Source organism: Eleutherodactylus coqui, chromosome 10 (assembly GCF_035609145.1).
Source record: "Eleutherodactylus coqui strain aEleCoq1 chromosome 10, aEleCoq1.hap1, whole genome shotgun sequence".
In the NCBI taxonomy this organism is placed as follows: Eukaryota; Metazoa; Chordata; class Amphibia; order Anura; family Eleutherodactylidae; genus Eleutherodactylus; species Eleutherodactylus coqui.
Window position 1 is genome coordinate 66408893 of NC_089846.1, and position 72089 is coordinate 66480981.

The following is a 72089-nucleotide window of genomic DNA, read 5'->3' on the forward strand; positions in this document are numbered from 1 at the left end:
TTATACAATACAAACCCTGCTCTGAAGAGCTTACAATCTAATATACAATACAAACACTGCTCCGAAGAGCTTACAATCTAATATACAATACAAACCCTGCTCCGAAGAGCTTACAATCTAATACACAATACAAACCCTGCTCCGAAGAGCTTACAATCTAATAAACAATACAAACCCTGCTCCGAAGAGCTTACAATCTAATAAACAATACGAACCCTGCTCCGAAGAGCTTACACTCTAATACACAATACAAACCCTGCTCCGAAGAGCTTACAATCTAATATACAATACAAACCCTGCTCCGAAGAGCTTACAATCTAATAAACAATACGAACCCTGCTCCGAAGAGCTTACAATCTAATACACAATACAAACCCTGCTCCGAGGAGCTTACAATCTAATATACAATACAAACCCTGCTCCGAAGAGCTTACAATCTAATATACAATAGAAACCCTGCTCCAAAGAGCTTACAATCTAATATACAATACAAACCCTGCTCCGAAGAGCTTACAATCTAATAAACAATACAAACCCTGCTCCGAAGAGCTTACAATCTAATATACAATACAAACCCTGCTCCGAAGAGCTTACAATCTAATATACAATACAAACCCTGCTCCGAAGAGCTTACAATCTAATACACAATACAAACCCTGCTCCGAAGAGCTTACACTCTAATAAACAATACAAACCCTGCTCCGAAGAGCTTACACTCTAATACACAATACAAACCCTGCTCCAAAGAGCTTACAATCTAATAAACAATACAAACACTGCTCCGAAGAGCTTACAATCTAATATACAATAGAAACCCTGCTCCAAAGAGCTTACAATCTAATACACAATACAAACCCTGCTCCGAGGAGCTTACAATCTAATATACAATACAAACCCTGCTCCGAAGAGCTTACAATCTAATATACAATAGAAACCCTGCTCCGAAGAGCTTACAATCTAATATACAATACAAACCCTGCTCCGAAGAGCTTACACTCTAATACACAATACAAACCCTGCTCCGAAGAGCTTACAATCTAATATACAATACAAACCCTGCACCGAAGAGCTTACAATCTAATACACAATACAAACCCTGTTCCGCAGAGCTTACAATCTAATATACAAAACAAACCCTGCTCCGAAGAGCTTACAATCTAATATACAATAGAAACCCTGCTCCAAAGAGCTTACAATCTAATACACAATACAAACCCTGCTCCGAGGAGCTTACAATCTAATATACAATACAAACCCTGCTCCGAAGAGCTTACAATCTAATATACAATAGAAACCCTGCTCCGAAGAGCTTACAATCTAATATACAATACAAACCCTGCTCCGAAGAGCTTACACTCTAATACACAATACAAACCCTGCTCCGAAGAGCTTACAATCTAATATACAATACAAACCCTGCACCGAAGAGCTTACAATCTAATACACAATACAAGCCCTGCTCCAAAGAGCTTACAATCTAATATACAATACAAACCCTGCACCGAAGAGCTTACAATCTAATATACAATACAAACCCTGCTCCAAAGAGCTTACAATCTAATACACAATACAAACCCTGTTCCGCAGAGCTTACAATCTAATATACAAAACAAACCCTGCTCCGAAGAGCTTACAATCTAATATACAATTGAAACCCTCGTCCGAAGAGCTTACAATCCTCAGGCCGCCGCCGCCCTCCGCCTCCAGGCCCCAGGACTCATCAGGCCTCCGCTGCCCTCCGCCCCCAGGCCTCCTCAGGCCGCCGCCGCCCTCCGCCTTCAGGCCCCAGTCCTCCTCAGGCCGCCGCCGCCCTCCGCCTCCAGGCCCCAGGACTCATCAGGCCTCCGCCGCCCTCCGCCTCCAGGCCCCAGGCCTCCTCAGGCCGCCGTCGCCCCCCGCCTCCAGGCCCCAGGCCTCCTCAGGCCGCCGACGCCCTCCGCCTCCAGGCCTCCTCAGGCAGTCGCCGCCCTCCGACTCCAGGCCTCCTCAGGCCGCCGCCGCCCTCCGCCTCCAGTCATCAGGCCTCCTCAGGCTGCTGCCGCCCACCACCTCCAGGCCCCAGGCCTCCTCAGGCCGCCCCCGCCCTCCGCCTCCAGGCCTCCTCAGGCCGTCGCTGCCCTCCGCCTCCCGGCCCCAGTACTCCTCAGGCTGCCGCTGCCCTCCGCCTCCAGGCCCCAGGCCTCCTCAGGCCGCCACCGCCCTCCGCCTTCAGGCCCCAGGCCTCCTCAGGCCGCCGTCGCCCCCCGCCTCCAGGCCCCAGGCCTCCTCAGGCCGCCTCCGCCCTCCGCCTCCAGGCCTCCTCAGGCAGTCGCCGCCCTCCGACTCCAGGCCTCCTCAGGCCGCCGCCGCCCTCCGCCTCCAGTAATCAAGCCTCCTCAGGCTGCTGCCGCCCACCACCTCCAGGCCCCAGGCCGCCGCCGCCGCCTCCAGGCCTCCTCAGGCCGTCGCTGCCCTCCGCCTCCCGGCCCCAGTCCTCCTCAGGCTGCCGCCGCCCTCCGCCTCCAGGCCCCAGGCCTCCTCAGGCCGCCACCGCCCTCCGCCTTCAGGCCCCAGTCCTCCTCAGGCCGCCGCCGCCCTCCGCCTCCAGGCCCCAGGACTCATCAGGCCTCCGCCGCCCTCCGCCTCCAGGCCCCAGGCCTCCTCAAGCCGCCGTCACCCCCCGCCTCCAGGCCCCAGGCCTCCTCAGGCCGCCACCGCCCTCCGCCTCCAGACCCCAGGCCTCCTCAGGCCGCCGCCGCCCTCCGCCTCCAGCCATCAGGCCTCCTCAGGCTGCTGCCGCCCTCCACCTCCAGGCCCAGGCCTCCTCAGGCCATCGCTGCCCTATGCCTCCCGGCCCCGTTCCTCCTCAGGCTGCCGCCGCCCTCCGCCTCCAGGCCCCAGGCCTCCTCAGGCCGCCGCCGCCCTCTGCCTTCAGGCCCCAGTCCTACTCAGGCCGCCGCCGCCCTCCACCTCCATGCTTCAGGACTCATCAGGCCTCCACCACCCTCCGCCTCCAGGCCCCAGGCCTCCTCAGGCCGCCGTCTCCCCCCGCCTCCAGGCCCCAGGCCTCCTCAGGCCGTCGCCGCCCTCCGACTCCAGGCCTCCTCAGGCCGCCGCCGCCCTCCGCCTCCAGACCCCAGGCCTCCTCAGGCCGCCGCCGCCCTCCGCCTCCAGCCATCAGGCCTCCTCAGGCTGCTGCCGCCCTCCACCTCCAGGCCCCAGGCCTCCTCAGGCCGCCGCCGCCGCCCTCCGCCTCCAGGCCCCAGGCCTCCTCAGGTTGTCGCTGCCCTCCGCCTCCCGGCCCCAGTCCTCCTCAGGCTGCCGCCGCCCTCCGCCTCCAGGCCCCAGGCCTCCTCAGGCCGCCGCCGCCCTCCGCCTCAAGGCCCCAGTCCTCCTCAGGCCGCCGCCGCCCTCCGCCTCAAGGCCCCAGGCCTCCTCAGGCCGCAGCCGCCCTCTGCCTCCAGGCCCCAGGCCTCCTCAGGCCACCGCTGAAGATCTAATATACAATACAAACCCTGTTTCGAAGAGCTTACAATCTAATATACAACACAAACCCTGTTCTGAAGAGCTTACAATCTAATACACAATACAAACCCTGTTCCGAAGAGCTTACAATCTAATAAACAATACAAACCCTGCTCCGAAGAGCTTTCAATCTAAAACACAATACAAACCCTGCTCCGAAGAGCTTACAATCTAATACACAATACAAATCCTGCTCCGAAGAGCTTACAATCTAATATACAATACAAACACTGCTCCGAAACGCTTACAAACTAATACACAATAGAAACCCTGCTCCGAAGAGCTTACAATCTAATATACAATACAAACCCTGCTCCGAAACGCTTACAAACTAATACACAATACGAACCCTGCTCCGAAGAGCTTACAAGCTAATAAACAATAAAAAACCTGCTCCGAAGAGCTTACAATCTAATATACAATACAAACCCTGCTCCGAAATGCTTACAAACTAATACACAATAGAAACCCTGCTCCGAAGAGCTTACAATCTAATAAACAATACAAAACCTGCTCCGAAGAGCTTACAATCTAATACACAATACAAGCCCTGCTCCAAAGAGCTTACAATCTAATATACAATACAAACCCTGCACCGAAGAGCTTACAATCTAATATACAATACAAACCCTGCTCCAAAGAGCTTACAATCTAATACACAATACAAACCCTGTTCCGAAGAGCTTACAATCTAATATACAAAACAAACCCTGCTCCGAAGAGCTTACAATCTAATATACAATTGAAACCTTGCTCCGAAGAGCTTACACTCTAATACACAATACACACCCTGCTCTGAAGAGCTTACAATCTAATACACAATACAAACCCTGCTCCGAAGAGCTTACAGTCTAATACACATTACAAACCCTGCTCCGAAGAGCTTACAATCTAATATACAATACAAATCCTGCTCCGAAGAGCTTACAATCTAATACACAATACAAACCCTGCTCCGAAGAGCTTACAATCTAATACACAATACAAACCCTGCTCCGAAGAGCTTACAATCTAATACACAATACAAACCCTGCTCCGAGGAGCTTACAATCTAATATACAATACAAACCCTGCTCCGAACAGCTTACAATCTAATATACAATAGAAAACCTGCTCCAAGAGCTTACAATCTAATATACAATACAAACCCTGCTCCGAAGAGCTTACACTCTAATACACAATACAAACCCTGCTCCGAAGAGCTTACAATCTAATAAACAATACAAACCCTGCTCCGAAGAGCTTACAATCTAATAAACAATACGAACCCTGCTCCGAAGAGCTTACAATCTAATACACAATACAAACCCTACTCCGAAAAGCTTACAATCTAATATACAATACAAACCCTGCTCCGAAGAGCTTACAATCTAATATACAATACAAACCCTGCTCCGAAGAGCTTACAATCTAATACACAATACAAGCCCTGCTCCAAAGAGCTTACAATCTAATATGCAATACAAACCCTGCACCGAAGAGCTTACAATCTAATATACAATACAAACCCTGCTCCAAAGAGCTTACAATCTAATACACAATACAAACCCTGTTCCGAAGAGTTTACAATCTAATATACAATTGAAACCCTGGTCCGAATAGCTTACAATCCTCAGGCCGCCGCCGCCCTCCGCCTCCAGGCCCCAGTACTCATCAGGCCTCCGCCGCCCTCCGCCTCCAGGCCCCAGGCCTCCTCAGGCCGCCGCCGCCCTCCGCCTTCAGGCCCCAGTCCTCCTCAGGCGGCCGCCGCCCTCCGCCTCCAGACCCCAGGACTCATCAGGCCTCGGCCGCCCTCCGCCTCCAGGCCCCAGGCCTCCGCCGCCCTCTGCCTCCAGGCCCCAGGCCTCCTCAGGCCGCCGTCACCCCCCGCCTCCAGGCCGCAGGCCTCCTCAGGCCGCCGCCGCCCTCCGCCTCCAGGCCTCCTCAGGCCGTCGCCGCCCTCCGACTCCAGCTCTCCTCAGGCCGCCGCCTCCAGACCCCAGGCCTCCTCAGGCCGCCGGCGGCCTCCGCATCCAGACCCCAGGCCTCCTCAGGCCGCCGCCGCCCTCCGCCTCCAGTCATCAGGCCTCCTCAGGCTGCTGCCGCCCTCCACCTCCAGGCCCCATGCCTCCTCAGGCGGTCGCTGCCCTCCGCCTCCCGGTCCCAGTACTCCTCAGGCTGCCGCCGCCCTCCGCCTCCAGGCCCCAGGCGTCCTCAGGCCGCCGCCGCCCTCCGCCTTCAGGCCCCAGTCCTCCTCAGGTCGCCGCCGCCCTCCGCCTCCAGGCCCCAGGACTCATCAGGCCTCCGTCGCCCTCCGCCTCCAGGCCCCAGGCCTCCTCAGGCCGCCGTCGCCCCCCGCCTCCAGGCCCCAGGCCTCCTCAGGCTGCCACCGCCCTCCGCCTCCAGGCCTCCTCAGGCCGTCGCCGCCCTCCGACTCCAGGCCTCCTCAGGCCGCTGCCGCCCTCCGCCTCCAGACCCCAGGCCTCCTCAGGCCGCCGCCGCCCTCCGCCTCCAGCCATCAGGCCTCCTTAGGCTGCTGCCGCCCTCCACCTCCAGGCCCCAGGCCTCCTCAGGCCGCCGCCGCCCTCCGCCTCCAGGCCCCAGGCCTGCTCAGGCCGTCGCTGCCCTCCGCCTCCCGGCCCCAGTCCTCCTCAGGCTACCGCCGCCCTCCGCCTCCAGGCCCCAGGCCTCCTCAGGCCGCCACCGCCCTCCGGCTTCAGGCCCCAGTCCGCCTCAGGCCGCCGCCGCCCTCCGCCTCCATGCCCCAGGACTCATCAGGCCTCCGCCGCCCTCCGCCTCCAGGCCCCAGGCCTCCTCAGGCCGCCGCCGCCCTCCGCCTCCAGGCCTCCTCAGGCCGTCACCGCCCTCCGACTCCTGGCCTCCTCAGGCCGTCACCGCCCTCCGACTCCAGGCCTCCTCAGGCCGCCGCCGCCCTTCGCCTCCAGACCCCAGGCCTCCTCAGGCCGCCGCCGCCCTCCGCCTCCAGCCATCAGGCCTCCTCAGGCTGCTGCCGCCCTCCACCTCCAGGCCCCAGGCCTCCTCAGGCCGTCGCTGCCCTCCGCCTCCCGGCCCCAGTCCTCCTTAGGCTGCCGCCGCCCTCCGCCTCAAGGCCCCAGTCCTCCTCAGGCCGCCGCCGCCCTCCGCCTCCAGGCCCCAGGCCTCCTCAGGCCGCAGCCGCCCTCTGCCTCCAGGCCCCAGGCCTCCTCAGGCACACCGCTGAAGATCTAATATACAATACAAACCCTGTTTCGAAGAGCTTACAATCTAATATACAACACAAACCCTGTTCCTAAGAGCTTACAGTCTAATATATAAGAAATTCCCTGCTCCGAAGAGCTTACAATCTATTATACAATACAAACCCTGCTCTGAAGAGCTTACAATCTAATATACAATACAAACCCTGCTCCGAAGAGCTTACAATCTAATATACAATACAAACCCTGCTCCGAAGAGCTTACAATCTAATACACAATACAAACCCTGCTCTGAAGAGCTTACAATCTAATAAACAATACGAACCCTGCTCCGAAGAGCTTACACTCTAATACACAATACAAACCCTGCTCCGAAGAGCTTACAATCTAATATACAATACAAACCCTGCTCCGAAGAGCTTACAATCTAATAAACAATACGAACCCTGCTCCGAAGAGCTTACAATCTAATACACAATACAAACCCTGCTCCGAGGAGCTTACAATCTAATATACAATACAAACCCTGCTCCGAAGAGCTTACAATCTAATATACAATAGAAACCCTGCTCCAAAGAGCTTACAATCTAATATACAATACAAACCCTGCTCCGAAGAGCTTACAATCTAATAAACAATACAAACCCTGCTCCGAAGAGCTTACAATCTAATATACAATACAAACCCTGCTCCGAAGAGCTTACAATCTAATATACAATACAAACCCTGCTCCGAAGAGTTTACAATCTAATACACAATAAAAACCCTGCTCCGAAGAGCTTACACTCTAATAAACAATACAAACCCTGCTCCGAAGAGCTTACACTCTAATACACAATACAAACCCTGCTCCAAAGAGCTTACAATCTAATATACAATACAAACCCTGCTCCGAAGAGCTTACAATCTAATATACAATACAAACCCTGCTCAGAAGAGCTTACAATCTAATATACAATACAAACCCTGCTCCAAAGAGCTTACAATCTAATACACAATACAAACCCTGCTCCGAAGAGCTTACAATCTAATATACAATACAAACCCTGCTCCGAAGAGCTTACACTCTAATACACAATACAAACCCTGCTCCGAAGAGCTTACAATCTAATATACAATACAAACCCTGCTCCGAAGAGCTTACACTCTAATACACAATACAAACCCTGCACCGAAGAGCTTACAATCTAATACACAATACAAGCCCTGCTCCAAAGAGCTTACAATCTAATATACAATACAAACCCTGCACCGAAGAGCTTACAATCTAATATACAATACAAACCCTGCTCCAAAGAGCTTACAATCTAATACACAATACAAACCCTGTTCCGAAGAGTTTACAATCTAATACACAAAACAAACCCTGCTCCGAAGAGCTTACAATCGAATATACAATTGAAACCCTGGTCCGAATACCTTACAATCCTCAGGCCGCCGCCGCCCTCCGCCTCCAGGCCCCAGGACTCATCAGGCCTCCGCCGCCCTCCGCCTCCAGGCCCCAGGCCTCCTCAGGCCGCCGCCGCCCTCCGCCTTCAGGCCCCAGTCATCCTCAGGCGGCCGCCGCCCTCCGCCTCCAGGCCTCCTCAGGCCGTCGCCGCCCTCCGACTCCAGGCCTCCTCAGGCCGCCGCCTCCAGACCCCAGGCCTCCTCAGGCCGCCGCCGCCCTCCGCCTCCAGACCCCAGGCCTCCTCAGGCCGCCGCCGCCCTCCGCCTCCAGTCATCAGGCCTCCTCAGGCTGCTGCCGCCCTCCACCTCCAGGCCCCAGGCCTCCTCAGGCGGTCGCTGCCCTCCGCCTCCCGGCCCCAGTACTCCTCAGGCTGCCGCTGCCCTCCGCCTCCAGGCCCCAGGCCTCCTCAGGCCGCCTCCAGGCCCCAGGCCTCCTCAGGCCGCCGCCGCCCTCCGCCTTCAGGCCCCAGTCCTCCTCAGGTCGCCGCCGCCCTCCGCCTCCAGGCCCCAGGACTCATCAGGCCTCCGCCGCCCTCCACCTCCAGGCCCCAGGCCTCCTCAGGCCGCCGTCGCCCCCCGCCTCCAGGCCCCAGGCCTCCTCAGGCCGCCACCGCCCTCCGCCTCCAGGCCTCCTCAGGCCGTCGCCGCCCTCCGACTCCAGGCCTCCTCAGGCCGCCGCCGCGATCCGCCTCCAGACCCCAGGCCTCCTCAGGCCGCCGCCGCCCTCCGCCTCCAGCCATCAGGCCTCCTCAGGCTGCTGCCGCCCTCCACCTCCAGGCCCCAGGCCTCCTCAGGCCGCCGCCGCCCTCCGCCTCTAGGCCCCAGGCCTCCTCAGGCCGTCGCTGCCCTCCGCCTCCCGGCCCAAGTCCTCCTCAGGCTACCGCCGCCCTCCGCCTCCAGGCCCCAGGCCTCCTAAGGCCGCCACCGCCCTCCGCATTCAGGCCCCAGTCCTCCTCAGGCCGCCGCCGCCCTCCGCCTCCATGCCCCAGGACTCATCAGGCCTCCGCCGCCCTCCGCCTCCAGGCCCCAGGCCTCCTCAGGCCGCCGTCGCCCCCCGCCTCCAGGCCCCAGGCCTCCTCAGGCCGCCGCCGCCCTCCGCCTCCAGGCCTCCTCAGGCCGTCACCGCCCTCCAACTTCAGGCCTCCTCAGGCCGCCGCCGCCCTTCGCCTCCAGACCCCAGGCCTCCTCAGGCCGCCGCCGCCCTCCGCCTCCAGCCATCAGGCCTCCTCAGGCTGCTGCCGCCCTCCACCTCCAGGCCCCTAGGCCTCCTCAGGCCGCCGCCGCCGCCCTCCGCCTCCAGGCCCCAGGCCTCCTCAGGCCGTCGCTGCCCTCCGCCTCCCGGCCCCAGTCCTCCTCAGGCTGCCGCCGCCCTCCGCCTCCAGGCCTCCTCAGGCCGCCGCCGCCCTCCGCCTCAAGGCCCCAGTCCTCCTCAGGCCGCCGCCGCCCTCCGCCTCCAGGCCCCAGGCCTCCTCAGGCCGCAGCCGCCCTCTGCCTCCAGGCCCCAGGCCTCCTCAGGCCACCGCTGAAGATATAATATACAATACAAACCCTGTTTCGAAGAGCTTACAATCTAATATACAACACAAACCCTGTTCCTAAGAGCTTACAGTCTAATATATAAGAAATTCCCTGCCTCGAAGAGCTTACAATCTATTATACAATACAAACCCTGCTCTGAAGAGCTTACAATCTAATATACAATACAAACCCTGCTCCGAAGAGCTTACAATCTAATATACAATACAAACCCTGCTCCGAAGAGCTTACAATCTAATACACAATACAAACCCTGCTCCGAAGAGCTTACAATCTAATAAACAATACGAACCCTGCTCCGAAGAGCTTACACTCTAATACACAATACAAACCCTGCTCCGAAGAGCTTACAATCTAATATACAATACAAACCCTGCTCCGAAGAGCTTACAATCTAATAAACAATACGAACCCTGCTCCGAAGAGCTAACAATCTAATACACAATACAAACCCTGCTCCGAGGAGCTTACAATCTAATATACAATGCAAACCCTGCTCCGAAGAGCTTACAATCTAATATACAATAGAAACCCTGCTCCGAAGAGCTTACAATCTAATACACAATACAAACTCTGCTCCGAAGAGCTTACAATCTAATATACAATACAAACCCTGTTCCGAAGAGCTTACAATCTAATAAACAATACAAACCCTGCTCCGAAGAGCTTACAATCTAAAACACAATACAAACCCTGCTCAGAAGAGCTTACAATCTAATACACAATACAAACCCTGCTCCGAAGAGCTTACAATCTAATATACAATACAAACCCTGCTCCGAAACGCTTACAAACTAATACACAATACAAACCCTGCTCCGAAGAGCTTACAATCTAATACACAATACAAACCCTGCTCCGAAGATCTTACAAGCTAATAAACAATACAAAACCTGCTCCGAAGAGCTTACAATCTAATATACAATACAAACCCTGCTCCAAAGAGCTTACAATCTAATATATAATACAAACCCTGCTCCGAAGAGCTTACAAACTAATACACAATAGAAACCCTGCTCCGAAGAGCTTACAATCTAATACACAATACAAACCCTGCTCTGAAGAGCTTACAATCCAATACACAATACAAACCCTGCTCCGAAGAGCTTACACTCTAATACACAATACACACCCTGCTCTGAAGAGCTTACAATCTAATACACAATACAAACCCTGCTCCGAAGAGCTTACAGTCTAATACATATTACAAACCCTGCTCCGAAGAGCTTACAATCTAATATACAATATAAACCCTGCTCCGAAGAGCTTACAATCTAATAAACAATAGAAACCCTGCTCCGAACAGCTTACAATCTAATACACAATACAAACCCTGCTCTGAAGAGCTTACAATCTAATACACAATACAAACCCTGCTCCGAAGAGCTTACACTCTAATACACAATACACACCCTGCTCTGAAGAGCTTACAATCTAATACACAATACAAACCCTGCTCCGAAGAGCTTACAGTCTAATACACATTACAAACCCTGCTCCGAAGAGCTTACAATCTAATACACAATACAAACCCTGCTCCGAAGAGCTTACAATCTAATACACAATACAAACCCTGCTCCGAAGAGCTTACAATCTAATATACAATACAAACCCTGCTCCGAAGAGCTTACAATGTAATATACAATAGAAACCCTGCTCCAAAGAGCTTACAATCTAATATACAATAGAAACCCTGCTCCAAAGAGCTTACAATCTAATACACAATACAAACCCTGCTCCGAGGAGCTTACAATCTAATATACAATACAAACCCTGCTCCGAAGAGCTTACACTCTAATATATAATACAAACCCTGCTCCGAAGAGCTTACAATCTAATATACAATACAAACCCTGCTCCGAAGAGCTTACAATCTAATAAACAATACAAACCCTGCTCCGAAGAGCTTACAATCTAATAAACAATACGAACCCTGCTCCGAAGAGCTTACAATCTAATACACAATACAAACCCTGCTCCGAAGAGCTTACAATCTAATATACAATACAAACCCTGCTCCGAAGAGCTTACAATCTAATATACAATACAAACCCTGCACCGAAGAGCTTACAATCTAATACACAATACAAGCCCTGCTCCAAAGAGCTTACAATATAATATACAATACAAACCCTGCACCGAAGAGCTTACAATCTAATATACAATACAAACCCTGCTCCAAAGAGCTTACAATCTAATACACAATACAAACCCTGTTCGGAAGAGTTTACAATCTAATATACAAAACAAACCCTGCTCCGAAGAGCCAACAATCTAATATACAATAGAAACCCTGGTCCGAAGAGCTTACCATCCTCAGGCCGCCGCCGCCCTCCGCCTCCAGGCCCCAGGACTCATCAGGCCTCCGCCGCCCTCCGCCTCCAGGCCCCAGGCCTCCTCAGGCCGCCGCCGCCCTCCGCCTTCAGGCCCCAGTCCTCCTCAGGCCGCCGCCGCCCTCCGCCTCCAGGCCCCAGGACTCATCAGGCCTCCGCCGCCCTCCGCCTCCAGGCCCCAGGCCTCCTCAGGCCGCCGTCGCCCCCCGCCTCCAGGCCCCAGGCCTCCTCAGGCCGCCGCCGCCCTCCGCCTCCAGGCCTCCTCAGGCCGTCGCCGCCCTCCGACTCCAGGCCTCCTCAGGCCGCCGCCGCCGCCCTCCGCCTCCAGATCCCAGGCCTCCTCAGGCCGCCGCCGCCCTCCGCCTCCAGTCATCAGGCCTCCTCAGGCTGCTGCTGCCCTCCACCTTCAGGCCCCAGGCCTCCTCAGGCCGCCGCCGCCCTCCGCCTCCAGGCCCCAGGCCTCCTCAGGCCGTCGCTGCCCTCCGCATCCCGGCCCCAGTCCTCCTCAGGCTGCCGCCGCCCTCCGCCTCCATGCCCCAGGCCTCCTCAGGCCGCCGCCGCCCTCCGCCTTCAGGCCCCAGTTCTCCTCAGGCCGCCGCCGCCCTCCGCCTCCAGGCCCCAGGACTCATCAGGCCTCCGCCGCCCTCCGTCTCCAGGCCCCAGGCCTCCTCAGGCCGCCGTCGCCCCCCGCCTCCAGGCCCCAGGCCTCCTCAGGCCGCCGCCGCCCTCCGCCTCCAGGCCTCTTCAGGCCGTCGCCGCCCTCCGACTCCAGGCCTCCTCAGGCCGTCGCCGCCCTCCGACTCCAGGCCTCCTCAGGCCGCCGCCGCCCTCCGCCTCCAGACCCCAGGCCTCCTCAGGCCGCCGCCGCCCTCCGCCTCCAGCCATCAGGCCTCCTCAAGCTGCTGCCGCCCTCCACCTCCAGGCCCCAGGCCTCCTCAGGCCGCCGCCGCCCTCCGCCTCCAGGCCCCAGGCCTCCTCAGGCCGTCGCTGCCCTCCGCCTCCCGGCCCCAGTCCTCCTCAGGCCGCCGCCGCCCTCCGCCTCCAGGCCCCAGGCCTCCTCAGGCCGCCGCCGCCCTCCACCTTCAGGCCCCAGTCCTCCTCAGGCCGCCGCCGCCCTCCGCCTCCATGCCCCAGGACTCATCAGGCCTCCGCCGCCCTCCGCCTCCAGGCCCCAGGCCTCCTCAGGCCGCCGTCTCCCCCCGCCTCCAGGCCCCAGGCCTCCTCAGGCCGCCGCCGCCCTCCGCGTCCCGGCCTCCTCAGGCCATCGCCGCCCTCCGACTCCAGGCCTCCTCAGGCCGCCGCCGCCCTCCGCCTCCAGCCATCAGGCCTCCTCAGGCTGCTGCCGCCCTCCACCTCCAGGCCCCAGGCCTCCTCAGGCCGCCGCCCTCCGCCTCCAGGCCCCAGGCCCCAGGCCTCCTCAGGCCGCCGCCGCCCTCCACCTCAAGGCCCCAGTCCTCCTCAGGCCGCCGCCGCCCTCCGCCTCCAGGCCCCAGGCCTCCTCAGGCCGCAGCCGCCCTCTGCCTCCAGGCCCCAGGCCTCCTCAGGCCACCACTGAAGATCTAATATATAATACAAACCCTGTTTCGAAGAGCTTACAATCTAATATACAACACAAACCCTGTTCCTAAGAGCTTACAGTCTAATATATAAGAAATTCCCTGCTCCGAAGAGCTTACAATCTATTATACAATACAAACCCTGCTCTGAAGAGCTTACAATCTAATATACAATACAAACCCTGCTCCGAGGAGCTTACAATCTAATATATAACAAATGCCCTGCTCCTAAAAACTTGCAATCCAATATACAATAAAAACCGTGCTCCATCGTCTTCTCTCTGCGCTCAGATGTTTACCTCTCCATTGTCTTTTCTCTGCGCTCAGATGTTTACCTCTCCATCGTTTTCTCTCTGCGCTCCGATGCTTACCTCTCCACCGTCTTCTCTTCTTTTGAAGCTTTGTCCTGACAATCACAGTAAGAATTACATTATCAAGGTGTCTGTGCCGAGACTTTTGAACTTCTTCATCTCCCCTAAGGTCCATGTTGTATGAGCGAGACCTCAGCACTGACTGAAAAGCTACTTCCCTGGACCCATCCTCTTCAAGCTGTCAAGCTCAAGTAACACAAGATGGGTCAGATTCAGAACTTTGGGCATTCTACACTAACTATGATGTCATGTGATGTCTGTGATGTCATGTGGTGTCTGTGATGTCATGTACCTGTGATGTCATCAGTCTGCTGTTTTAGAGCTCACAACCTAATATAAAATGCATGGCTTGGTTCAGAGAGTTGACACTCTAATTTACTATACACATTCTCGTCCTAAGAGCTTACTATCTAACATGCAATGCACGTCCTGGTCCTGTCTAATGTAGAGCCACTGCTAAGAGCAACACATGCTCTGGAAGCGTGACTGTATATTATATATCAGTCATTCTTTTGAATAGGCAATGTAATACCCCATGTGTCCTGTAGAGGGCGCAGTTTCCCCCAGTGATAACAGTTGCCAGATTTGAGGCAGCTGATTGCCAGCAAGCTCTCATTTAGACGAGAGGATGTCCACTGACGACGCCTGTAAGACCGCTTTCAGATGAGCGTATTATGTAGCGCAATATGGAGCTAATGTAACTCTGTATCTATTCACATGGCTGCATTTATCACAGCCGGTTTTTAAAGACTCAGTAGTATAATCTATTTTTGCCTCCGTATTCCTATTCTTTACTACCGGGTTATTATGGATCTGTATTTGCCAAGTAGAAAATAAAATCTATGGAGGCAAATCTGTAAGAATTGTAACACATCCGCAGTACGGCTCCATATTATGGACGTATTACTATACACTCATCTGAAAGCGGCCGTACGCTAGGCTTACTTATGGCATGTTTTGTACTTTTCATAGCGGCTGACAGTCTTAGGCTACTCTCACACATGCCACTTTCTACTGTGCCGCGCTAACCACGATCCAACTGCGCCATTGAAAAAAGCGCTATCAAAAGCTGTGACATGCGTTCAAAAGTGCCGCTCGGAATGGCATTGAAAATGCTATGATTTCAAGCGCTGTTTTCTGAATGCTTGTGTGAGAGCAGCCCTAGACTGGCATTATATAAACCCGTGTAAGTAAGCATTGCACTGGCGCACTCCTCGTAGTGCTGTCTGTGCGCCAAATATGTATTTATGCCGGTTCCTAATGAACGACCAGCATATATGGAGCAAGAACTCGCTCAATAGTCACTTCATTCCAGTCAGCTGAAACAAAGCGACTAGCAACTAACGAACAATTTCTCATTGTTGAGTATTGTTGTCCCATGTAAAGCCAGACTTACTGCAGAGCTACGTACCTGGTCCGTCCTCTTCAAGGTGTCACGCTGAAGTGATACCAGATGGTTCTGGTTAGAACTTTAAACATTCTGAACCCATTGTGACATCACATGCCTGTGATGTCATGTGCCTTGTGATGTCATGTACCTTGTGATGGTTCTGGTTAGAACTGTGGACATTCTGAACCCATTGTGACATCACATGCCTGTGATGTCATGTGCCTTGTGATGTCATGTGCCTTGTGATGTCATGTTTCTACTGATGTCATGTGCCTTGTGATGTCATCATAACTTCCAGTTGTGTTCTGTGTATCCTGTTTATAGCATAAAGAAAAGAGTTGAATTACTTTTCCTTATTGCTATTGGCAATAATATTGTGGATTTGGGTTTTTATCATCTACATTCATCCATAACCCCTTAATGACGTGATCCTCCCCCCCCCCCCCCCACCATTTTTGTTTTTCCTCCCCTTTTTAAAAAAATCGTAACTCCTTTATTTATCCATTGACGTCGCTGTATGAGGGCTTGTTTTTTGCGGGATGAGTTGTATTTTACAAAAAATTCTAGGTGGCGTAAAATGCCATCTTTCGGTGTGTCTTGTTTCTACGGCGCACAAACTGCAACAAAAATGACACGATAACTTTATTCTATGGGTCGGTACGATTATTACGATACCAAACTTCTTTTTTGCCAGACTACTTTTATTTTTTTCAAAGACATTTAATCTTTTTAAATTATTTTCTGCCACCATCTTCTGTGCGCAATAACTTTTTTATTTTTCCGTGGACGTAGTTGTGCGAGGGCCCATTTTATGCATGACGCACTGTGGTTTACGTCGGTACCATTTCGGAATACATACGACTTTTTGATCGCTTTTTATTGCATTTTTTTCTGGGAGACAGGGTGACTGAAAAAGTGCATTTTTGGCGTTCTTTATATATTTTTTTCGTACAATGTTCACTGTGCGGGGTAAAGAATGTGCTACTTTGATAGATTGGACTTTTACAAACGCGGTACCAAATTTGTATTTTTGTTTTATGATTTAAATTTTATTTATTATAGTTATGGATTTACATTTTTAGTACTTTTTTTTTACAATTAATAAAACTTTATTGATCTTATTTTTACTTTTTAAACCCCCCTGGGGGACCACAACTAGCGATGCTTTGATCGCTCCTGCAGTATGAGTAATGCTACAGCATTACGTCATACTGCGATTTGACAGGCAGTCTATCAACTCACCCCACAAGGATGGCATGATAGGCAGTCTGCTAAGGCAGCCCTGGAGCCTTTTAGAAAGATCCCGGCTGCCATGACACCCGTATGGCTCCCTGCAATTTCACTGACGCCATACGGGACATCATTCGGAGGATTTGAATGCCACTGTCAGAATTGATAGCGGCATTTAAAGGGGTAATTGCCGCGATTGGCCGCGTGGCCGATTGCAGCTATTGCCTGTGGATGTCAGCTATAATAAACAGCTGAAGACCGCACTGTATGGAGAGCAGTCACGCTGCAATCTCTCTTTATACATACCCTGACGCTGCAGGACGTAAATGTACGTCATATAGCAGGAAGCGGTTAAACATGCCAATTAGACGTTTTTTCAAGGTTTTCCCATGGATTAGAATATGTTTTATGCTTTGTCCATAGTCCTGACACTCACCTGCCCACCGACGTTTTTTTACCACTCCTGGCAGGCATATTGAAATATGTCACCATCCACCCTAAATACAATGTATGCCACCACTCAGCCGAAGTACAATGATTCTACAGAAGGGGGTACGAGCGCAGTATGGTAAAACTGGGACCACCATAATTATTACAAGGGGGCTACATTGACGCTGTCACCGCACACACATGTAGCAATCCTCCTTGAACTCAATGATGAATGATGGCAGCACGTGCTTGGCTGCTCCTGTCACTCCTGATCAATCGCTGAGCTGTTAATGGCTGCAGCCCCTGTGACGTCCCGTAAACCGAGCGGGACTGCAGCCGTAAACAGAGATCGGAGCCGGGAAGCGAGCGCCATCACAGGACACAGCAGGCAGAGCTGTGTATATGACAGTTCGTTATGTTAATCAATGGGGAAGGGCTTGTACCAAGAGGGTACAACATGGACAACGCCTTCAAGGGCGGATTCACACAGGCGAGTGCGAGTCGCAACTTAGAATGTCGTGCATGATTCGCATCACACCGGACATGGACACTTTATCCGTGTCCTATGCAGTGTGCAGGAAAACCACACATCTGCCTGTTCTATTCTCGTGTGAGACTCGCATGGACAAAGAACACGCCACGATTGTTCTGTCATGCAGCATCGCTGCAAGAGAAAAGTCGCCCAAGTAAATGTACCCAATGAAAAGAAAGGATTCTATTTTCAGGCGAGTTTTGTGCACCACACAATGTACAAAACTCGTGTGATTTTATCGCCCACGTGAATGACCCCTAAGGATGGCAGCCATTATGGGCCCAAGGACAAAACTTTTTGGAGATTTTCATCTTCACTTTTTAAAAGCCGTGACTTTTGGATTTTTTTGTGAACATGGCCATAGTATTATTTTTGGGTACATATAATGTATTGTATAACTATTATTATTATTTTTTTTTAGCTCAGGGAGAAGTAGATCGGCTGGCGCAGCTGCAGATGGTTGTCAGTGTGGGAACGCAGTCTAAGGGCAGTTTCTGCGTCTGTAATACAAACGTGGCCCACCGACCGCGGGGTTTACTGACATAGATACCCATGATGGTGACAGTTTGAGTCAGTAAACCCCCTGGTTAGAGCAGGACACATGTCCGTATTACAGGAACAGAGACGCCGCTGTAGTACGTCTGTGGAAAACTGGCCTTAGGGTATGTTCATACGGAGCAAAAATGATGCGGATTTTCAGCAGCGGCAAATTCTGCAGCATTTCCAAATCCAGAACAGAGTCAACATCAGCTGCACAAAGTGATTTCAGAGTATACCGCGCTCCTTCTCACCTCCGAAGTCTTCACACGCTCTGCGCTTTCTTCACCGGCAGCCTCTAGTGAGCTCAGCACCGATCGTCAGGTGATGCAGAAATGACCAGCAGCATTACGCTCCTTAGAGGCTGTCAGATGCCGGTGAAGAAGGCACCGAGAGCGTGAAGAAGGGAGGTGAGAAGGAGCGCGGGATATTCTGAAATCACCTGCAGATGTGCAGCTGATTTTGAGTCAAAATCCGCAGCAATGGAGCAGATTTTTAGGCTGGGTTCACATAGGGCGGATTTGCCACAGACCGCAGTCGCTAATCCTGGGATTAGAATCTTGTCCACAGGTGATGGCGAATCCGTCACGGCAAAGCCGGCCTTGCAGCGCGGATTTGCCGGCCGCAGTATGTCCATTCTATTTTTTTTCCGTTGCAGCCCCGCTCTCCTCTATGGGAGCACAGGCTGCAATGGAAAAGAGTGCGGCCAAGCCGCTCCAAAACCCGTGCTTAAGTGCCGCGAGTTTTGAAGCAGCGCCTTCCCAGCGGAAATCTTGCGATTTTTTGCTGAGGCCAAACCACAAGATTTCCGCCAGCAATACGCCTATATGTTACTGTTTTGGACGCTGAGTTTGCCTTCCGCTATATACAGGCGTACCAGCTTTCAGACAAGTGTATTTTAGCTTTGTATTTGGTCCTGGCTTTGCAGACCATAATATCTCTCTATTCACATGCTGTGTTTTTCATGGCCGTTATTTATAAACACTGCACGACCTATTTTTTGCGTTTTATCCTCCGTATCGCTATTTCCTATTGGGCAAATACGGATCAGTATTTGAGTGGTAGAAAATAAAAACAATGACAGTAAATACAGAGGCAAATACTGATGATATATAGTGGGAATGCCATCTGCAGCCTATCCGTGAAATGACTGGTACGACGGGCGTGTGAATGTCTGCTGGTCTGCAGCCGGCCATATGTATACAAGACTCAAGGTACGGCCTTGTGACTGTGCAGCTGTTCAGCAGTGAGAGGGTTAAACATGAGGTCCCTCCCAGCAGAGGGCGGAGTCTGACCAAGGACCTATATCATGCAGACAGCAGGCGCAGGTTCCTTGTAGTCACAATGCCACCCAAGAATATTGCCCTCTTTGGGGCAACAGGAATGACTGGAAAAGTGACCCTGCAACAAGCCTTGGATGCAGGTAAGGACAAGCTTTCTGTGTAGCACGCACTGTGACGTCACTATACCCCGCGCTGTACGCGCTGTGACGCCTCTGTACCCCGCGCTGTGACGCCTCTGTACCCCGCGCTGTACTCGCTGTGACGCCTCCGTACCCCGCGCTGTACGCGCTGTGACGCCTCCGTACCCCGCGCTGTACGCGCTGTGACGCCTCCGTACCCCGCGCTGTACTCGCTGTGACGCCTCCGTACCCCGCGCTGTACTCGCTGTGACGCCTCCGTACCCCGCGCTGTACTCGCTGTGACGCCTCCGTACCCCGCGCTGTACGCGCTGTGACGCCACCGTACCCCGCGCTGTACGCGCTGTGACGCCACCGTACCCCGCGCTGTACGCGCTGTGACGCCACCGTACCCCGCGCTGTACGCGCTGTGACGCCACCGTACCCCGCGCTGTACGCGCTGTGACGCCACCGTACCCCGCGCTGTACGCGCTGTGACGCCACCGTACCCCGCGCTGTACGCGCTGTGACGCCACCGTACCCCGCGCTGTACGCGCTGTGACGCCACCGTACCCCGCGCTGTACGCGCTGTGACGCCACCGTACCCCGCGCTGTACGCGCTGTGACGCCACCGTACCCCGCGCTGTACGCGCTGTGACGCCACCGTACCCCGCGCTGTACGCGCTGTGACGCCACCATACCCCGCGCTGTACGCGCTGTGACGCCACCATACCCCGCGCTGTACGCGCTGTGACGCCACCATACCCCGCGCTGTACGCGCTGTGACGCCACCATACCCCGCGCTGTACGCGCTGTGACGCCTCTATACCCCGCGCTGTACGCGCTGTGACGCCTCTATACCCCGCGCTGTACGCGCTGTGACGCCTCTATACCCCGCGCTGTACGCGCTGTGACGCCTCTATACCCCGCGCTGTACGCGCTGTGACGCCTCTATACCCCGCGCTGTACGCGCTGTGACGCCTCTATACCCCGCGCTGTACGCGCTGTGACGCCACTATACCCCGCGCTGTACGCGCTGTGACGCCACTATACCCCGCGCTGTACGCGCTGTGACGCCACTATACCCCGCGCTGTACGCGCTGTGACGCCACTATACCCCGCGCTGTACGCGCTGTGACGCCACTAGACCCCGCGCTGTACGCGCTGTGACGCCACTAGACCCCGCGCTGTACGCGCTGTGACACCTCTATGCCCCGCGCTGTACGCGCTGTGACTCCACTATACCCCGCGCTGCATGCGCTATGACGCCTCTATACCCTGCGCTGTGACGCCTCTATACCACGCGCAGTACGCGCTGTGACGCCTCTATACCCCGCGCAGTACGCGCTGTGACGCCTCTATACCCCGCGCTGTGACGCCTCTATACCCCGCGCTGTGACGCCTCTATACCCCGCGCTGTGACGCCTCTATACCCCGCGCTGTGACGCCTCTGTACCCCGCGCTGTACGCGCTGTGGCGCCTCTATACCCCGCTATACCCCGCGCTGTGACGCCACTATACCCCACGCTGTACGCGCTGTGACGCCTCTATACCCCGCGCAGTACGCGCTGTGACGCCTCTATACCCCGCGCTGTGACGCCTCTATACCCCGCGCTGTGACGCCTCTATACCCCGCGCTGTGACGCCTCTATACCCCGCGCTGTGACGCCTCTATACCCCGCGCTGTACGCGCTGTGGCGCCTCTATACCCCGCGCTGTGACGCCACTATACCCCGCGCTGTACGCGCTGTGACGCCACTATACCCCGCGCTGTACGCGCTGTGACTCCACTATACCCCGCGCTGTACGTGCTGTGACTCCACTATACCCCGCGCTGTACGCGCTGTGACGCCACTAGACCCCGCGCTGTACGCGCTGTGACGCCACTAGACCCCGCACTGTACGCGCTGTGACGCCACTAGACCCCGCGCTGTACGCGCTGTGACGCCTCTATGCCCCGCGCTGTACGCGCTGTGACTCCACTATACCCCGCGCTGTACCCGCTGTGACTCCACTATACCCCGCGCTGTATGCGCTGTGACGCCTCTATACCCTGCGCTGTGACGCCTCTATACCCCGCGCAGTACGCGCTGTGACGCCTCTATACCCCGCGCTGTGACGCCTCTATACCCCGCGCTGTGACGCCTCTATACCCCGCGCTGTGACGCCTCTATACCCCGCGCTGTGGCGCCTCTATACCCCGCGCTGTGGCGCCTCTATACCCCGCGCTGTGGCGCCTCTATACCCCGCGCTGTGGCGCCTCTATACCCCGCGCTGTACGCGCTGTGGCGCCTCTATACCCCACGCTGTACGCGCTGTGACGCCTCTGTACCCCGCGCTGTGGCGCCTCTGTACCCCGCGCTGTACCCCGCGCTGTGACGCCTCTGTACCCCGCGCTGTGACGCCTCTGTACCCCGCGCTGTGACGCCTCTGTACCCCGCGCTGTACTCGCTGTGACGCCTCTGTACCCCGCGCTGTACGCGCTGTGACGCCTCTGTACCCCGCGCTGTACGCGCTGTGACGCCTCTGTACCCCGCGCCGTACGCGCTGTGACGCCTCTGTACCCCGCGCCGTACGCGCTGTGACGCCTCTGTACCCCGCGCCGTACGCGCTGTGACGCCTCTGTACCCCGCGCCGTACGCGCTGTGACGCCTCTGTACCCCGCGCCGTACGCGCTGTGACGCCTCTGTACCCCGCGCCGTACGCGGTGTGACGCCTCTATACCCCGCGCTGTGACGCCTCTATACCCCGCGCTGTACGCACTGTGCCGCCTCTATACCCCGCACTGTGCCGCCTCTATACCCCGCGCTGTGACGCCACTATACCCCGCGCTGTGACGCCACTATACCCCGCGCTGTACCCCGCGCTGTGACGCCTCTATACCCCGCACTGTACCCGCTGTGACGCCTCTATACCCCGCGCTGTGACGCCTCTATACCCCGCGCTGTGACGCCTCTATACCCCGCGCTGTGACGCCTCTATAGTCCGCGCTGTACCCGCTGTGACGCCTCTATACCCTGCGCTGTACCCGCTGTGACGCCTCTATACCCCGCGCCGTGCGCGGCGTGAGGCCCATATGCCCTGGGCTGTATGGCTTAGGCAAGTTCAGGGCTCCAGCGCTAGCTCTGACCTGGTTGCCATCTTTTACACTGTAAACTGCATGGGGGTAGACACCTGGGCGGCACCACAGGGGTGAGTACGACATAAAACCCTCTGGTTGGTCTCTGTCCATTTTTCGCACTGGAGAACAGTCACCCTCTACATTTTGTAATCAGTGTAACAGAAAGATGAACTGAAACTATTAAAGGGCAACCAAGGCGCTCGTGTCCCGTGCTCACGCCTACGACGCAATCTTAGTTTCCATCCCCATGTAGTTTTCTGCATAAGGCCCAATGTCCACGAACGGGAGATCGCACATCTAGTCGCCCATAGGGATGCGATTCATCCGCAAGGTAGTTTACAGCATGTGCATGCTAGTTTTTGTTTTGTTTTTTTTTTCCTCGGAAGAAATTGCAGCCTGCTCCATTTTTCTGCAGATCCCGTGGGACGGCTTCCATTGAAGTCAATGGAAGCTGTCCAATCCGTGGCTCACCCAGAGCTGTCACTGTGGAGGTGCCGCAGGAAAGCAGGAGATTAAAAAAAAAAATCGCACTGCGCATGCGTTCAGCACGTCGCCGGCGCATCCGCCGTGCTGAAGAAAGAAGATTCAGCCAGCACGGAGGAGACCCATGCTGGATCTGGACTGGTAGGAAAATGTATTTCCCTCCCCATGTCTGTGGGCACGGTCGGATTCCGCTGCAGCATTCAGCAGTGGACCCCGTGTACAAGTGCACAGGAGGCCTAAGGGCATGTTCACATGTAGCAGACAATCCAAAGTCTGCAGCATTTCCACATCACTGGTGCAGCTTTTGACCTGGATTCAGCTGCATATAACAGCGCTCCTGAGAATACAACAAACGCAACAACCGCTGCTGGGCGCCACCGCTGCTCAGGTGATGCCGAAGTGGGCTGCCTGACACCAGGGGAAAGATAGTGGTGCTAAGTAGCTAACTGGTGTGGATTTTGATGCAGAAACTGCAGATTCTGACTCATTTTTTTCCCACATCTGTCTAAAACAGCTACAAAGAATGTTTTAAAAGATAGAGGTGTTAATAGTTCTTTGGTCAATTAACAAAATGTAAAGTGGATGAACAAAAGAGGAATTTAAGTCGCATCATTATTTGGTGTAACCATCCTTTGTCTTCATAACAGCATCAATTCTTGCACACAGTTTTTGAAGGAGCTCAGCAGGAAGAACTAAGCACAGATCTTCTGTAGATGTAGCTCGCTCGAATCCTTCTGTCTCCATGTAATCCCACACAGCCTGGATGGTGCTGAGGTCAGGGCTCTGTGGGGCCATATCCTCACTTCCAGGACTCCCTGTTCTTCCTTACCCTGAAGATAGTTCTTAGTGACATTCGCTGAATGTTTGGGGTCGTTGTCCTGCTGCAGAATGAATTTGGAGCCAGTCAGACACCTATTTTTTAAGAAAAATCCTTATTCCGCAGCATTTTTTTTTCCCCACCTGCCTAAGGCCGGTGGACAAAAATGGATTTGCACTGCAGAATCGGCAGTTTGCGTCCACACTGAGAATCCGCAGCAAATACTGTTCAGAACATGCTGTGCAAATTCACTTTTTCCTGCACACTCACGAAAACTAATTCTGATTTTCCGCAAGCGGAATAAAAATCGCAGCATGTTCTGTTTATATGCGGGCTCCGCACAGAGAGCTTCCAAGGAAGTCGTCCGACCTGCGGCCCATCTGCAACGCGCATTACGGATAGGTTGCGGGGCACCCATGTCACAGCCTGATGACGACATGGGGAAAAAACATCTGTACTGTGCGTTTCCGACGGCAAGCAGCTGCGGCTATCCCCAATACAGATGAAGATGAAAAAAGGTGAGTACGCAGGGTCGCCGGCTGTGGTCAGAGCCAGATTCCGCTGCGGGCTACCACATGCAGAATCTGACCCGTTCGTGTGCCGCCAGGCTAAGGATAACTTCACACGGGCAAGCACTATATTAAGCCGTGAAATTATGCCCGGTATCGCACTTGGGAACGTGAGATGTCCCTGCGGGTTTGAGCCGTTTTTGTGTCAAAAACTCTTCCCATCACAAGTGTTTCCCATTGTTTTCAGTGGGAAACCTCACATTACGTCCGGCCCCATTGAAAACAGTGGGCGAGGCGTTCCAAGGTAACACACAAGATAGGACATAACGCAATGTATTTTTTTTTGCGGCACCGCGATGCTGGGAGGCTGTTCAAAACATCTTGTAGAACTAACCACAGATCTATGTTGCTCTATTTTCGTGTGTTTTAGTGCTTTTTAACGCACCTCATCACTATGATAGAATGCATTAAAAAAAAAAGCACTGTACGATGCATTTAAAAAACGCAACTCGAAATCGCGATTTCAAATGTGGCGTTTTGTGAACACGCGTGAGAGTGGTCTTATAGTCCAGTTATGTTTGCTGACCTTTTTTTCTTGTTTTTTTTTTCCCCCTCCTATTCACCAATTATTTCTCGTCACAATTCTATCAAAATTGTGGTAAAAACAGCAGTGCGTAAATAAAATCTCCAGAGATGAGTTTTGTATTCCAGTATTTCGGCATGAACATACAGTGCCCTTGTAGCATGTGGTTATACATGTGCTGAGTCATGGTGTGTGCTTATCAAGGATAAACCAGTTTGTGTCCTCCCTCCAACACTTGCTGAATAAGTAAACATTTGCTAAAAAAAAACCTCAAATGCCACAATAGCCGCTTTTACTTCATCCCTCCTCCCGAATAAAGTCTTTAAAAATGTAATCCAAAATACTATTGCGTTCGGGCAGGCTGTGAAACAAGCAGAAATGCTTAGAAGACCCTATAGAAATAAAAAAAAAAAACATAAACCGAACTGTCAGATCTACACCCTCAAAAACAGAAGCCACAATACTTACTAAATGTACTACAACCTCAACAGATAGGAATCTGAATAAGTATGAGGAATCAATCTGGCTTATAGCCAGAATACATAAACTCACGAGCCCACATCAAGGGTCCTCGTTGTCTTCTGACTCACTACTCTATGAAGACAACTAAACCACAAGGGAACCCTGCCTACAAGCAGGGTGAGTGTCCCAATAGGGACGACCCCACGCTGGAACCTAGGGTCCTGGCTCGCCCTAGATGGTAATCATCAAAAACAGGGAAATACAACATATACGCTGAACGGGATAGTTAACACCTAGTGTTGTCAATACTTACAGACATACACAGAACATGATGCTGTTCACAGCCAGTGGATGCAACACAAAGGGAACACCACACAGAACAAGTCATTGTTCATTGGGAACCACCCCATGTTTGTGCACTGCAGGTTCTGTGGTTTCTTCCTACACTTCAAAAGAAAACTAATTTATGAGATAATTGGTTTTCTTGTCCAGAGACAAACTATAAGTGTTGCGGAAAAAATTGGTGCTATACAAATAAAGATTATTATATGGCATCTTTTTCTTCCTCAACGCAACCTTTAGGCTAGCTTCACAGGGGCGAGCGAGATACGCAAGATCCCTGCAAGCGATGTGAGTGAAGTGATGTGAGGCTGTCTTGGAAAGAAAACTCCTCGCTTCCATGAGGAATTCACATGGATGGCGAGCGCGATATGGGGGCCCCGTGTGAAGTTAGCCTAAGATCGGCCTCACGCTGACTTATTTGTGTACACAGGGTAGAACCCATTGATTTCAATGGGGTTGTTCTCCCTTCCTTTTTTGCTTGCGTATTTCTTGTAACTGCAAAAAAAAAAAAATAGGACTTGCTCTATTTTTGTGCTCATTTGCGCACCAAGTGTCCTTCTGAAAACCTATGGGAATGCGTAATACGCTGCACAATTCTGTGAAATAAAGAACCTAACTGGACCTCATCAAAATGATTAGCCATTTAAATCGGTGCGTGTTCGTCTGCCACGTGCAAATGAACATGCCCTGCTAGCGCAAGGAGTACAGTAAAATACGTGTGCAAATCAACCTCATTCATAGTGCAAATGTGCAGCTTTAAAGCTTGAGCATTTGTGCAAACACCCATGTGAAGCCATCCTGAGGCCTGAGATTTTGCGCTATGCTGCAGAAACTGAACGGATTTGTTGTGGAATTTTGCCAGTTTTGCCCTTTCTGATGCAAAATCTACAGCAAATCAAACCGTGCTCCATGTGGGTTTTGTCTGGGCATGCTGCTGGCCTGGGCTACCTGGGCACCACTTGTTGTGTGACGATGATGGCACTGTGAAAGCTCCTTGGGAATGCAGTAACACAACATATTTTTGTCACAAGGGACTGGAGTTCTCTCACATAAAGTGGTGCTGATGTTCTTGCTGACCCTTCTGGACTGACAAACTGAAAGGGGAACTTGGCTAAAGAAACCTAATCGGGATGGTTCATCAACACTGGTGCAAATAGCAATGGCAACACTGATTGACAGCGGCCATCTACTGCTTGGTATGGGTTCTATGTACTATGAGTAGTGTTATAAAAGTCCTATCTTATCTACAGGGTACAATGTGACAGTCCTGGTAAGGGACCCTGCTCGCCTCCCTGCTAACCTGAAGCCGACACAGGTCGTAGTTGGTGATGTGCTGAATAAGGCGGATGTCTCGAAGGCTCTGGAGGGCCAGGATGCAGTAATTATTGTTCTGGGGACTAGGAATGACCTCGGTAATGTACTTCAATTCTAATATTTCCTGCATGTTAGACTCTAGTATATTTTAGTATCTGTCAGCATTCGCTTTGCAGCAGAGTGGCCTCTGAAATGCAGCCCTAAACCACCAGCTCCTTGCCAATCACAAATTTAATTGGCAACTCCCTGTTCATTGTTAATGGCTGTCTATGTTGCCTAAACACATAATGCCATTAGCAGCAAATGGGCAGCTCCCACCTCCATTAAAATCTACTATTTCCCCTCTGCTTTCTCGAGAGGTGACGTTTCTCCTTAGGGAGAACATCTAGTAGTATGAAATGACTTATAAGACCATCCATGATCCTCTGGGAGATTTATGCAAATAGGATGATGGAACAATGGCTCTACAGCACCACCTAAATCTACTGCACACTGATGAGGGGCAATCGCTCCCAAACTGCTGTCTGTACATGGTTGGCTTTTCCTTCTAGAGAAGACTCTGGTTTTGGCTTATATTCCCAGGCCTGTTAAGAAGTCAGACTTTGACTTGTAGGAATGCTACCTTCTAATAGGTGGCATTATAGGGTCATTGTTCCTTCTTCCCATTCTCAGCTTTCTCACAAGCTTGTAGGGGCTTTACATGATATACTCATATCACAATATGGGAAATATAAAAACAATCACTAAAAACGGCCATATACTTACTGATACAGGAGGGCAAATATGTGCACCACCTCAGCATGCAGGCTGCCATACTACCAAATGAGGGAGTCAGTTACAACTGTGGAGGACACCGATGAGACAGGCACTCACACAATCTCCTATATAGAGGGGGTGGCTGCTTTGTATTTACTCTGCGTAGGAGTATACACCAAGTGTCAGACCTTCTTATACATGTGGTGCACCATGCAGACTAGCAACCTATTAATGACACCATAATGGTTCATCAGGCTGCCCTACACCTCAAAAAGCGAACCACATTAGTGTCACCTTAGGCTCTCCCAGCGTTTAAAGCCACACTGCATGTGAATAATACATAATAAATGCGAGCTATTAGTTGGATTTTGGCCAAAATACTTAAGCTTGCAAGCCAATCGTCAAGGCTCCTTGCGTTTTGTGAGTCCCTACACTAATATAAATGTATCATAGAAGGGAAAAATTAAAAACGGCCATATACTTACTGACACAAGAGGGCAAACATGTGCACCAACCTCAGCATGCAGGCAGCCATACTGCCAAATGAGGGAGCCAGTTACACCTGTGAGGGACACAGATGAGACAGCCACTCACACAACCTCCTATAAAGGGGAATTGTTCCTTCTTCCCATTCTCTGCTTTCTCACAAGCTTGTAGGGGGCTTGACATGATATATTCCAGTCCTCACGGACACCCAACAGGTCATGTTTGCAGGATTTCCTCAGTATTGCACAGGTGATGTAATTATTGTCGGTGCCTCAGACATTGCCACAGGTGTTCTTATAGAAAATAGACCCCATTTACCTCAATGGGTCTGCGTAAAGGCATGTATTTTGCATGTGCATTTGTGCTGTGTGGAAAAAAATAACACTTTTTTTTTTTTTTTTTAAAGTAGCAATATATATATTCTATATCCCTCACATTCTGGTCCCCTGTTATAGCAGCAGATGCTTGTTTTAAACCATATTCACTTATTTACAGAGTATATTAAAAGTGCCTACGCCACAAAAAGTTGTCCAAATTTTCTCTCCTTTTGGACACTATTCCAGGATGTCTCCGATCACATTGATCTGCTCTCTCAGCAGAAACTTGTAAAAGTTTCCCAACTGCTTTGTCCAGCAGAAAAATGAAATGTGTATAAAGGTCACAGTGTATTGTCCGAAGGTTGTGCGCAGTCTGCCCACTAGTGGTGCCTAATGAGCACTAACTCTTCTATATGGATGTGGTGATTGTGTAGGTCGCTCTTTTTTTGTGGTCATTCCTAATTCCTCTCTAATTATGCATCTGTAAAAAGTAATAAACATACAATAACTTTAGTCTGTGTTCAGCTAAAAGCTTATATAGTGTGTTATATCGTGTAATGTCCACTAGAGGGAGCCAGTGATTTGATACTAATAAGCTGTATACTGGCCACATCGTCACATTGAACCACTCCTATGGGCCACAATAAAACTTAAAGGGGTTGTCTATTTTCTACTAGTTTATAGTATTTAGTTAAAGAACAGTAACTTGCACAATATTAATGGCTTTAAAATTCTGTGCACATAGCCTTCTTATATCAGTGCAGAGGCCTCTATTTGTATATGGACTAGCTGTCCATAATAATGGATGGCAGTCATGTGACTTTGTAGTCAACGGACACAGATCAGACCTCTAATAGGTGACTGACCTTTATTACTATAGAGAGAATGGAAATGACTGACAGTGAAAACAGACTCCTGTGCTCAGGGTACCCCAGGAACACCAAAGCACCATATGAAAGAAAAGACAAAAGCTTAGCAACACAGGAGAACCTCTGTGTGCCCGACAAAATAAGGAGATGCTGATCCTTAGGCCTAGAGAAAGAGAATCTTTATTGACAAACCGTATAGGATGCAACGCGTTTCGGAGTTAGACTGCTCCTTTCTCAAGCACAAATCCAAAGGTGGCTCCGAAACGTGTTGTACCCTATACTGTATAATCTGGGGCATGTTTGGATTCCCTAGAACCTCTCCTAGCTTTAGCTCTCCTTGAATGTCCCTTTGGACAGGGTATCACTCGCCACAAGCACTCTTCCACGCACCTCTTTAGACACCATGTGGCCCCTAGGATGCAGGTTTTGCACCCCTGCTATATAGTATTGAGTTGGGATTGCTATAGTCATTAATTCTGTATTTCACTGGTGCACTATAGGAGGCTAATGTTAGTCAATGGGGCACCACAGTTTTGTATCTATGCTAATGAACAGTTTGTGTTCCATGACTGTCCAGACTATTCTTAAATCATGTCCAGACCATCATAGAAACATAGCACCTGTACCTCAAGTTATGCCAATGTCCTTATAGATTGCAAGCTCTTGTGAGCAGGGCCCTCACCCCTATTCAATTAGCTCATTACTTTAAAAGGGTTGTACCAAGATACACTTTTATCAGCAATCCATAAGCTGAGTAATAAAAGTCTGATTGGTGGGGCTCTTGGATCTGAGACCTCCACGTATCCTGAGAATGGGGGTCCCATGTTCCTTTCTTCTGTCACTGTGGGGATGCTTCTTCTAGAGGCGTAACTTGAAGCTTCTGGGCCCCAATGCAAGACCTGTAACAGGGCCCCAACTGTAATGCTTTATTCATAGTACTGGGTTCCCTATAGGAAGAGAGGCCTTATGGGCCCCCTAAGGCTCCTGGGCCCAGGTAAACCACATCCCCTATTGTTACGCCCCTGGCTTCTCCCACCCGCATTGATGTCAGATTGAATGCAGCAATGGCTGCTCATGCACAGCTGACAATGTATTAATTTCAGGGGGACTGACCGGAATGGATGAGCGCTTGTACTTTGATTATCTTCTACAGTCCCCTGTGAAAATTAATGGAGCGGCACCGCAAATGTGACCATCACACCATCCAATCCTCCTCACTGCAGGGAGTGCAATGACTTCGCAGTGAGGACAGTGGAAATGGAACCAGCGTTCTCCGGATCGGGGGGGGGGGGGGGTCTCAGCGGTGAGAACCCCACCAGTCACTCTTGATACAACCCCTTTAATACTCTATGTAATGTTTGATTTTTTTTTTTTTTTTCTGTACATATTTCCTCTGATTTGTACAGTGCTGTGTAATATGTAGGCACTATATAATAATCATAATAACCGTGTATACCAAGACACTACACACTGTAAGTAAACTATAGACTAACGTACAAATGATGTATAAAAAGATTCATATATAGGGAGGTTTAATAATGCTGGTGTATCATGTAAGGGATGTGGCAGTGTCTCTCTGTGGTTGTGCCCTAAAAAATAAGGGGCTCCCCAAAATGTCCCTCCGCTTCATATGAGACCAGTACTGTATTACAGGCTGTTGCTGATTTTGCATTGAGTTCCAATAACTAAAAGTTGGCCCTCTGTTCTAACAGTCATTTAATCCTTGATAGAACCGACCACAATGATGTCTGAAGGAACCCGAAATATCATAGCGGCAATGAAGGAGCACAACATCCGAAAAGTGGTGGGCTGCATGTCTTGTGAGTATGAGGATTTTAGTCGTCTTTGATAGACTATGCCCACCGGCAACAGTTTTAATCAGAGATAACTCAGAGATAATTATGATCTCCCAAAAGCTCCGGCAATGAGATTGCAGGGTACCATTAGGGCCTCATGGCATCCTGGGCTTTTTTTTTTTTAAACCTCCTTTTTATTGGCATTTAGTTATAACCTAAGCAATCATTCATTGCAGCCTTGGGGGCCTTTAAAAGGCCCCAGGTCTTCTCATTGTTATGAAGGCATGCCTGTGGCACATCTAAATAGAATGCCTGTCCAGGAGAGGCGGGTCTGGCCGGGAGCTAGTGCACTGAGCTTCCGCCCCTCGCCACTGCTTGCAATGGGAGGTCGGGACGGGGGCGGAGCTAAGGTCTGCCTGGTGACTTCCTAACACTAATTCAGGGACCATAAAACCTTCACATCTTTATCAATGGACTATTTAAATGTCTATTTCCTTACCTGTTATAGTATCCTTTTCAAGTGCAAATTTGTCACATTTATGTCTCTGTCGTGTGTGTGTGTGTGTGTATATAGTCATGCCTCTTCGGACCTATTTTATTATGCCTGAAGAAGAATTCTGAGGTATTCGAAAGCTCACATTAACATCATGTATTTTTTGTTAGCCATTAAAAGGTATCATCTCTACAAGATTACTTGGTTTCTCTTGCTGGGAACAATCACATTTTGCTCTACTGGCTAACACCGTACCAAACTCTTCATTATATCTATATCTTTGATACCGTACTGGTGCCATATTGAATGCCATGATGATCAGTAATGCATTTTGTGTGCTTTCATTGAAGCCTTCCTGCTGTGGGATATCGCAAAAGTGCCACCTCCCCTTCGGGCAGTGACTGAGGATCACATTCGGATGCAGCAGGTCCTGAAAGACTCTGGCCTGGACTATGTGGTTGCGCTTCCTCCACACATTGCAGGTAACGGGGACCATTGTGGCTTTCTTAGATACCCTATTGTTATTATGAGGTCATAGACTCAGCAATATATGTATTACTAGAGATCCACAGTTTTTATCATCCTAGTCCATTGTGTACAGCAACAGCTCTGCAGTATCCAATAACAAGGAGTCCTCAGTGCCAGGGGGAGCTACGAGCAGCCATGTATTAATATTACACAGTGCCCATTCAAATGAATGGGCAACCTTATGAACTGATTGATTGAGTAATCTCAGATTGCTGGTGGCTCTCTACTAAGCCGATCGTGTAAAGTCTGGAGGCCCCCATATGATCGGCGCGTTCTGCCATCTTATATGTATGCCTCCCCCTAGGTTTTAGCTGGTTCTAAAGAAGAGTTATCAGTCCGAGCCATTTCTATAACCCACTCCTGTTTATGTTCTCCACCTGTGCAGCCGATAAGCCTCTCACCGGCGACTACACCGTGACAGTAGGTGAGCGCGGAGGGAACGTGATCTCCACCCATGACCTCAGCCACTTCTTCCTTTGCTGTCTGAACACAGATGAGTATAATGGGAAAGACGTCACCATGTCCCAGAACTACGCTGCCTCGTAAGCGCTGCTGATATGGGGGATGCAGCACCGTTCCCAGAGGTGGTCATACTATTTCAGTCATTGATACAGGAAGAAGCTAGAAACAATATAATCTACTAACAACCATAAAATGGAATATAACGATGCTGCAGAATTTTTCATTCCAACTATTTTCAGCTAACATTTCAGATATCTTTTAGTCTGACTTCGTATTTTATAACCGAATTATAAACTCACAATAAAAACCTTTTTGCACTTGACCAATGAGTGTCTGGTTTTTCTAGTCCTATTATGCTTAGTGGGGTATCAGAAGAGCTCTATTAGAACAAAGGGTTTAGAAAAGCCCCTCTACTGCCCCATGAGTGGTGCTGCTGCTTAGGATTAATCCATGTGCCGCAGGTGGGGGCCAGCAGTCCAGAGAAGTGCTGGCCCCTTATGTGACATGGCTATCTCTTCACATAGTGAAGGACCAGAGGGAAGCATCTTATGGGAGTAGCATGATTGTGCACTCGCCCCCTGCTGGGAGTAGACCGCAGTGGATACAGACTTAAAGGGGTTGTCCCGCGGCAGCAAGTGGGTCTATACACTTCTGTATGGCCATAATAATGCACTTTGTAATGTACATTGTGCATTAATTATGATCCATACAGAAGTTATAAAAAGTTTTATACTTACCTGCTCCGTTGCTAGCGTCCTCGTCTCCATGGAGCCGACTAATTTTCGCCCTCCGATGGCCAAATTAGCCGCGCTTGCGCAGTCCGGGTCTCCTGCAGTCTTCTATGGGGCCGCTCGTGTAGAATGCCAGCTCTGTGTAGCTCCGCCCCGTCACGTGCCGATTCCAGCCAATCAGGAGGCTGGAATCGGCAATGGACCGCACAGAAGCCCTGCGGTCCACGGAGACAGAGGATCCCGGCGGCCATCTTCAGCAGGTAAGTATGAAGACGCCGGACCGCCGGGATTCAGGTAAGCGCTGTGCGGGTTGTTTTTTTAACCCCTGCATCGGGGTTGTCTCGCGCCGAACGGGGGGGGGGGGGGGGGGGGTTAAAAAAAAAAACCGTTTCGGCGCGGGACAACCCCTTTAAGGACTATAGACAGCAGGTGCAGGGGAAGAGCGAGACACCTCCCTAGTTGGGGAGGAACACCTTTCTTAAGGTTTTTGAGCATAATAACTCAAGGTCTCCATCATGCTTACTTGGACTGTAAGCATGCACTCCTGCAAGAAGTAGGGCATGTGGCCGTCACGGTCACAAATGTGCATTGTTGCTAAAGAGTTTGTGCCAAGTTATAAAGTTATCCATTGTCCATAGGATAGGGGATAACTTTATGTTCAGTTAGGGTCCAACTACTGGTACACCCACTGATCTTGAGAATGGGAGTCTGATTGGTCCTCCAGTAAATGAAGTGGAGGTTGCGCAGGTGCACCACCACTCCATTCACTTCACTGAGCATGCCAGAGACTAGAGTTTCAATGTTTTGGCATTGTCTGTGAAGTGAATGGAGCAGCATGTGTGACCTCTGCTGTATTCACATGGGAACTGGCCAGACCCCCGTTCAGAGGATCGGTGAGGGTCCTAATGGCTAGATCCCCACCGATTATAAAGTCCTCCCCTATTCTGTGGATAGACAACTTTACACAACCCCTGATCACCCTTTTTATACATTATCGGAATTGTCCTCCTCCAAGCTGAAGTATTTGACAATGAACACGCAGGCTGGAGGTAGGTATAGGGGGTGTTTGCCCTCGCACATCTCCGCTCTGTGAAGCACTTCTAATACAAACAGAACTTATTGAATGACGTGTAGCAGATATCAGTCCAGTATGATGATTAGTGGGAGTGAAAGAAAAATGGCTCAAGGCGCAACAACTCTAAAAAATGGTGATGGTAAGATATGAAGATTTTTTTATTATATGAGTGAAAGCAGCACAATAAACCCATTTCGAGGAAAAACCTCTTCAGTAACTGCTGGGGCAAGACATGCGGGATGGCTACGGTGAGTATTCAGGTTGCCAATGTCAGCATGGCCAATAAGGTAACTATAGGGAGAGGACCAGGCTGCCGGTGTGGCTACTGGTGTCCGAGTATGATGGTTAGTCACTATTGTACGGGTTACTCCTGTGTCTGCTACATCTTTGGCACGCGTGCTTATATTTTTTTAATGTGCTTTAAGCTATGACTTGTATCAACTTGAAGCCTATGGTTAGAGTATTTGCCAGCACGACAGATTCTGCTTAGGTTAACCCTTTGGGCAGCAGTCAGGATTATGGAATATATACAGCCTTTTTTTTTTTTTTTTTTTTTAAATCTGGGGTTGACTTTTTTTTTGTTTTTTGGACTGGGAAATTTTGTGTTTTTGTTTCCTGTGGTGGCCTGCTGATCCTGATTTATTTAAGGTAGCAAATTGGAAACACAATCTGTTAAGATTGTATTGCGCGAACATTACTATTTACTAGCCCTCTCTCTCTCCCTCTTCTCCCCCCCCCCCACGGCGTCCCCTGAATCTTTTTGCCCGAGTACGGAAGCACTCGAAAATCGCGGTGCTCGGGCGAAAAAGGGGCGTGGCAGAGTACGCTCGCTCATATCTATTCAGGAACTATCTTCCTAGCTGAAATACGGCAGCAGCTCCCATAAACTCCTATGGGAGCTGCCAGAGAAGGGAGGTGGGAGGGGGTTTAGCAGTGTGTCTGCACAAAAAACTCTGCCCTGGGTGTGCAAAAGTACACAAAGTTCACAAAGTTGTTCATACCACAAATACGTTGCGCTAAAGCATGCACAATTGCACATAAACTCGTCTGAAGGAGCCCTAAGCATCGTAAATTAAGTTACAGTGCTTTTAAATAGGGTGATGTGGAGCCTCTTCTCATTCTCACCCAGACCCCCATTCCTATGGTGTTCCCCAGTGAAGTCTGCACATGCAAAGCCAACTTTCTAGAAGGCTGTGTGCACGCACTTCTATGGGAATGCACATGCACAGCCATGTGAAAAGAGCCAAACGTGTGCTGACTTCACTGAGGGCACACTGCAGAACCTGAGGATCGGGCGAGTATGGAAAGAGGTTGCCGGCCTCTACATCCTCTAAACTATAAGCACCATAACTTAGTTAATGACGCTTGCAGTTAATGACCGCTTCCCTGTAAGGACTAGTTTTTGGTCTACCTAATATGTGCAGTATTTGCATCATTAGTCCTCCTGTGTCTTATTATGTTTGTTCTCAGGAGTTTAGTTTATGGGTGTTATTGGTTTTTTATTCTTGCTGTGCCCCATCCTATACATTTTTACTTTGTACCTCTTCACTTTTTTTGCCTTGCTTGGTTAGAGCAGCAGAAGGACTAAGTTGGAGATCAGGTTTGCCCTTTTTCAGGCCAGATAAGAATAGGATGAGGAGATATTGGGGTACGATAATGGTATATTATCTTCATTCTGCAATTCATGCTTATTCCTACAACACTGAGCGCACGCCTGATCAGCCAGCGTGTCATCCAGAGTAACTGGTAGAGGCGCAGAGGTTCAGCAGTGAGAGGGTTAATGCATAAGGCCTCTCCCACCGGAGGGCGGAGTGCCCAGAGTTCTCTAATATGTAGGGAGAGGCTGCAAGTTCTATTTAATCAACTACAATGGCACCCAAGAATATTGTCAGCTTTGGGGCGACAGGCCTGACCGGGCAAGTGACCCTCCAACATGCTCTGGATGCAGGTAAGGACATTGTTTCTACATAGCACATGGGGTGACGCCTATATACCCTGCACTGTGCACAGCATGGCACTGTAAATACAGAGCACTACAACATGTATATATGTGCTGCGGTGTACAGCGCCCACTATGGTACACTACTGTATAACAGATACAAATGTTGTTGTGTGATAGTAAACACCTATACAATAGAGAATCTAGTATTAAATATATACCGGCGTGATATACAAAGATCTTGTGTTTATAAAATCTGGTTTTGATCTCATGATGACATAATAAAATATTGTATAAGTATGGAAGAAACTTTTCAGATGTACCAAGAAATCAGTCATCTTACTTGTCGCAGTTATGCCTAGAGATGGGATTTCTTTACTAGGTTGGATACATATATATTACACACACGGCATCTAGTAGCACGTTGGACATCCTCCTGAATTTAGCAATTTGTTGTGTTGTAGATTCCACTGGTTGCTGAAATCATTCTGCAGGAGTAGAAGGCTTTTTGCACCCGGACGATAGCGATTTGTGCACGAGAGTCTCAGACGTAACTCGTATTGGACAGCATACAGACATTGCATCTGTGTGCAGTCCAATGGCAGACATCGATCCAGGTGAAAAACCACTTGTGTAAATGAACTCATTCAAACGAATGGGTTCTGTTTCCGAGCATTCCCAGCCTGAAAATCGCATGAAAAAATTGCCCATATGCATATAGCCTTAGGCTAAGCTCACACGGGTGAGTGTGATATTGGGCTGAGAATCATTTCCACACTATGAAGATTTCTGAGATCTTCACACGGCTTTTACTGTAAATGCTGCAGACTTTCTGCAAAAAAATCCACTGCAGGCCTTCTGCAACATTTCCGCTATGTAAGAAGGCTGCCTTGGGGTCTGCACACATGGCAGAATCCAATGTGGCAGCACAATTCCATACTTGAGTAGATGTAGAGTGTTGATCTGCATGTGGCGTTGGCCCTTTTCAGTGGGCAGAATTTGCAGTTTGGATTCTGCATCAAGAAGTGACATTAGCAATCCGGAAAATACACCCCAAATAGACTACAGAGTGATTCCCACTGAATTGGATACTAATTTGTTGCAAAAATATGCTGTATGAAGATGTTCTTGGCCCATGTGCACGGACTCCTTTTTGTAGTTAATAAAACGAAGGTGCTGATATTCTCTGATCAGCTGACAGGAAGGGGTCATCAATTCATGCTGCTTGTGTCAAATTCTGACCTCCTGTCAGCGCGGTGCAACAAAAGCCTGGATTGGGCTGATGTTTTTCCGCTGCTCAGTGATATAATTTTTCACTGGAGTCTCGCCTTTCCGTTTAACCCAATGGTGCTGGAACGGGTTGTCTGTTGCCCATCTATGTTAAGGAACGCCTATTTGTGTATTCAGAAACGTTAGTTGGACGTCAGTGGGAAGTGGAAGTCTGCAGGGCTAGCTATTCTGTCAAAAAAAATGGAAACCTGATGAAGCTGAAACAAACTGAAAGCATCCCCCCCCCCCCCCCTCTTTTTTTTTTTTTTTTCCCCCCCCTCCAAAACTTATTGAACCCAATGAGGAGTAGCATGGAAACATGTAGGCTTGGTTTTGTTGCCTCGTTTTCACCAAATCGTAGTAATACACCGCAACATGAAAATTGTGGTTAAAAAGCATAATGCATGAATAAACTCTCCTGGGATGGGTGTTCATGTATGAGCTATAGTACCTGGCACATTCTGGGGTGTGTGTACGTGTGTGTACAAACCAGTACTTGTCATCTCGCCCGCTCCAAAACAGGCTAGGCATGTGTATGGCTGCTCATAGAACTTTGCTTCTTGAGGAGAGAGAATGGGATTGCAGGTTCAAGACCCTACTGGAACAAAAAAATTAAAGTACATAGAAAATGTAAAAAAAAAAAAAAAAAACCCTGTTAATAACCGCATGAACCCTGATGCAAAAATTCAGCTTCAACCTCCACTATATAACTTCACTTTGTGACCCTACAGTATCTTTCAGTTGCACCTCAGTCTCTACAGTGAGTCAGGGCCTTAAACGTTCAGGAGCACAGGCTCAAGACACGTCCCTCCTCCTCAAAGAAAAATGGGGTTGGTGAGCCTATAAAACAAATACCGCGTTTCCCTGAAAATAAGACACTGTCTTATTTTTTGCCCCAAAAAAGGCAGTGTCTTATTTTCAGAGGGTGGGTGTATACTCATCTGGTCCGCGGCCCTTCCGATGGTGTCTGGCAGCGGTGATGTGATTCAATGATGTCATTCACGGAATGGCTGTGATTAGCTGCCGATGCTCGCTTTGTTAGAGGCGGGGTATTCAAAACTCCGTCACCTGCAGAAGATCAACTGTGAGACGAGGAGGACGCCGCACCGCTGCACTGCCGCTGGAGACCATCAGGACGCCGCAGACCAGGTGAGTATTGATTTTCTTTCCTTTACGGGCACACTAGCTAGGTCCTATCTTCGGGGGAGGCCTTATATTTCAAGCCTCCCCCGAAAACCCGATAGGTCCTACCTAGATAGTAAGACCTATTTTCGGGGAAAAGCGGTATAACACAACAGCGCCTCAGCTCAGTGCCCCCACACAGTATTGATTCCCCAATTGTTCCCACCACAGAATAATGGCTTCTTTGTGCAAGACAGTATTTGTGACCTCACACAGTAATATTGCCCCAAAATAATAAGCTTACCCTGTGCCTCTGACAAGGTAATAAGGGCCCTCCTGTGCATCACGCCAATTGCTGGTGGTCCCTCTGTGTATCTCCCTAGTAATATTGGTTCCTCTGTGTTATTTGTTTAGATTAAGGGCTGTTTCAGACGACCGTATATCGGCCGGGTATTCACGCCGGCCCATATACTGTGTCTCTGTCTGCAGGGGAAGGAGGCTGGAAGAGTCAGGAGCAGTGCTCTGAGCTCCCGCCCCCTCTCTGCCTCCTCTCCACCACCTCTCCTCCCCTCTGCACTATTTTCAATGAGGGGAGGCTGGACGGGGGCGGAGCTAATTCTCAAACTTATCCCTGTCCCGCCACCTCTCATTGCAAATAGTGCAGAGGGGGCGGGAACTCGGAGCACTGCTCCCGGCTCTTCCAGCCTCCTCCCCCTGCAGACAGAGACGCCGTATATCGGCTGGCGTGAATACCCGGCCGATATACAGTCGTCTGAAACAGCCCTAAATATCACTTACAACCTGTGGACAGGTGTAGCGCTGTATGTTTCCACAAAACAGCTATATTATTCTAATGATGCACAACCCCTTTAAGACCAAATAAGGAAGATGGAGCAATACCTCTGTAGCACCACGTACTGGATGCCAGCATTCCTGCAAATCAATGTCAGACACTATACAAGTCTGTATAACAATGATTGGGAATAGGAAACCAAACCAGAATCTATGCACAGACAGCTGTTTCAGGGTGTTTGCCCCTCATCAGTGTGCAGTAGGTTTCTGGCTTAGCTGGTGAGAGGCCTGCGACGTGGGTCAGGAGGGGTGTTGTCTCTCCTTAAGGAGAGCACCCAAAAAGTGTGTGGAGACACCTAGGGGTAGGGGGATGCCACTCAAAGACCCAAACGAGGCTGCATCCTTAAGACATTAAAGGTTTTTCTGTATGATTGTTATAGTTGGAGAAACCTGGAATTGGTCATGGGCGGAGCCTAACACTACAGGGTTCACAACAATGCTGCTTTAGGCTCCGCCCATGGCATGCATTCTCCTACCTAAGATGGGATTCCACAGGATGTACGGGCGGCAGCCGTTTTATAGAATTCCCTTATAGGGAATTTGAAAATGGTTTCTATACAGCAGACAAGCCCTTTAAAGGAATTTTTCCCTATGAGGGCTCACTACCTACATTTGCCTGTTAGTTTGTTTTGGAGTGTGGAAGGAAACTCATGCAAACGGGGTAACATACATTGTCCTGGGGCTCCTTTGGCCCTAATGACACTGGATGCTCTCTGTGACATGCTTTCTACTAATGCTTGATACAGTTCAGCTGGTATTTCCCTTCATTCATGCTGCAAATGTCTGGTGAGTTCTCTCAAAGAAGATGCATCAGCCCATCTACAATGGTGCAAGGTGTGTCCTCATTGGACAATTGAGGAATGGAAGAATGTTATATGGAGTGCCGAATCGCACTACTCCATCTTCAGTTGCCCTGAGTGTGTTGTGCCAACAGTTAAGTACAACAGAGGTTCCGTTATGGTCTGAGATGTTTTACGTGACATGGGCTCAGTTCGTTGGTTGCAGTTACGAGAACCATGAACATGGAGGTGTACCTTGATATTCTAGACAATAATGCGCTGCCAACAATGTAGTAATACTCTGGGAATGGTCAGCAATACTTCCAACAAGGCAGCATGCCTTGTCACATGTCCAGCGCTGTTTTTATGTAGATTTGATTGGGATGTTCCAAGATTGGACTGGCTGCACGAACTGGAACGTCAGGTCAGGAAATATGAACAGCACGCATCATCTTTGGGAGAACGCGCCAGATGATTGCAGGATAAAAGCTGAAGTGTATCAGACGTTAGTAGAAAGTTTGCCATGGAGAGTCTCCAATGTCATCAGGACCAAAGAAGCCCCATTAATAACATATGGAAATAAATCCTACTTCTGACTCAGGTGTCCAATTACTTTTGGTAGAATAGTGTACAAAGTCCATGAAGATGTTGCAGGGCTATTTGTACTGTTAAAAAAGAAAATGCTTTCAGTTTGTTTCAGTTCCATTAGGTTTCCATTTTTTTTGTCCAAAACTTATTGAAATCAATGAGGGGTAGAATGGAAACTTTTAATTAAATTTTTCTGCTCCAAAAATAAGTGACCTGAAACCTCTACTGCCGGTGTGAACAGTCCCTGATTTGTGTGGCTGCTTTAGTCTGGTGTCACTAGAGATTTAACTAGATTACAGAAAGTCAAGTTATGGTCCACAAGGGTTTGTTCACATGTTATGCTGCTTTTGTTGCCTTGTTTTCACCAAATTGTAGTAATACACCGCACCATGAAAATTGTGGTAAAAAGCATAATGCATGAATAAACTCTCTTGCGATTGGTGGTCATGTATGAGCCATAGCACCTGGCACATTCTGGGCACACATGCCGAGTCACGGTGTGTGTCCAGGGACAAACCAGTACTTGTCGTCTATCCCACTCTAAGAGAGGCCAGGCATTTGTATGGCTGCTCACAGAACTTTGCTTCTTGGAGAGTGAGAATGGGATTGCAGGTTCAAGACCCTACTGGAACAAAAAATGAAAGTACGTAGAAAATGTAAAAATAAAAAAACCTGTTAAAGGAGATGTCCCGAGGCAGCAAGTGGGTCTATACACTTCTGTATGGCCATAATAATGCACTTTGTAATGTACATTGTGCATTAATTATGAGCCATACAGAAGTTATAAAAAGTTTTATACTTACCTGCTCCGTTGCTGGCGTCCTCGTCTCCATGGTGCCGACTAATTTTCGCCCTCCGATGGCCAAATTAGCCGCGCTTGCGCAGTCCGGGTCTTCTCCTCTTCTCTATGGGGCTCCGTGTAGCTCCGTGTAGCTTCGCCCCGTCACGTGCCGATTCCAGACAATCAGGAGGCTGGAATCGGCAATGGACCGCACAGAAGCCCTGCGGTCCATGAAGACAGAGGATCCCGGCGGCCATCTTCAGCAGGTGAGTATGAAGACGCCGGACCGCCGGGATTCAGGTAAGCGCTGTGCGGGTGGTTTTTTTAACCCCTGCATCGGGGTTGTCTCGCGCAGAACGGGGGGGGGGGGTTTAAAAAAAAAACAACCCGTTTCGGCGCGGGACATCTCCTTTAATAACCGCCTTGGTAGACAAGATGCAGGTTGCTGTAGCTAAAGGCTCATGAAACCTGATGCAAAAATTCAGCTCATGCTGTGCCGAGACTTAGGGGCACAGTTGCAATTACAACCACTGCAACCTCTATCTCTATGCCACTGACTAGTTTAATTCATAGCTCACTGATAGATTACATGTTGCCCATAGAAGTCTATAGAGAGGAGATGAAGGAGCAGTAGCCTAGTGAGAGAGAAGCACAAAGATGCACACAGACATGCTGCTGCTAATAGTGTTTTGCTGTCTCTCAGCCCCTCGTATCACATCTATACTACTCAGTACTGCTGTATAATGTCCTACATCCTGTAGAGATGAGATTGAAAAAGGAAAGCAGAATCTAGTCCTCATGTGCTGTAGATAAGACACCTCCTAGCAGCAGTCTTCACCCCCTAGCTCAGGGATAACTGAGAATTATATATAAAGCCTGCAAATGCAAAAACTGCTAAAAAATGCTAGATACAGATGATGTAATGGGCAGAAATGGTGTCCTTCCTCATATACACATGGGGGCTGATGCTGAAGAGTCATCAGTAACAACAGGTACTCTTCAGCACACAAAATAATATGGTGGTTTTTTTTGCAGAAACTGCACCACATCTGTTCATGGCTTAAGTGTGATGCTGCTGCCCAGCTCCACTGAAATGAATGTAGTTGAGATTAAATATCACATACAACCTGTGGACAGGTGTAGCTCTGTGTTTTCACAAAACAGCTATATTTTTCTAATGATGCACAACCCCTTTAAGACCAAATAAGGGAGCTGGAACAACACCTCTGCAGCGCCACCTACTGGATGGCAGCATTCCTGCAAATCAGTGTCAGACCCTTTATACAGGTCTTTATAACAATGATTGGGAATAGGAAACCAAACCAGAATCCATAAACAGACAGCTGTTTCGGGGTGTTTGCCCCTCATCAGTGTGCAGTAGGTTTATGGCATGGCTAGTGAGAGGCCTGCAACGTAGGTCAGGAGGGGTGACGTCTCTCCTTAAGGAGAGCACCCAAAAAGTGTGTGGAGACACCTAGGGGTAGGAGGATGGCACTCAAAGACCCAAACTAGGCTGCATCCTTAAGATACTAATAGTTTTGCTATAGGATTGTTATAGTTGGAGAAACCTGGAGTTGGTCATGGGCGGAGCCTAACACTGAAATGGGAACTTGCCTAAAAAGAAAAGTAAGAAACGTAATCAGGATGACTAGTCAAAACCAGTGCAAATAGAAATGGCAGTGATTTTTGACAAAGGTCATCTCTTTACTTGCTATGGGCAGTATCGGTATTTTTGCATTAGTTTTACCAGCATTTCAATGAAAATCCACTAACATATCATGAGAAATTGTTCCACAAAATCAGCTGTACTACATATGTCTCCCATATTCTCAGACCACACTACTGCTATGGAGCCCACTGTAAGATTGATGACCTATCGTTACTAGGGTCTTTAAAGATGAGGGGCACAAGTCCCAAGGAAAATGCGTTGTATGTCCTGAACCCTCACCCACATAGGGAGAGATTTATATATACATACATGTAATTAGCATGCAACATTATTATTGTTAGGAACAAATGTTACCGCAATGCAGTGATTTAAATATTACCTCCCTACTGTTACTGAGCAGCGCACACTATACAAAGACTAAAACTATACATGGACAATAAAATACTGCCACATCATGATCATTATATGATGACCACCATACTGCTACTAAATAAAACACTACACAGACCAATATTATCAACATACAGTGACTATATAGTGGTAGATACCAGTTCTACATAGGTGCCCTGCAGACCATATAAGTGATTATAGTACCATTATATGCAGGAATCCTCCTCTAATTTTTCCTGTCTTTTTCATCCAGGTATCAGCAAAGTTTGTAACCGATATCTTTAGCTCCTTGCTTTTCCAGCACCCTTCCTACCTTTTACCAACCTATTCGAGCTCCCAACCTGTTGCTACCTACAATTTTGTGCCTGTAACTGCCCCTATTGTATGTACTGTATGACACAGTGCCCCCAAATATTGTACTTCAGAAAAGTGTTCTAACTATAATCACTCCCAAAAAACACTGCCACCACACAGTCAGTACCCCTGAAAACATTAGTGCCATTTAGAAAGTGCCCTTTGAAAGTGAAATATTTTGTTTCCTATTCGATGATAGTGCTACACACAGTAATGCCCAATTTGTGCCACAGTGATAATGTCATGGTAGTGCCCCTTACAAACTAATAATGCTCCATGTCCCTTTACACCAGAGGTTCCCCAACTTTTTTGCCCTGTAGACCACTTACCGATTTTTATGTTTGTGTTTTCAGTAGACCCCCCTGCCTGTCTAAGACCGGGTACACGCGACTGGGTCGCATTCTGCATGCGGGAGCCCTCAGCAGAATCCAACCCTGTGCTCAGCAGGCATCTGCGTGTACCTATCATTTCTTCTTCTTTTCTATACTGCGAATGGCCCTCCCGGCCTGCTGTCGGATATGCACAGTACACTTTTTTTTTTTTTTAAAAACCCCTGCTTTTTACCCGTCATAGCTTAGTGATGATGCAGAATCCACGACCTTTCCACAAAGTGAATTGTGGAAGGGTCTTGGGGTCGGACAGCTTCCATTGACTTCAATGGAAGCCATCGACGTGGAATCTGCTTAAATATAGAGTGCTGCGCTTTGTTTTGTTTTTTCCCTCCACAAGTGGAAAATTGTAATTTGATTTCCGCTCGTGTGCAGGAAAAAACATTTCGCAATAGCATGCTATGGGTGGTATTTGCTGCATAATCCGGAGGCGGACACCCACTCTGGATTCCGCAATACAAATCCGGCCGTATGCAGCCGTACAATTTTTATTCAGATCTTGATTGAAAAGACACAAAATGCAAGTATAAGGCTGGGTTCACACAGGGTGGTTTTGCCGCGCGGAATTTCGCCGCGGTCGCTAATCTCGGGATTAGCCAGCCATGTGGACGAGATTTCTCAGAAATCTCGTCCACACGGGACGGCCAATCCGCTGCGGTAAGTCTGGCTGGAACTGCGGCTGCGGTAGCCGCGGTTTCAGAATATGCAGCATGTCCATTCTTTTTTTCATTCCGCTGCGGCCGCGTTCTCCTCTATGGGAGGCGGTTTCCGCGGCGGTTTTTGCTGCGGCCAAACTGCGAGATTTCCGACGGGAATACGCCCAGTGTGAACCCAGGCTAAAAAATGTCAGGAGTGCGCAAAGTATGCTGCAGCGAAGAGATGAGAATTAAATGCTAATTAGCTGATATAACAATGAGTATCAACTCACTTGATGCTCGGTGGGATGACCCTGTTAGGGGAAACCCACCGGCACCTGTTGTCCTTGTTGGTGTGTGTCTTTCATCCACGATCCAGGTGTCTGGAGAGACGCTGGAAGACCAAGCAATCCAAATAGGCGCTTGGAAAGTAAACTAGCTGAGTGATCGCGAGCTTGAGAAAGGCACACCAGCCGAAACGCGTTGCTCATTGTTTTAATAAAAGTTTGATGATGTTGTACATCTAGTAGGCTTAGTTTAGTCAGTCCTATCTACACGAGCGCGGATACTTTTTTCTTTTTACTCGGCTACAAAATGCAAGTAAGTATTTGGATTTGGGACAAAATAAGTCAGTAATAATGCTTTAAATGGGATGGGGAGGGTGCTCTGATTGCAATTGTTCAATATTTGGCTTCAGATTAGTGAGTTGTAGTCTCCAATCTCCACGTCCAGTGATTTGCAATCAATTTCTTTTTTTTCGTAAGAAGATTGGCAATTGCACTAAGACCCCTTTCCACGAGGTATGAAGATGGAAAAAGCTATCAAAAACTTTGTTGCGATAGTCTATAATGCAGGATAAGCCACAGGTACGCATGCAATGTGTTGGTGTCGGTATGAAAACTTGTAAAGACTTGCATATGAACATAGCCCACCACACAGCAGATAGGTATAGTTCACGCAAAACCTCTTGGGCTCTGGCGGAACACGTGAAAACGATGCCCAGTACAAACTTTATAGGTAAATCAGCGGCTGCGCAGGTCTGTTTTGTCTATCACCAGAGCCCAAGGGGTTTTACGTGAACTCTACATAAACAATGTTATGAAATACCAAAGAGGTCAGTAACTACTATGTCTATTATAAGTATTATGTGCACACACTTGAATATGGTGTGCTGTGCTGTCAGCTTGCTCACTTCATATATCTCACGATCACTGCTTGCTCAAGCGGTTCACCTGACCCTGGCCTGGGCTTTAGGCCTCATGTCCACGGGGAAAAGAAGAATTAAAATCCGCAGCGGATTTTAACTCTCCTCCCGCCCGCGGATCTGCACCCCATAGGGATGCATTGACCACCCGCGGGTAGATAAATACCCGCGGATGGTCAATAAAAGTGAATAAATAAAAAAAAAAATATGGAGCATGAAAAAAAATGGACATGCTCCATTTAGGTGTGGGTCTCCCCCGGGGACGGCTCCCGCAGAAGCCTATGGAAGCCGTCCGGATCCGCGGGAGACCTAAAATAAGAATAAACTTACCCGCAGCGGACCGTGCAGATCTTCTCTTCTTCCCGGCCGGATCTTCTTTCTTCAGCCCGGCGGATTTGCCTGGCGCATGCGCGCAGCACGCCGTGCCGAACACATCCGCCGGCCGAATAAAGAAGATCCGGCCGCGAAGAAGAGAAGATCTGCCCGGTCTGCTGCGAGTAAGTTTATTCTTATTTTCAGCCCTCATGTCCGCGGGGCAGGAGGGACCCGCTACGGATTCTCCATGGAGAATCCGTAGCGGGCCTGATTTTTTTCCCCGTGGACATGAGGCCTTAAACAGCAAAAAATTCCATGCAGGAATTGACGCAGGCTCTGTGCAGCTGATACGCGATGGGTTAGAGATGGGTACACCTGGCAATTTTAAATGTCTAAATAAAGGAAGATTACAAATTTTACTCTGCAAGCAAGCGTGAATTACACTTTTTCCTGCATGGAATTTTTTGTTATTATGTACACAATCTGTATAAGGTGTATTATGTAATTTACAGAACGCCTAAATGTTGATGATGACCTGCCTAAAGGGAGTCCGCTCACGTGGACCCCCATTTACATCTTGTGCACCTCCAAATTTTTTTCTTGCTGACATGGACCCCCAGCAAGTCAAAATCGTCCCCTAGGGGTCCATATAGACCACTTTGGGAACCGCTGTGCTAGACTGTAACAATTCCCTCTCTATGCCCCTACAAATAATATCCTCTTTTTGCCCCCAAGACAATAATAATGCCCCTTGGGTGCTTTTTTTTGTAGGCAATATTCTCCCCTGAGTGATCCCTGAAAAGATAAAACCCTCTGAGTGCCCTCCTTATAAAGTATTAATGGCCCAAAGTGCCCTCCTTAGAATGTAATATTGGATGCTATATTAAGGAATTATGCCCCTGCGTGGTTCCTTTGTAAACTTATAATGCTTCTGCATTGCCACTTTATAAATTAATTGCCCCTATGTGGGCCTTTTAAAACTAATAATGCCCCTGAGTGGTCCTATTGTAATGTAGTAATATCCATGAGTGGCCCAGAAAAAAACTAAAACTTTCTGCTCATCTGATCTTCCATTGAGTGTAGAGTCTCATACTCCCGCACAGTCAGCTGCCTGGCACAGGTGGCATGCTGTAGTGATGTCATTGTGCCACCTGTACTCCGATGCTGATGTCTGCTGTGCATAGTACCAGCAGCCTGTGCTGCAGTGTCAGTGGTAAGTGCTACTGTGCTATACAACTGTATCTGCATCCTGTGGAGTTAAATGCTGTGCTTGCCCGAGGATCTGGGGCACCAAGCCGGAGGTTTGTGGCATATGCACCAGCTCTGACGCCAGCAACGCCCCTGACCCATCCTAAGGATAGGTCATCAATAACAGATTGGTGGGAGCCATACTCCCACGGCAGCACACAGGGGAGCGCTGTGGCCTTTAATTTATGCCTCTGACATCACATTCATCAGTCTTGTGGCCTGAGATCAGCTCCGTTTCATTCAAGTGAATGAGATTGTGCTGCAATACCGGATACGGCCATTATGCAATGTACAGTGCTGTGCCTGGTATACTATGAAGAGGCCACAGCACTTGCCCGGCCACCACAACCCCTTCAAATAGCTGGTTCCCATTGTGCCATCATTCAAACTCCCACCAATTTGATATTCATGGTTTCTCCAAAGGATAGGTCATCAATCTTTAAGCCCCAGAAAAGCCCATTAATAATTCTACTTAGTGATTAACCTTTATCTGGAACAGATCAGCTTTCTGAGAACTGTTTTGCGCTTTTCCAGGGCAAGATGCTATATTGCTCTATGTACTATGATTATCAATATAAAAGTCCTATCTCTTCTACAGGGTACAATGTGACAGTCCTGGTAAGGGACCCTGCTCGCCTCCCTGCTAACCTGAAGCCGACACGGGTCATTGTTGGTGATGTGCTGAATAAGGCGGATGTCGCAAAGGCTCTGGAGGGCCAGGATGCAGTTATTATTCTCCTGGGGACCAGGAATGACCTCAGTAATGTACTTTGAATCTCTTATTTCCTTTAAGTTAGACTATATTATAGTATCTGTTACTCTTTACTCCATATTCACTTATTTGCACATTTATGTTTTGCATTATACAGCAGCAGAGATGGGGCTTTATAATAATCTCTTGCAACAATGTTCAAAAGTAGTAGATTTTTTGCCCTATAGGCATAGGAGTAAACCCATTTTTCTTGCATTAGCATTGACGGTATATTAATATCTGATCAGTGGAGAACCAGCTGATGGGACCCTAAAAGTTTTGCAGGAGTCGTGAAGCCGGTACAGTTTGGCGGCACTTGTGTGTGTTTTTCAAAGCCGCAGTACTTCTAATCACTTGAATGGGACCATATTGCTATATCTGGATCAGTAATCAATAAGAAAGGTTAAAGATCCCCCACTTATTAGAAAGTGCTGGCATACCTATCATGTTTCCCTGAAAATAAGCCATACCCCTATAATAAGCCCTACTCAGATTTCTTGGGGGAGCTTAAAATATAACCCCTACCCCAAAAATAATTGGCTGAGCCACAGCACTCAAGAATCAATCAGAGCAATCGCTTGCTGGAGGCAGGGTTTACAAACCCAGTTACCAGCAAGCGATCTCCCGTCGGTGCAAAGAACTGCAAGGAAGCATGCCGGAGCTCTGGAGACCAACGGGAGGGACCCGGATGGTGCCTGCTAGATAAGTATGATAAGACATCCCCTGAAAACAAGACCCTGTGGCTCTTTTGGGGCAAAAATGAGTATAAAACCGATTCTTATTCTCGGAGCAACATGGTAAATATTAAGGGGAAAAGAAGAGTTCTCAGCCCGACCAAAAAGGGAATGAGCTAGGAGTGTGAAACTTTAATGCTATTCAGCATATGACCGCTGAAGTTTAACACACTTGTTACGTTGTTTCTGGAGTTTCTTTAACCTATTCAAAAACAACTCTGATGTTTTGTCACTGACAAACTGCTGTGTTACTGCCATCACCTGCGAATCATTCAAAAAGGAGTCCATTCAAGTTTATTTAGGTTTGGAAATCGATAATAGTTTGATGGAGCAAGATCTGGTGAGGGGATTCTGAGAGACGCCATCGATGAGTACCTCAAGGAGATTAAGGGAATAACTCCTCACCAGCATGGATTCATGAAGGGTCGCTCATGTCAGACAAATCTGATCAGTTTCTACGATGAAGTAAGCTCTAAGCTGGACCAGGGAGAATCTATTGATCTTGTATATCTGGACTTCTCTAAAGCCTTTGACACCGTGCCACATAATAGGCTAATATACAAAATGAGGCAGCTCGGACTGGGCGAAAACGTGTGTAAGTGGGTAAAAAATTGGCTCAACGATAGAAAGCAGAGGGTGGTAATAAATGGTTCGTACTCTGATTGGACCACAGTCGCTAGCGGGGTGCCACAGGGTTCAGTATTAGGCCCCACTCTGTTCAACATATTTATTAATGACCTGATAGAGGGGCTGCACAGCAAAATATCAATATTTGCAGATGACACAAAATTATACAATGTAATTAATGCAACGGAGGACAATGTGCGGCTACAAACGGACCTGGATAAGCTGGGGGCTTGGGCAGAAAAATGGCAAATGAAGTTCAATGTTGAAAAATGTAAGACTATGCACATGGGCAAGAGGAACGGATGTCACAAATATTCACTTAATGGGGTACCACTAGGGAAAAGTGATATGGAAAAGGATCTGGGGGTATTAGTGGATAATAGACTAAACTGGAGTAACCAATGCCAGTCAGCCGCTGCAAAGGCAAATAAAGTCTTGGGGTGCATCAAAAGAGGAATAGGGGCGAAGGACGAGAACATCATCCTCCCACTATATAAGGCACTTGTCAGACCTCACATGGAATACTGCGTACAATTCTGGACACCGGTGCTCAGGAAAGATGTCACAGTGCTTGAGGGGGTTCAAAGAAGAGCGACTAAACTAATACATGGAATGACGGGACTGGAATACCCAGAGAGGCTATCAAAATTGGGACTATTTACTCTAGAAAAAAGAAGGTTAAGAGGCGACCAAATAACCATGTATAAGTACATGAGGGGACAACACATGGATCTCTCCCGCGATCTGTTTACACCCAGGACCACGACGGTAACAAGAGGACATCCGCTACGATTAGAGGAAAGTAGGTTTCATCACCAACACAGAAAGGGGTTCTTTACTGTAAGAGCAGTTAGACTGTGGAACTCTCTACCGGAGGAAGTGGTGATGGCAAAATCCATAGAGGAGTTTAAAAGGGGACTTGATGTCTTTCTGGAGAAGAAGGATATTACAGGATATAAATATTAGGTTAAGTGTCAATCCTGGTATATAGGCAGGTAGGAACTATTAGGGGTTGATCCAGGGAACAGTCTGATTGCCATTAGGGAGTCGGGAAGGAATTTTTTCCCCAAAAGGGCTAATTGACTTCTGGCCTTGGGGTTTTTTGCCTTCCTCTGGATCAACACAGTAGGATAGACAGGCTGGACTAGATGGACAATGTCTTCATTCGGCCTTACATACTATGTTACTATGTTACTATGTTGCTATGTTAGGGTGAATGGTCTATGCAACGAATCCCCAAATCCTTCAAGAGATCCATTGCCTTGGCAGCCTTTGTGAAGGAACATAGTTGTGAAGAAGCGCACCCTTTTCACATTTTTAAAAATGCTGTATGGAGCATGCCGCGATTTTTGTAGTCTCGTAATGTCACAGGCTACAAAACATTGCTTGTGTGGAAGAACCCATAGGAAAGCATGGGCTCTACATACATGCTATTTGTAGCAATGTCGCATTGTGACAAAATCGCCCGTGTTGAAGCAGCCTAAAGGCCATTAAAGTGACCCTCTGGTTCTGGGACAAAATTTAGTCCCGGGACCGAAAAGGGAAGAATATATTATGTCCGGTCATTCTTCTCTGCTGATATCCCTTTGATCCGCCGGTTCTGGATCTGGTTTTCAGGTGTCCAAGATGTCAGCTGCAATATTATAGTTACCTAATGCACAGTGTCCACTGCTCTCTGATTGGCCAGCACTGTGTGATCAGTGTTGGCCAATCAGAGAGCAGGTATAGGGCACTAGTAGTCAAACACTACCAGTACACTGTGGGGATCAAGAAGTTGTGTCAGCCATCTTGGTGCTGAAAGTGGGACCCAGAACTGTTGGATCGGAAGGCCATCAGCACAAAAGCATAACAACAAGTAATATAACTGCCCCACCAGTCCCAGGACAAAATTTGTCCCAAAACCAGAATTCACTTTAAGGGCTTTTATCCACTAGCATTTTTTAACGCTGCGATATCGCAGGTTTTTTTTTTGTTTTTTTTTTTACTGCAAATGTCAATGGGACTTTCTAATGTTAAAATCGCATCATACAAAAATTGCAGAAGCGCAAACTTGCGATTTTTGTGCGATGTGATTTTAACATTAGAAAGTTCCATTGACATTTGCAGTAAAGAAAAAAAACTGCGATATCGCAGCGTTAAAAAAACGCTATTGGGTAAAAGCCCTAACTCTGGGATTCCTTGGATGTGTTTATTTAGGCAGTTCTTTAATTGTGTTCATCCCTATTTCTCAGTAATCATGCATTTGTAAAATGTAATAAGTTCAATACATTCTTCCTTTTACAAGGCTTCCAGGTTTATGTTCAACTACAGCTCATACAGTGTCACATTGCGTAATGTCCACTAGAGGGAGCCAGTGATCAGTTACCAATGCACTATATACAGTAGAGTTGGGATTACTATAAATTGTGCTGGCGCCATAAAAGAAGGTAACGTTTGTTAAAGGCACTAAAGCCGTAGTTGTGAAAGAAACAAGTTTGACTGGCGCTCGCCTCGATCGTCATTTAGGGAGGAGTTCTATCCTATCCACCAGTGCTGCAGCAACAGTTGATCACCAGGATCACACAACCACAACTGCAATCTTCCTTCTTGCACAACCAGTTAGCCATTATCAAAAACAGTGTTCGAAACACGTTGCAAGGTGGAAATTTTATGCCTGGAAAATTTTATTTAGGAGGAAAATGAAGAAATAAAGTTGAGGTTACGAGCCGTGTGACGGTGCAGGGGTGTCACGTGGGAAAAACGTATTCCCAGGAGCGCCCTGACCTTGGAAAGATTGGAAAACACAGTATTGGGCCTCATTTGCACGCGGATTTCTACAGTGGAAGACCTGTGAGACAAGACGAAGATGATTTTTAAAAGCTTGGCGACGATCGCGGATGCAATCGTTTTCCCGCACGGATGTACGTAGATGCAAAGCGGATTGTCTGCGTGGAAAAAAAACAAAAAAAAACGCAAGCCCAAAGTGACTGCCTTCCCCCTCCTCAACTGAATCGGCTGATTTTTCTGTCTGCGGGGTACATGTGAGTGACACGGCTTGGTTCTGTATCCTGCAGACTAGAGTTGGGAGGGGGGGGGGGGGCTGTTAGAGGTTTTGAATTGGGGGCCCAAGAGTTTTTGAAGTTAATCCTCTCTTTTAACAGTAATATATTCATTAACAGGACCGACCACAATGATGTCCGAGGGAACCAAAAATATCATAGAGGCAATGAAAGCAAACGGTGTCCGAAAAGTCCTGGGTACAACTTCTTGTAAGTACCAGCATAGTCTTTTTGATTTTCTTTGTCCATATAGCTGGCTGAGGAGTCTTCATGAGTGGTCGTGGCCATTGTTGTGTGGTGGGCCACTAAATTGTACTGTTAGACGGTATACCATTATGGTCACACACTGCAGCCAACCGCATGCAACTGAAACCTTCTTTACCCACGGTGATAAATGCCCACAGATTTGGTCGCTACTACTGCCCATTCTATTAGCAGAGCCTTTTGGCCGTTGGCCCGTAGGTGGCATGTCCAGGTCTCCAGGCTCAATGGATTTGCAAGAGATACATTTGTTAGGAATGGGAACAAGATGGGTAGTGGCAGCCAGTAACTTTACAGGTTCCAATCTACCATCTGCCGACAACTTGTGACTGCTGGATAGATCTTTAGCTCCCATTCTGTCCACATAAGGCCACATCCACACGGTTGACAGCGATATCGCTGCTATGTACACACGATTTTGTAGCGTCAGTGATGCTTTTTTCTTGAGAAAAAATGTAGCATTGCGTCGCTGCTACCCACGATTTTCTCGTGCGATTTTGTAGCAAGAAAGTCAATAGGACTTTAAAATGTAAAAAAAAAAAAATCGTAAGTTCGTGCCATACGATAAACAAAGGGGCTCCATAGGGAAACATGGGCTACAAAAAAAAAAAAATCACGGCTGTATGGAGCATGCGGCGATTTTTGTAGTCTCGCAATGTAGCAGGCTAGAAAACATCGCTCGTGTGGAAGCGGCCTGAAGTTTCTTGGCTGCTTAACCCCTTAATGATGTGGCCTATTTTGGACTTGACAATTTGGGGGATTTTCATCTCCAGTTTTTAAAATCCGTAATTTGTTTTTTCCCGTCAACATAGCCATATGAGAGCTTGTTCATTGTATGATAAAGTTGTAGTTTTATTTCATACCATTTTGAGGTACATATAATGTATTATATAACTTAATTTTTGGGGGTTGGGCAGATGAAAAAACACACCAATTCTGCCATTGTCTTTTTTCCCTTTTACAGCGTTGACAATGCTATATAAATGACATGGTAACTTTTTCTGTGGGTCGGTACAATTATAGCGATAACAAAATTATGTATTTTTGGGGTATTTTCTACTTTTGGGCAATAAAAAATCCATTTGTGGGAAAATATGTATGTTTTTTTTTTTTTTGTTTTTCTGATGCATCGCTGCATCTAAAGACCTAGAAAAATAAAGCTATATCAATGAAGCAGTGTGAGGGCTTGTATTTTTTTGTGACATGCTGTAGTTTTTATTGGTACAATGCTGGGGTACATATAACATTTTTGATCACCTTTTATTGTGTTTGTTTTGGGAGGCAGAATGAACAAAAAGCATTTGGGCTACATTTTATTGCTTTTTTAAAATTTTTCTTATTACACAAAACAAAGTATTTTTTTAATCTATGTAATATTTATATAGGTACATATATAGATAAAAATTCCCGGAATTGCCAAGGAATCCTGTGTTACTAAGTCTTGCCTATGGCAGAGCATTATAGAGTAACGTTTAAAGTACAATTTACTGCAATAAAGAAGTATTGCAGTATATTGTACCAGCAATCAAACTTTGAAGTTCAAACCCCCTATCGAGATAAAAAAAGTTAAAATAAGTTTAATTTTTTTTTATATATATATATATAAAAATAAAATTTAAATTACAAACCCCTTTCCCATTAAAAAAAAAAAGGGGGGGACCAAAACCTACACTCTCATAATTGGTCAGATAATACACTGCAGTACTTCTGTAATGCGGTGTATTATTTCTTATCATGGCTATTATTTACTAGCATGCAGTTGCCATGGCATCAAATTGGTCCTCCGCAATTTCATGGCAGAGGACTGATGACCTCACAGGCAAGCACCCTCTCTTTGTTAACCTGGTAATGCCACTACCAACATTGAGAGTGGCATGTAAGGGGTTAACAGCAGGCTTTGTTGTTCTCAACAATCCCTGCTGTGGCAGCTGGAGTCAGCTACAGCCGGCTCCTGCTGTGGATGGTGCGAGCTCAGCTTCTGAGCTTGTGCCGTGTGTGTGTGCCGTGTGCGTGTGTGTGTTATTTTGTGCAAACACCTTGCCCCCCAGGAAGGGGGTAAGGGTCATGAACTTGATTTAGCTACCAGTTATGATTTTATTGTTCAATAAAGCACCCCACATTGTGGTCATTAGTGAGCTGAGCCAGAATCTAAACAGATATACCTTTAATGGAGTTTCTAGGAGAAGAGAAACATGTCTGCCTTCTTTCGTAACCAGCGCCACATCTGTCTACGGGTTGTTTGTGGTATTGCAGCTCATCCACAGAACCAGAGACAACCCATGGGCAGGTGCAGTACAGTTTTTAGAAGAAAGCAGCCATATTTTTCTAATACTGTACCCCCTTAAACTCATTCTAGGAAGAGGGTATAGATGTACGTCCTTTGTGCGGAACAGGCCTGTGAGATGAGCCATTCTATGCTCAGTGGGTGACAGGTGTGTTAAACAGTTAATACCCACTGGCCACTGCCGTGGTTGACATATCGCTTTAGATGCTGTAGTGAATGCCAATCACGGCAGGTAAACCGGTAGCCAGACGTGGGGAACCCCCTCCTCCGTCAATTCATCAGCCCTCTACATGACGCTATCATCGGATGCCGTGGTAGCTTGGGGCCTAGTGAAGGCTCCCGGAATTGCCAAGGAATCCTGTGTTACTAAGTCTTGCCTATGGCAGAGCATTATAGAGTAACGTTTAAAGTACAATTTACTGCAATAAAGAAGTATTGCAGTATATTGTACCAGCAATCAAACTTTGAAGTTCAAACCCCCTATCGAGATTAAAAAAGTTAAAATAAGTTTATTTTTATATATATATATATATAAAATTTAAATTACAAACCCCTTTCCCATTAAAAAAAAAATCTAAAAAATGAAAACAAAGAGAATTGGCATTGTCGTGTCTATAGAAATCCAAACTATTAAAAGATTACATTATTTATCCCAGATGTTGAACAGCGTTCTAAAAAAGAGCTATACTTCTTGGAAGGTGAGGGTGAAAAAGCCTTAAGAAAATGAAAAATGGTTTGGAAGTGAAGGAGTTAATATGTAACATTAGAAATACCACTGATGCCATATTCAATGCCATGGTCATCAATAATCTATTTTGTGTGTTTCTGTTGAAGGCTACCTCAATTGGGATATCAACAAAGTGCCATCTTACTTTCGGGCAGTGACTGAGGATCACTTTCGGATGGACAAGGCCCTGAAAGACTCTGGCCTAGACTACGTGGCTGTACTTCCTCCATACATTGCAGGTAACTGGGACCATTGTGGCTTTTTCAGAAACCTCATGGTAATTATGAGGTCATGTGTGGTAGTTCTAGGTCCCACTAGTGCTTGTAGCATAGAGAAGTCTAGTTCTCATCATCCTAGTCAATAGTGTACAGCAAATTCAGACGGCACACTATGCTGCCCTTAGTTTACGATGGGTAGAGCAGCAGTGATGCTTGTAAGGCCAACAGTTATCCCACCCAATATCTGCAAACACAGGCACACTAACCTGTTCTAATATAGGAGGTAGAAAGAGGAGAACACCCACTGTCGGTTACCTCTAGCAGCGGCTTATCTCCTAAGAACAGAAAGGATTGGTCTGTTGAAATCTAACTGCCTGATAATCCTTATCTACCTCAAAGTCTGCCAAAATTGAGGAGAAAGCTCTCGTACACGTTAGATGATCCACCTAATATCTGCCGGTTCGGCTGATGTGGCGCACACTGTGAAGGCAGCAGAATGCAGTCTTAAGCTCTCGCTCACGACCTGAAGGTTGTGGGTTCAATCCCCGCTTGGTTCAGATAGCTGGCTCAAGGTTGACTCAACCTTCCATCTTTCCGAGGTCCGTAAAATGAGTACCCAGCTTGGTGGGGTGGCAATAAGTAAAAATTACCTGAAAGTGCTGTGGAATAGGATAATAAGCTAAACAAATAACAAGGTTTTTTATTTTTATATACACGTAATGTGTATGGCCACCCTTGGGTTTTAGCAGATGTTTGGGTTCTATAGAGTAGCTCTATGCCAAGTGATGTCAATCTGAGCCATTTTTATAACCCACTCCTGTCCATGTTCTCTACCTGTGCAGCTGATAAGCCTCTCACTGGCAATTACACCGTGAAAGTTAATGAGCGTGGAGGGGATGTAATCTCTGCCCATGACCTCAGCCACTTCTACCTTCGCTGTCTGAACACAGATGAGTTTGATGGGAAAAGAGTTGCCGTGTCTCAGGACTACTAATCTACTAAAAACTGTAACATGGAACATAACCATGCTGTAAGAGTTTTTTTTTATTCAGCTACTTTCCTATTGGCTAACATTGGAGCTATGATGTATTTTAGTCTGATGCTAATGGCTACTGTGAATACGAATATAAACACAGTAAAAACATTTTTGCACTGTCTCGATGAGTGTCTGTTTCTTCTACTTATTCTATAGAAATCAGGATGGCTGTTGGTAGAAATGCATTATACACCATGTTGAACCGCTGTCTCCAAACCAGCTCCCCATATTGCTAAAATAGCAGAGTTGTTCCCAACTTGTCTACATTATAATAAGTTTTAATTATTGTACAGGATGAGGCAAAAGTCTAGCGAACGTTCGAGTTACGAACTTCGCTAGATACGAACAAACCTGTCTGTAAGTATGATCTAATGTTATATCATACTATACAGCGATCAGACAGCCATGCTATCAAGATGTGCTATATGGTATTCAATTATTTGGAAACAAAGGGGGTGACTGTGTAGTGGCCCAGTGCATCTATTCCTGGCCCCCACCATAATGTCATACATGTAATGTTTTGTGTTGGTGCGCTGTGCAAAAGTGTCTTGTCATTCTGTTAGGTGTATTGCACAGCTGCAGCAAGTGAGGAGTTAAGTGTGTGCATACCTGGCTTGAGAAAGGGGCTTTGACTTGCACCGAAACGCGTTGCCTGATTAAAGTTTCGTCTGATTAAAATATTCCGTCCAGTACTATGTACCCTGGAGCATAGCTCTATACCCTGTGGAGGACACTCTGAGGAGGGGGCATTTGTGCATCATACCCCCCTCCTTTCAAGTAAGTGTTATACCTTATCATTTCTTATATGTGAAGCTGTCCTCGGTTTACTCCTCATTGAGTGCGGATTTTTTTCTGACGTTCCATTTTCTATTTTTCCTATGCGGCCATCCTAAAGTCTGGGATCACTGGGTGGAGGTACACACATTTTGTTTTTCACATCCAGCTGTCCTAAAGTCTGGAATCACCGGGTGGAGGTACTCTTAAGTCTACTTCTTTACCTGCACTGACAATTCTGTGTAAACTATACCAAACATAAGTTCCAGCAAATGGTAACGTTTTGCAAAGGCTCTGACCGTTCCCATGGACCTGAGGTATGTTACTTTTGTCTGCGGCTCCATTATTTACCACCGTAGGTCATACCGGTGGGTAATGGAACGGTGGCGTCACCTATGACAACTGCTATCCCTGTACGCCAGTTTATTGGGCATCCCTATCTAAACCAAAGTACCTAAACAAAATAGGCACACACTGAGCTTCAAGACATCCAATCTGGAGAGCGTCAGAAGAGTGGTAGGTCACATAGTGATTATATGTCGGAAAAAGGAAAGATGCAATCTAAGTATAACAACCTAAAAACAGGAGTTACTGTTATCTGGGATAAGGGGTGCACTCATCAGAGGCACCCCTGTAAAGTAAGTTCTCTGCTTCCAATACTAAATATTGTACAGGCTATCAGCTGAAGCGCTGGGTATATTTTTTTAGGTTGTTATACCTATATTGCATCTTATCTAGAGTGATAGGTATATGTTTCTAGCTGTTCAGTAGTGCTTAAGGCCCCTCCCAGCAGAGGGCAGAGTGCATGCAGGCAGTGTACCAGGGTCCTATATCATGCATAGAGCGGGTGCAAATTCTGTTTAGTCGATCACAATGGCACAGATAAATTATTGTCCTCTTTGGGGCCACAAGAATGACTGGACAAGTTACTAGCTGTGGATGAAAGCAATTACATTGTTTCTACGTAGCACATTGGGCAACACTGGAGTTCACTGCAAACTACATAGCGTGACACCTACTGTATATAGACTGATATCACAGAACGAAATTGTAAGGGAAGGTATTAGTGTATCTTGACGCCACCAGGAAATCCTGGTGGAGTCAAGATTGACAGGGGGTGATGCCCCCTGTGCCTCAGTGGCTGCACAGCAGCCTTGCAAATAGGTCCTGCAAGGGCACTAAAAGTCTAGGCAAAAGACATTCATTCAGTGTGATGAAGTGGCTTTTCCATCGCGCCAACAACAAGAGGCACAGCCACCCAATTCACATACCGGCTGCTGCATGGTCGAGGTACACAGACTGTAATGCAGGAGCACATGGCCCCCCCTCTTCCGGCTTTCTCAGAGGCCGCTGCAACCTCAGTAGGAACAGATTGTGCTATGCTGGAACACACGGCGGGCTTCCCCACACACCTCAGCCGGCTTTCCCAGTGGCCGATGGGTGCTGCAGGCTCAGTGGGAACAGAGACTGCTATGCAGGAGCAGACGCCGGCCGTCAGCCTTCCCCACACACCTCAGGCAAATTTCACGGCACCCGAGCAGTACCGCTGATGGCGCAAGCTCTCAGCGGAGGACCAGCCATTAACGATCTGACTGTGCTGCCCGCGGAGCACAAGCGTTCAGCGTGCTGTCAGCGGCGTCCACACAGCAGAGAGCCACACCAGAGGAGCAGAAGCGCTGACAGCGGACTCTGTGAGCAGGGCAGTGATCAACAGCGAGAAGAGAGTTCCGGCGGTGGAACAGAAGTGGGGAGGGTGGCAGCTGTGAGTAGGGGACCTTAGGGTGAGGGTAGGATAACTTGTTAGGCTTACATTATTACATTTTAATGCTGCCATGTTACAGCTCTAACATGGTTGCATTTATGCACACTGTCCTGCTAGCACCTTCTTGCCTTGACCCAATTAGGGGTGTGAGAGGGGCGTTCCTCCTGTCAAACCCCTAGCTTCCGGTGGCGTCAAGATACACTAATACCGTAAGGGAATAGGACTTCCAGCATGTACACCGGTTAGGGTAAATCTACAACTGCCTAAGGGCTCATTTCAAGGTTTCAGTCTGTCTGCTCAGTTTTTGAAGCAGAAAAAGAAGAAAATGAAAACAAATTAAATGGCTCCCCCTTTCTCCATTGATTTCAATGGATGTTTCAAAAATCTAGAAAGTAAACAAAGTTTTCAGTTTGCTTCCTTTTGGGTTTCTGTTTTTTTGGACGCAAAAATAACGCAGCAGACTAGTCAGAACAACATATTGTATCATAAATTTACGACACATCAGATTCTAGTTGTCAAACAATACATATTTCACATATATTACATACAGATTTTGATGTGGATTTCACCTCCTTAGTTGAAGGGGTGAAATTCGCTGTCAAAAGCCACATCACAAATTGACATGCTGCTAATTTATGATCTGCACCACATGTTAATTAACAATGCTATTTACACGCAGCAGATGAAGGTACGTTGTATTTATCTGTTCAAATATTATGGTGCCAGCTGCAATCAGCATTTCTCTGCCTCCATTTAACCCTTTGCAATCCAATTTTGGATTCAGGGTTTTCTAGGGGGCTTTCTCTTTGTCATTATACAATGGCGCCATCTGCTGGCTAGAGCCAGTACTGCGGTATGTGACATGTTGGAGAGGCCCCCGACAACAGAGCGACCAGTAATATACAGTAAGAATACCCTGCCGGACGTCTTCTGACATCGGAGCTGTACAGCCTTCAATCAGAATGTCTTTAGACATCAGACAGTGGATTGGAAAGGGTTAATAGCAGAGAAATGCTGTTGTGTAGATGACATTTCTTGAAATCTCATCCACTGTTTGTACTTTGGATTTTGTACAGCCAATTCCGCAGCATTTTTGTTATGTGCAGACATAGCCTCAGGCAGGGCCGCTTTAACCATAAGACAAACAATGCACTTGCTCTATACCTAAAAAAGTCAGTCTCAGGCCTCTTTCCCACGAGCGTATATCAACCCGCCGTTTTCACGGCCATATTCACATGATATAAAAGGGCCCGGGCGGCCAATATAGCGCCAGGCGTTTTTATGTCGGGCCCAAAAGATAGCCCTGGAACTATCTTTTGGGACGGAATTCGCCAGTCGCTGCATGGACTCCTATGGGAGCCCATGACAGTGGACGGAGGTGGGAGGGAGTTTAGTAGTGTGACTACTAAACTCCCTCCCTCTGCTCTCCTCCCCCCATGCAGGCTCACCTCTCTTCTCCTCCCTGCTCGTTCTTTGCAATGGGTGGGGGCGAGATGAGGGTGGACCTAACCGCCTTCCTGCCTCCTTCCATTGCTGGCTGTGGACTAGGGGCAGGACGTGGGCGGAGCTGAGGTGAGCCTGCAATGGGAAGGAAGGGAAACGGGGGGACGGCATGGTAGTCTCGGCATATATGCGCCGGGACCCATGCAGTCTAAACGGGCGCACAAACGTTTGATCTGTGCGCCCGCTCACCAGTTTTAGCTCTCCCAACGTAGCGGATATCGTCTGGCCGTGAAATCGGCAGCCAATATACACTCATGGGAAAGAAGCCGTATTCCTTACAAATATCTGATGCTCTTGGGTTTTTCTATCAACATCACCACCTTTCTCTGTAAGCATCCCTCCAGAAAATCATCAAAAATCAGGGTTTATGTCCAATCCATTACAGCCACATCAAGGGTATAAATAAAAAGAGATGGTGAGACAGATCGGGAAATTGGTTGCTACCCTACCGGCCTTCAAACCAGTCTCGGCTCGGCGGCACCAGATGCAGTTCTGGTTGGTGACACACTTGTGCAGGAACAAGCCATGGAAAACAAAATTACACATTTCCCCAAAGGTCTTGAGGAAAATGAATGACCTAATCACTCTGGACCCCCTCAAACAGAGTCCGCTCTTCCAAGTCCTACCGGCTGTTATGGTGATGATGGCTGTATCCTTAAATGGTCAGGGCGCTTTTCCCAGAATTTAGCCCCAAGACGATGCTGGCTAGCTTTTCAACTTGATCTGCACATGTCCAAATGTTAAAAGCCGCACAGCCAGGACTGCACTCACTTATTTTTCCTCCTTCTTGTGCTTTTAATTTACGTGCGGTAGTAAAATTAGGTATTAAGTCAAATAATAAGTTATGTTTTAGTTAATGATAGTGTTTTTGGAGGGGTGCAGATTCAATAGGGCTTTATTCAGTGTGAGCCTGCTCTCATCTGTGAGAATGGAGTAACAATGGCGGACCTGTCAATTCTGGTGTTCTTTGGCAAATGCTAATCACTGGCCAGGGTCCCTTGATAATGACACAAAATGTGTCTCCCATGTTACATATGGGCAGAACTTTCATTGGATTCCTGCATCACAAGACCTAGCCATATATAACATAACTGAGTTGGCAGCAGCCATTTTACAGGACAAAGAAGCTGCAACATATTGGGGGGGGGGGGGGAAACATAGAAGTTGCATCACTACACAGCTATACAAAACAGGCTCTGTAGTAGGGGAGAGGATATATTGCTGCTGGTGTGAAAAATTGTATGCCAGCCCAGAAGATGAAAGTGTATTGTATTGCTGGGACCAGAGAAGTTGCATCAACTTTATATGTCCACAGTGACCCCAGTTGTAATAGTGACCCCCACAGTGGCCTCAGTAGTAATAGTGACATCTCACGGTGGCCTCAGTAGTAATAGTGACCTCCCACGGTGGCCCTCCAGTAGTAATAGTGACCTCCCACAATGGCCCTCCAGTAGTAATAGTGACCTCCCACAATGGCCCTCCAGTAGTAATAGTGACCTCCCACGGTGGCCCTCCAGTAGTAATAGTGACCTCCCACGGTGGCCCTCCAGTAGTAATAGTGACATCTCACGGTGGCCCCAGTAGTAATAGTGACATCCCACAGCGGCCCTCCAGTAGTAATAGTGACATCCTACAGCGGCCCCAGTAGTAATAGTGCCCCTCTAAGACCCATATGCTCACACCCTCCTCCTTGTGGAAGCACCGCTGCTCCTCCGCTTGGCACTGCTGTCGCTGATCCTAGGTGCAAGCTGTGACATCCATGTGTTGCCGGACGCCTCCTCCCCCTGCTGTTGCAGAAGCTAAGAGAAGAGGTGTCACAGTGTGCACCGGGATCAGTGCACCTAGCAGCACAGCTGTGTAAATAGCGGCAGGGGAGTCACGGCCCCTGCCAGTATTCACTGTCGTGGTGAGCGGCTGATGGCAGCGTGTGCCAGCAGGCAGGGGTTCTGTGTGCTGCCTTTGGCACGCGTGCCATAGGTTCGCCACCACTGCTCTATGCTAACCCACATTACCAGATGCTCATCCACCATTCCTTTGCCCAAAAAGCCGTCCCTGCCCTGCACCACCGTGTGAGTGATAACATTCCATGGCATTACAGAATGATGTCAGTGGCCGGGTGCATCTGACCACAAGCACGAGGTCCAGCAAGCATTACATATCCTTAACAGCACACTGGGTAAATATCCTGGAGGTAGGGCATGAAGCCAAAAGGGGTGGCCCTCGTTTCATGGTACCACCAGGACTTTCAGGACATCCATCTGCACCTGTCCCTTCCCTCCTCCCGTTTCTCTTCCTCTATGTTAAAGCAATAAAAAAAGGAAAAATGGGGCTCACCTCTCCTGCAGTACCTCGATATAACAGAGAAGAAAAGATGGAGCTGACTCCTCTTGATGCCGTCAGCTAGCGGCTGAGATGTAGTCCAAAATGTATGTGATAAGAGGACAGCTTCAACTGCTTTAAATCTTCTTTATTGTTTTAAAAGAGCATATAGCTCACAGTGTACAAGGAATACTGGACGCGTTTTAGCCGACGGGCCTTTGTCAACGAGCCGTTTGTGAGCTACATGCTCTTTAAAAACAATAAAGAAGATTTAAAGCTGTTGAAGCTATCCTCTTCCTCCACTTCTTCCTACCAACTTTCAACACTCTCCACATCGGAACAGATATCCATATATGACAAAACCCGGATTCCATACAGCGCTGTATGAGGGAAACGCCACCATGCTATGCTGAAACTCATCTGTGTAGGGGAGCGTCGCCGTAACACTAAAGAGCCGTTGCCGGCTATGTAGGCCCAGGCTGACACATGGCTGTCCCTGCATAAGCTGAAGCCAGACAATGTAATGTGTGACAATAGGGCCACCCCGCTGGCAGCTCCTCACCTCGAAACCTTACAAGCATACTTTACCTGGCCCATATGATGAACTTGGTAGTCCAATGCTTCCTACACAATTACCCAGGTTTACATCGCCTGCCGGCGTGCGCGCCCGGCTGTCTCCAATCTCATCATATGATCTGGTGTCTGTGTCAGAAGGGAAGGCCAGAGGAGATCGGGTGTCAGCGAAATGGCAGTGGAGGAAGAGTGGGGAAAGAGTATGTTTTTATTTTATTACAGCAAATTAAACATGCTTGTTCAAAACAAATTAACCCCTTTAGTGACCAGCCATACAGAGCTGTACGTGCGCTTGTTTTTGGCAGGATGACTTGTAGTTTTTATTCTGTGCCATTTTGAGGTGTATACAACTTGTTGATTACTTTTTATTCCAGTTGTGGGGTAACGCTATGAACAGAAAGACAGGAATTAGGTCCTACCTGATAATTCCTTTTCTTGAAGTCATCCTGACAGCATACACCTGGAGGTTGTCCGCTGGACACCTGTTGGGACAGGAAGCGGAAAAGCACAAAAAGGTAACTCCCACCACCGGCTCACCAGTGTGTACCAAATGACTACAGTGACCCGGCTTTGCTTAACCAATAATTTTTTTAATACAGAAATCATAGTACAATACGTTACTTCACATAAAAATAACTCTAGGGGAGGAAAAAGCCCCTATGCTGTCAGGATGACTTCAAGAAAAGGAATTATCAGGTAGGACCTAATTCCTGTCTTCCCCTCGTCATCCTGACAGCATACACCTGGAGAAGTGCCAACAACCAAGGGCTTTAGGGAGGGACCACTGCCTGTAGCACCTTCCGTCCAAAGGCCATATCACGGCTGGCCCCCAGGTCCAGGCGATAGTGTTTAGTGAAGGTATGAGTGCTCGACCATGTGGCGGCCCTGCAGATCTGGTCGGTTGTCACCTGGGCTCTCTCCGCTCAGGAACAGGCAACCGCCCTAGTGGAATGGGCTCTAACGTTGCCCGGGAGTGGCATCCCCTGGGATCTGTATGCCTCTTTTATGGCCCTCCTGACCCAACGCGCTAAGGAGTCTTTAGTAGCGGCCCCTCCTCTGCGTGGACCCCGAAATTGAATAAAAAGGTTGTTAGACTTCCTGAAGGAATGTGTGACCTCCAAATACTTCAGGATTGCTAGTCTAACATCTAGATTATGGAACCTCTGTTCCGTGGTGTTACGGGGTTCCTGGCAGAAGGAGGGAAGGACTATGCGCTGTTCTCTGTGGAAGTCTGTGAGAACTTTAAGTTGGAAAAAGGGGTCAGGCCTGAACTCTATTTTATCTGGGAAGATGGTCATATACGGAGTCCTAATAGAGAGGGATTGGATCTCCCCAATCTGTCTAGCGGATGTGATGGCGACTAGAAAAGCTACCTTATAGGAGAGGATCTTTAACTGATAGATCTTCCAGGGGCTCAAATGGGTGTGCACAGAGGGCCTGTAAAACTAGGTTCAGGTCCCACGGGGGCATGGTTTCCCTTACGAAGGGGTGGAGTCTGACTGCCCCTTTAAGATATTTCCTAATTAGCCTATGGTCGCCTCAGGGGGAGTCAAAGAAGGCTCCAAGGGCGGCCACCTGGACCTTAAGGGTACTAGGTCTTAGCCCCATATCTAATCCATCCTGTAGGAACTCCAATATCTTGTTAATGTCAGGCTGTTGGAGGTCATGGATACTATGCCCCAACCACCTAGAGAAGGTATCCCAAACCCTAGTGTATATATCTCTGGTGGATCTTTTGAGGCTCTCACATAAAGTAGTGGTTACCCTCCCTGATAGGCCCTGGCTCAGGTATTTTACCCGCTCAGCTTCCAGGCCGCCAGTCTGAACTGTCGGACCTTTGGGCATATCAGAGGACCCTGCTGAAGGAGGTCGTCTCTCTGCGGCAGATGTAGAGGATCCTGTGTCGAGAGAGCGGCCAGAAGCGGGAACCAGGGTCTCTTAGGCCAGAATGGGGCTACCAGGATAACGGAGCCTGGGGACCCCTGAATTTTCCTTAGGACCAGAGGGATCAGGGGGATGGGTGGGAAGGCGTATGCAAGGTCCCAATCCCAAGCCTGGGACAGTGCGTCTGTTCCCAGGGAGCCCCCATCTGCTCCCCTGGAAAAAAAACGGGGACACTTGGTGTTCTCCCGAGAGGCGAACAAGTCCACCTTTGGTGTCCCCCATCTTTCTATAATTAGCTGGAATGCGTGTGGATGTAGAGTCCACTCCCCCGGATCTATCTTCCTACGGCTGAGATGGTCTGCCATGGAGTTCTCTGGGCCCCTTACGTGGAACGCTGTGACGGAAGGTGTCCGCTGCTCTATCCACCCGAGAACTTTCGCCGCCGGGTCTTGGAGTCGGGGGTTCCGCGCGGATCCCTGGTGGCGAATGAGGGACACAGTTGTTACATTATCCGAAAAGATCTTAATGCATCTACCCCTGATCTCTGTCTCGAGGCCCCGAATGGCCTTCCAGACAGTGCAAAGTTCTTTGTAGTTGGAGGACTGAGTAGCTTCCTCCCGGTTCCAGCCCCCTTGGACGTAATGACAGCCTAAGTGGGCCCCCCAGCCAGTTGCACTCGCGTCAGTAAAGATGGATACTGGGGATGCGGGGTACCAAACCGTGGCTCTGGCAAGGTTGGTAATGGACATCCACCACTCCAAGGGGGACTTTATCTTGTGGGAAAGCACGACTATCTGATCCAGGGAAGCGGGTAATTTATCCCAGTTGCTCAGGATGAAGTCCTGGAGGGTTCTACAATGTAATTGGGCCCAAGGGACTACCCCGATGCAGGATATCATGAGGCCGAGGACCCTCATGCCTCTCCTTTGGCGAGAGAAAGGGAGACTTTGGTGGCGAGAGAAAGTGCCCGACACTCGTCCAGGATCGCTTTTTGCCTTTCTAGGGGAAGGGATGAACACTGGCGGTGTGAATCCAGAATAACTCCCAGGAATTTTTTCTTTTGTTCGGGCAGGAGACTAGATTTAACGGTCTTGATGATCCAGCCCAGTGATTCGAACAGACGGAGTGTGAGATTGACCTGGAACGGGAGTTCTGAAGCTGATCCTGCTATGATCAGGAAATCATCGAGGTACGGGACAATCAACACCTTGTTAGTCCTTAGTGCCCCCACCATCTCTAACACCAGTTTGGAGAACACACGGGGTGCGGAGGAAATCCCGAACGGCAGGCACGTAAACTGGAAGTGAGAGACTGACCCATCAATCACCAGGGCAAATCGCAGAAACTGCTGGAAATCTGTGTGTATAGGGACATGGTAGTAGGCGTCCTTTAAGTCCACGGTGGCCATAACGCTATCTGGTGCGATTAAGGGGATTGCTGACCGCACCGATTCCATTTTAAACCTTTGATAGGAGATAGATTTATTTAGGAATTTCAAATTAATGATGGCTCTATAAGACCCGTTGGGTTTTTTAACGAGAAACAAGGGGGAGTAGCATCCCTTGAACTGTTCTTATGTGGGAACCTGAGTGATGGCCCCTAGGGGCAACAGCTCCTGCACCCCCAACTGGAGGGCCTGAGCGGACGAGGGTGACTGGCAGGGGGTGACCACGAACCTCCAGGGAGGAGAGCAGGAAAATTCAATTTTATAGCCTTCCGAGCCTAGGCGTAAGGCCCAGGGATTGGAGGTCACCTCATTCCATTTAAGGGAAAACCCCATCAGCCTACCCCCTACTTGCAGGGTCTTGGCGGGCCTATGCTCACCCTTTCCACCTTTGGGATAGGACCAGCGTCCAGTTTTCCCTTTTCCCTTGTATGTTCTAGAGGGAATAAAGGATGGAGGGTAGGAGGAGGAAGGCCACTTGAAGGACTTCTCCGTTGGTAGTCCCTGGCTTTTATCCGATGCCTTCTCCAGGAGGGTATCCAAGGAAGGCCCAAAGATTCTATGTCCCTGGAAGGGCAGGGAACAGAGCCTGTTCTTTGATGCGTTATCCCCTGTCCAGGCCTTAACCCAGACAGCCTGCCTGGCTGTGTTAGAAAGGGCTGCTGAATGGGCCCCAAACCTCACCGACTCCATAGAGGCGTCTGCCAGAAAGCCGGTTGCTTGTTGGAGGAGGGGAAGGCAGTTGGAGATGTCTTCCCTAGAGCCCCTCTGAGAGATCAGCATCTGAAGTTGGTCCAACCAGACCGTCATAGACCTTGCCACAGATGTGGCCGTGATGTTAGCTTTAACGGTCAGGGCCGCCATCTCCCAGGCCTTTTTCATCGCTGCATCCACTTTGGTATCTTGTGGATCCCGCAGTTGGGAAATGTCCTCAAAAGGGGAGGGCTGCTTTCTTTGAGACCCTGGCAACCGCCAGGTCCACCTTAGGGACGGTTTCCAGGAACTCGATATTTTCTGGTGTGAAGACCATTCGATCCTTAAATTCTTTGGACAGGAAGAATTTTTGTTCTGCCTGCTTCCATTCCGTCAGGATCAACTGTTTTAAAATGTCATTAACCGGGAATGACGGTTTTTGTTGTGGTAGGAGCCCCCGGAACAGGCTATCTTGAAGGGATGGCTGCTGCGGCACCTCTTCCTCCACCTGCATGGTGCGTCGGACCGCGTTTAACAGCTGACCCAGGTCCGCCGATCATAAGTAGTATTTCCTTACATCTTCCATTGGTGGCATGGATTCTGAGGGAGAATCTTCCAGAAGTCCTTCCTCAGAGTCAGACTCCTCTATGTGTGTCCGCCTCGCCCTTTTCATAGGGGGCGGAAGAGAAAGAGAGGAGGGAGAGGCTTCAATTTCCTCGCGAATCATGGATAGCAGAGGAGCCCTCTTCACGGACCACTTTCTCCGTACAGTCCGCACATAGTGGCTTGGTGTGGCCCTCTTCTAGCCGCCGCAAGCAGACCGGACATTTGCGCACTCGCTTTTTGGCCTCTCTAACCTTTTGCGCATCTCTGTCCTAAGAGACGGAGACAGCAAAAGGAACTTCCAGCACCTTGATAATTTGTCTCTCCTTCCTCCCCCCCGGTACCAGACCCAAAGGAGGTCTACTCACCAGCAGGCTGCTCTCAGCGTCCTCTCTGGCTGACATCTTCAGTAAAGGTGCAGACAGGAGATATGCAGGGGAATCCAGCCTTTTAAATTCCAAATTTGGCGCTGACACGCCCCCTTTAAGAGAGGCCCTGCCCCCTACATGACGCGGCCACACTGACGTCATGCTGCCGCGCCGGACCTGAGGGATATGCCGCATACAGAGGGACGCTGACCAGGAGGAACACATGGAGCCACTGCCGCGCGCACGCCGTCCGGACCGGCCCCGAGACCCTGCTATTCCCCGCATACCTCTGCCTGATGGGGCTTCTGTTCCAGGCAGCGTACTGGGGGAGGATTTTCCACAGGGGAAACAGTGCTGGTGAATCCTGCGGGTGAGGGTCGCCTCGTAGGGTCTCACCCGCGCAAGCTCTGTCAGCCCGACCAGAGAGTCGTCCCCCCAGGGGCGGACAGGCTGCATGGGAGTCTTCTTTTTTCCTTGTTCACCTCCAGCGTACACCTGGAGGCTCCGCTTGGACTGTCCTGTAGGGACAGGAAGACACTGGTGAGCCGGTGGTGGGAGTTACCTTTTGTGTTTTTCCGCTTCCTGTCCCAACAGGTGTCCAGCGGACAACCTCCAGGTGTATGCTGTCAGGATGACAAGGGGAAATCGCTGTTTTTTTTTCTTAGGGAATTAATTGTGCTGGGTAAATGTCATATTTTATAGTACGGGTTTGTTACAGATAAGGAGATTTCAATTGTATGTAGTTTTTTTTGTAATTTTTGTGTAAGGAGTGGGTTGCAATTTGTTTAGTTTTTTTCTCTTTTTTTCTGTAAGAAGGTTTAGATGCCAGTCAGCAATATCTGTGGGGTTGGAGGCCATCAAAATTGGCATATGTCCATCGATGAAGCGCACACTTTCTTGTAGAAAAAAAACATTTTTACATTTCACGGATCCATAGGGTATAATGGTTTAAACGTAGTCACACTATGCATACGTTTAGCCTAGCATAGGTTTTTTTTTCTTTTTTTTGTGGGACTGTAAAAAGTAGTCTACTACGGGGTTTTTTTCTGTCTCACAAAAAAACATGGAAATTTATACTTATGTTTTTCATTGACTGCAATGTTAAAAAAACAATGGAAATATATAGATATATGTTACTATACACTTAATGTATACGTTCTTTGTCATCAGGGAAGGGTAAAAAAAGAAGTGTTAAACTTAAAACTTTATTAGAAAAAAAATAGAAAAACTTTACAGTGAAAAACTTTTTTCTTATAGAAAACATCAAAACGTACACTAAGCCTACAATTTTAAAAACAAACACATGCTTAAAATGCATACGTTTTTACACTTTTTTTTCATGTATGTTTCTCGCATATATGAAATGTGCATGAAAGTGCCAGTGTGACATGAACTGTTCTTCGGTGAGTGAGGAGACTCCAAAGGCCTTTCATGCTCCTCTGGGTAATATGCAAATAAGGGGGATAGAATGCTGCCTTCCAATAGGTGGCACTGTGAAGTTATTATTCCATCTCCCTTATTTAGAGTCGGAGAAACACTGCTGTGTAATAGCAGCCCCAATGGACAGATTGAAATGCCTCAAGTGTGATGTAAGGGTTCCCTTAAATTTTTGAGTACTGTATATGAATGGGCTGCAAACTCTTCTGTATCTCTCCACTCTGGCTAATACCATAGCAAACGTACGATCCTCTCAGCTGACAGAGGCTCCATTGTATTGTTGCTTAGCGAACTCTCCCATGGAGGCCATTTGATGGGCAGAATGTGTTGGCTAAATGTCACTACAAGCAGCATTTACATAACTGAATGTGCAGCTAATGAGCATTTTTACAGCGACACTAATAATGAAGATCAAGGTTATCCATTGTGTATAGGTTATAAGTGGTAGTGGAGTCTGACCACTAACATTGAAGACCTTGGTTCCTCTGTCGTCACCACCAGTACAGCCTAACAATCTCTGTGGTCATTAGATTTCAGTGACTATAAAGCAATATTAAGACTGCTGCTAAGATCGCCTTGACTAAAGCATTTAACGTGTCAATGATGCAATATTTTAGATTAGGGTGCTTTTAGAAGACATGATTACAATTTAAAAAAATCATTCAAAAAGAGCGAAAGTGAACACTAATCATTCGGTCTAAACACAAGTCGATAACTGAATGGCGTCTCATTCGTTCATTCTATGCAGGCATAAAAATCATCGTTGGCTCGTTCACTTATCGCTCAGTTTAAACAGCGCTCATTCAGTGTTTCACATTCATTATGTGAAACTCTAAACGATACTGAACGATTCTGGTTGAACAAGTCAATGATGAATCAGCCAGTCAAAACTGGCTGCACGAGAGCAAACGTGCCGGTGATGACGTCACTCCC

At 48.5% G+C, this 72089-nt stretch overlaps 2 protein-coding genes across 2 annotated transcripts; both read left to right on the forward strand.

The window, feature by feature from the left end:
- Positions 1–19308: 19308 nt before the first annotated feature.
- LOC136580561 (flavin reductase (NADPH)-like) lies at positions 19309–33102 on the forward strand. The gene is made up of 5 exons (XM_066581210.1): positions 19309–19466; positions 27010–27171; positions 31232–31321; positions 32141–32272; positions 32704–33102. The coding sequence occupies exons 1-5, from the start codon at positions 19388–19390 to the stop codon at positions 32862–32864; spliced, it is 624 nt and encodes a 207-aa protein (XP_066437307.1). The 5' UTR covers positions 19309–19387; the 3' UTR covers positions 32865–33102.
- Positions 33103–36377: 3275 nt separating this feature from the next.
- Positions 36378–57917, forward strand: LOC136580562 (flavin reductase (NADPH)-like). The gene is made up of 5 exons (XM_066581211.1): positions 36378–36534; positions 48719–48880; positions 53391–53480; positions 56650–56781; positions 57603–57917. The coding sequence occupies exons 1-5, from the start codon at positions 36456–36458 to the stop codon at positions 57752–57754; spliced, it is 615 nt and encodes a 204-aa protein (XP_066437308.1). The 5' UTR covers positions 36378–36455; the 3' UTR covers positions 57755–57917.
- The last annotated feature ends 14172 nt before the right edge of the window (positions 57918–72089 follow it).

Bases quoted from the DNA above. Each gene is read 5' to 3' on its own strand.
- LOC136580562 (XM_066581211.1), top strand. From the start codon at position 36,456: ATGGCACCCAAGAATATTGTCAGCTTTGGGGCGACAGGCCTGACCGGG. The intron at 48,881-53,390 runs GTAATGTACTTT...ATTCATTAACAG, and splicing joins GGGGACCAGGAATGACCTCA to GACCGACCACAATGATGTCC. The intron at 53,481-56,649 runs GTAAGTACCAGC...TTTCTGTTGAAG, and splicing joins AGTCCTGGGTACAACTTCTT to GCTACCTCAATTGGGATATC.
- LOC136580561 (XM_066581210.1), top strand. From the start codon at position 19,388: ATGCCACCCAAGAATATTGCCCTCTTTGGGGCAACAGGAATGACTGGA. The intron at 19,467-27,009 runs GTAAGGACAAGC...TCTTATCTACAG, and splicing joins GCAACAAGCCTTGGATGCAG to GGTACAATGTGACAGTCCTG. The intron at 27,172-31,231 runs GTAATGTACTTC...AATCCTTGATAG, and splicing joins GGGGACTAGGAATGACCTCG to AACCGACCACAATGATGTCT.